We start from the raw sequence: 61,749 nt of genomic DNA on the forward strand, positions 1-61,749 counted from the left end.
TTCCAGGATATAATGATTTAGTTTTGTTAAAACTTTCAAAGTACTGATGGTCATAGAAAAAGAAAAGCGTTACAAAACTTCCAGAGTGGATTTATTATCAATTACATAATGTATGGCTCTGATTAAATTATTTCAAATTATTGATGATTACAGTAAAGGGGAACGTCATCAAACTTGCAGTTTTGGATTCACTTATTTAGTTTTATTGAAACTGTTTCAGAAAACTAACGATAAAGAAAAGGGGAAGGAGTCGACAAATTGCTAGTTTTGAACTTACTGTTTTAATGTCTTAGCTTTATTGGAGCTGTTTTAAAAGATTGATGACTAGAAAAAGATAGTGACAACAAATTTTCAATTTTAGGTTTGCCATAGGTACATTTAAGCTATTTCAAAAGTGTGATTATCGAAATAAGAGACATACAACAAACTTTCTGGGCCAGTTCTGGACATAGTACACCAAAAACATCTTGAAACCGTATACCTAGTGTATTTACAAATACTTATACCTACATATTTTCGAGAATCAAAAGTGTTTTTCTTTTTGAACAGCTTCTAATTTACATATTTCATTTGAAAAAAATTGACCAATTTTTGTTACAAAACGTTTTTCTATGCAAAATGCTATTGACAAATATAAGATGTAGCATGTAATGCTACGAAATGTTAATTACTTGGAAATAACCTTAGTAGAGGGCCATAAACAAGGATATACAACTAAATATAGCAAGCAAACGAATTGTAGGTAAGGTGCAATGTATATGGAATAAGATTACGTATTTTTTATTCAAATGGACTTCAGTAGCCACCATTTTAAACGTTGAGTGTATTTTACTGACGTTTTTTAGTTTTTTCATTAGGCATAGGAACAGGGAGCAGTGTTCCATCTTCTGAAATTAAAAAAGGAGGACTTAAAGACTTGGACGTCCATAAGGGATATGTTTTTTAATGAAGGCGAGGCTGCATTAACTACAATGTTTTCGACTGTCCATTTGCCATTTAATGCAGCGCCGCCTACATGTCACTCATTAATCAGTTATCCCGAAAACATCATATAAAACGCGTCGCTGTCGAAGATAAATGATGTGGTCCGAAGAGCACAGATAACAGTAGCCCGCCGTATTTGCAGTCGGGTACCGGGAGGGTCGACGCACCCATGGTCAGGGGGATCGGGCGGGAGTTGTGGGTCCGGGTATACGCGTTTGCGGATGATTGATGGCCTCCCCGCATCGTCCCAGACGCTCCGATGTGAGGTAAACTCCCGGGTGTTCACTTTATATGTCGCTGATGGTATGGGAGATAGCACCGAAATGGGATCAATAGTAGATAAGCAATCGAAACACGCGGATGGTGGGCCCAAATGAGTAAAAAAACTCACATTTTCGTTTATTTACAGAAATAAAAGGATACAAGCAGTCAGTGAAGTTTGATTATCAGTGGAAAATTTGTTCTGCAATTTGCAAAATAAATGATCCGGAACCAAGCTGGGGTGATTAACTATTACCTCCAATCAATATCAAGCTAAATGCTTTCTTGTAAGCACTTCAGTATATTGCTCACATTTGAGCTACAATGAAGAAGTTTTTGTATAAATGAAGCCGAGGGATTCTGTCATGAGTACCATTCAATTTCTTTGATCTAGTTTCATAGAATCTATTATATTCATACATCATCGTTACCATTCAGACTAGTTTACTGTTGAATACAGAATGCATAGGTAAGTTTCTCGAGCGTGCCCCTCTAAATAGCTCCAGCCGATTTCATTCGACATTGCTTATTTAGTCAGTATTACTGTGGTTTTCATAGAGTGCTCTTATTACTGTGGTTCATTGTTTACATTAGTCTTACCATAGCCTATGCGTACAGCAGCACAGGATTAATGGGTACTGTTTTACTTGAAAATCCACATGTGGTTCAACTGGATCACTTCCAGTACCTTCAATTTTCTTAATGTTTGGACAAAAATTGTCGACCATCGTATGTATAATTGAACCGTGCATTTTGCGAAATCGAATGAATGGTTTTCAGTGTTTGTTGAATATCTGCTGTTACGTGTTCGACAAGGAATTTAATGAAAAAGGAAACAAAATTAGAAATAATAATTTTGTAATAAGAAAAAGTGCAGTTCTAGATTGAAAAAAGTACAATTATTTTACAATCTGATGGTAGACACTTCTATAACTACGGTCAATCATCAAAGTTTTCAGTTATTTTTCTTTTTAATGTTTTAAATTAATATCAATGGACTATCTGGTGAAATGTTCCTTGTAAAGTCTTTCCGATCTCAATTGAAGACCAAAGAGCTAGGCGGTATGTACCAGGTTCGATCGCTACGCAACAACTCGGCATTGAAATATTTGAAAAACTTGTTCTCATATTTATTTAGCCATACCCATATACAGGTCTGGTTGCCCAGTTGAAGAATGCGCGCGGGCAAACGGCGAACAAACACAGCCGGTCTGGGCGACTGGCCATAAATTTCAGTGGTCGACAAATTGCCTAGCAGTGCAGAGCAGCAATGCGGAATTTGGTATGATTCAGTTAATTTTAATTTATTATGGGCATCTTCTATTAATCATTCATATTACAATTACGAAAGGAAGAAATAAGAGGGATATTTTGTTTACAACATAGCATTTTGGAGACCTTTTAAAACGGAACAAAACGAAATACCGGCAGACAGTATTGCATTAGTAGAACCAGTTGTCGATGAAACAGATTTGGAATTTAAAAATAAAGATTTACATGTTCACTGTCAGCGTCTCATTTTAAATATTTATGATTGTTTCAAAAAGGAAGAAAATAAAAAATCAGATAATGAAATTATAAATAGAATTAACATATTAACTAAAGTTTCAGTGTCCACAATTTTTCGTGTTATTGAACAAGGTGTTATAGATCATTGCGTAAAGAGAAAGCGAAAACAAAAATTTAAAAAAATATTCATGACATGGCGAAAGACGTAATTCGGCGGACAATTTATAATTTATATAAAGATAACATATAATAGTAATTTTCTACACATTATATACAAATTTTTATTATTTTTTACCTTTAGCAGAAAACTTTTTTAGGGACGCCTATGAAACTCATTAAATTTTATTGCTAGGCGTTTTTGTACATGTTCAACGGAATCCAGAAAGACTGTAACATAAAACATCTAAAGTTTTAAAAAATTTATATTTAACTCACGACTATATGCAATTGCTTTTTTCCACTGCCAGCTAAATATTACAAAGACACCAAACTCTTTTCAGTAGTGCATTTGTTTTCTTGTTATGGTAAACTCAATCCTCATATGTCGAAAAGCGTCAGGGATATTAGCCATTGGATATTACGCGAAAAATCTAGAAAATACTGCATTAGCAGTTTTAACCTGAAGATTTCTCTCAAACAAGTCATTAACTTCCACATTTTTTTCTATCTTTAGCAATAATCAACATACGTTAGCACGGGATACTACTACTATATCGTCATTACAGTTTGCAGATGCAAACATTCGATCTAATTGTATACATTAATTTATCTCGAATTAGGTATTATTTAGTGTATGACGTAGATCTCATCTTTAGTAAAGTAAATGGTATTTAAATCTGCAATTATTCCGTCAAGTTACGATAACAAATGTATCAAATTCAGAAAGGTCTACCTTGCAGAGCGGGTTACTTAAACGTATCTACATCTAATATTCCAAGATCATTGTCAGGTACAAAGAAAAAAGACATTCAGCTATAACTAAGAAAGGAATAATAGGATTCCTGTTACGTACTGTATATACCTATAAGTTCTAATTCAACAAATTGTAACTGTCACAGCGGGTAATTTGTATAATGTATAAGCTACGAGAAAAGTATGTAGAAAAGTATCAGCTACAAAGCTCTTAATCCTAAAAGCATGGGAGTATTGTAAACATAAGTATATACTGAGATTTGTGATAAATATCTTTTAAGCTGTCTGTTTCCTAAATCTCTTCTCATTATTAATACAAATTCGATCAGATATTTAGCCATCGTTCGGTGCGCGGTCCGAAATGAGTTCCGATTCATCCGCTCCAATAACCTATCGGCAATTAATCTAAATTGAACCAGACAGACAATTCCAATTAATAGATTATTTACCCATCTTCCTCTCTTTCCAGCCACAGTGTTCGGTGAGAGCAAAAGGAATCTGCCTGGGCACGGTCGCTCGTAACCGTAATCTTTTGTTCAAGTTAATTTAACAAATTTTTCTTTTTGTAAATATCTATTTTATTATTAACCATAGCTTGCTTTATTATAAATTCTAGCTGGTTCAAATAAATCCAAATAAATATTTCTTAAGAAATCGTATCAAATTAAATCAGATAATGTTCTTCGATACCAAAAATCTAGGTATGCAAACATACAGACAGACGCTGTAGGCTACATGTCCCAACTAACATTTAATAGATATTGCTGGTTAGTTCAGTATTACTTGGGACATGTGGTCCGTAGAAGTTGTTTCCCGTACTACCAATAGTTAGGAAGTTTCTCTAGATAAGATTCCTAATTGTTAATATTGAAGGAAACAATTAATTTGTCGGTTACATGTCCTAACTAATATTAAATTAAAATAGATATTGCTGGTACGATTCAGTGCTACTTGGGACATATAGCCCTTGGAGTAGTTGTTGGCAATATCAATAATAAGAATCTTGTATGTGATATATTGTGCATGCATCTTTGGTATCGAAGAAAATTTTTAGCTTCATGTGATGATTTGAATACTTTTACATTAAAGCAAAAATAATTGTTTCTTAATTTTTTTTCTCCTGCAAAATTTTCATTTATAGTGCTTGGTTTCCGAAATGAGCCTCTTCAATTGTCTCGTATTAACCCACGTTACGTTAGATAAGAAACGAGTAGGCTTTTACTATAATGATTATTTTTAATGTTAACACTAAGTCTATTAAGTTAAAAAAAAATGGGAAATAGAGAGGAATTCTTCTCATTTTCTGAAATAACAGACTTGCTGTTAATAATGAGTATTAAAACTAATAATAGGGTTTTAGTGTTTCCAAATAACTGTAAGCAAAACGTGACTCCAGTGCTACTTTAGCAGCTAGACGTTATAGGGAAACATATCGGAACCTGTCATCAAAAAGGAGAATTTTGAAGTTTAATCCATCACTTAAGAAGAACAGGAAACATTAACCAACGCAAGTTTGGACCAAATTAAGATAGAGATTTTGCGTATGGTTGCGGCGACATCAAGTCCGACTATCAGAATAATAGCAACTTGAATGGGGAATAACGAAAGCGGTGATGGTGCATCCAATATCTTTAGAGAACAACTACTATTCCATACTATGTACAAAGAAATTGCGACACTTCTTCAGTATTTCGAAACAAGAGCAATTTTTTGGAATTGGATGTGTCAATAACGCCCACTTATGCTGGATGGAAATCCAGCAAGTACTTCTCGATTCTAGTGCACTGAGTTATACCACTTAGGACCCTTTGTGCATCCTCCCAGCGAGAGATCAACTTTCCTGAGCCGTCAACCAACCTATCAAGGAGAAAAAGGTGATGACGTTGCTCAGGCCATAGAAGGTCACCGTTCGCCTAGCGTGGATTCTATCATTGACGAGACGCCAGTGCACTCGCAGAGTACATGGAAAACTGTCTCGTCTTTCTGCTCATAACCTCTACAGAGAGGTGTTTCAAACTTTCTCATATTGCCGTCACCAGGCGAAAACTTACCCTGGACATAGCCAGGTACATTTTTGCTGTGTCTTTGCTGGGATGTTCTAAGAACTCTTTAGCAAATCGACAGCTGTTTTTTTTCATCCCACCGTGTTCTAAACTCTTTATGGGTATCTTCTTTAATCATTTCAAAAAGTGCTGACAACTAGAGCACATTGGAGGGACCGAGCCCAAAGATAGTAAGACCCCTCCTAGCTAGCTTGTCAGCTTCTTTATTGGCATTGCACCGGTCGTGTCGTTAACCCAGCATACAGAGATATGCTGTTGGTAGCTGAGGCTACCACCAGCGCTTGGTGGCATTCTCATACCAATCTGGATATTATCCATTATGCAAAATCAGTACTGATTCACTACTATCTGTGTAGATTCTAATACTTTTGCCCGTTATCTGCCTGCGGGCAATTTCTTTAGCAGCTATGGATATACCTACCAGTTCCGCTTAGGAACTGGTAGGTAGGTGGTTCCGGGAACTGGTTCCGCTTCCATAGCATTGCATCCACTGTGTTGTTCGCATAGCTCCTGTGACGCTCAGACAAGCTATTCTTTGTACCTGGCTGAGCTTCTGACTAGCTGTTGTCTATTGGGTTTTTGGCCAACCGATAACAACTCCGTAGGCCAACATTGGTCTCACTATCCACAGTTACCTTTGGTTTCATCACCCAAATTTTACCAACGGTCCTGCGACACTGCTCATAGGATATGTGCGCCTTTTTTATTCTTCTCTCCAAGTGAAGATTCCATGTTAGCTTTGCATCGAGTGTGACTCATCCGTTGCAAAGCTATCGATCAGGTATTACAGAGACACACTGTCAACTAAACTTTAGTGTAGTGGAAATAACTAACATTTACTTTTGGGCCCAATTTTCTTACTATCTCGATTATATGCCCAGATTTTTATTTCTATTTTTCAATTTAATTTCATAGATCTTAATGGTGTGCTCTTGTGGTCGAATGTATTTCAGATTGTTGGTGCTCCACCGCACTATAGTCAAAATGTTCGAAACCATTTAAACAAAATATTTTCCAGCTACTGAATTAGCAGAGAACAAAATGCGCCTATTCTCTAGCCAAGCTAAGAAATAGCTGAAATTTGGTTCTCTTAGTAAAGAGGACGACTGTGTATTCGCAGAGATGGTCGGCATATGGAAAACCTACTTTAGTGTTTTCTGTTTTCAATTATATCTATAATTTTCTCACCATTAAATATTTCTGTTACCTATTCTTTCTTATTTGTTTACGTAAAGTCACGTGAGTGTAGAATTACACTGAAATATTAAAATATTTCGATAAATCGCATGAAATTATCTCATTTTGTTTCTGTTAAATGTCATAATTCCAACATTAACGTCCATATGAGCTATATGCTATATTTTCTTGACAAAGAAAGTCTAAATAACCAATTTTAATAAAAATACGGACAGATGTTTCAGATATTTGCATCAGTGTTGATTTATTGCAAACTATCTATCAGTGTTGTGAATCTATCAGGCTATTTTCATTTTTGCTGTAATCTTTCGGCTGTATCTCGACGCGATTACCTGCATCGTGACTATTGGATACAAACCACGTCATTATTATCGAACAAATATATAATTTTGAAATTTCGTCAAATTTTCGTGGAATCCCGGTCTGTTTACATAAACACATTATTATTCGTCCACTTTATATTATTTTTACATAAAATTAGTAATCGTTTGTTTGCATTACCTCATCCATAAAAGCATTAATGATACAGGACTAGACGACATGAACTTCCTCCATTTTATGGAATACTGTAATTTAGCAGCGGAGTATTAAATTATCCAAAAATGGTGCAATCATCCAATTCGGTTCATGTCTTACACTCACGGAAGAATGCTTATGAAACGCAATTTTGTGGGTGTTCCAATACTTATACGGTGGAAGACGTTATTTTGGTGCAGTCCAATTACTTATATTCAATAAGGTTCTAATTGCAATTTTAGTATGGCTATTTTCCAGCATCTTCAAAATTGGTGCCAATTATGTTTACCAAAACAGTTTATTAGTTCATCGCGATTCCATTTTATTAAAAATAAATATTCAATGGTGAATTTGCCAACTAATGTCTTGAGAGGGCTTGTAAAACGCTAGCGAGCGCGAAGGATGAAAATTATGAGGTTTTATCAACAAATTCTGTTACCGTGATATATGTGGTAATCCTAGTCGTTAAGTGTAATTTGATGAGTGAGTCACTTGCTGAAATGTTTTATTGTGACTGCGTGTTAAACTTGAGCTCATTGTTTTCTCGTGCGATTTTATACAGTAGAACCTTCTAATACCGACCACTCTAGGGGAATGAAAAGTTGGTCACTAAAGAGAGGTGGTTGTTTAAAAGTGAATACAACAAAATTATAACTATTGATGTACGATTAACATGGTTTATTTGCCAGTAACAATTATAATTACATTATAGTTTAAATTTATAAAGAACAACATATTGATACACTAAATTTAATTAAATAGGTATACTTACAGTATAGAAGTATGTATACTTAAATAAAAAATACATCTATATACAGGGGTGGTCCGAATTTTATACAGGAGACTTCGAGGGCAGATAGATCTCTTTAAAATAATATGTGTTTGCCTTATACAGGGTGTTAAAAAAAGAGTGTAAAATATTTCAGGAGGTAATAGTATGAACCAAAATAAGCAGAATAGTCAACATGGGTCCGCAAAGTAACGGTTGCGGAGATGTGGACCACTATTCGTTTTTCAAACATTTTATTTTATTAGGAATAAACCGACAAAGGAAGCTTTTAACAAACAAAAAACAAAGTTACAGAAGATGTTCAAAGTGCCCTCCGTCCATTTCCAAGCAGGCACGACATCTTCGTCTCAACGATATTCGAACTCTTTCGAAAACACCCTCCTTGGTTTGGATTTCTTGACACTTTTGATTAATCCGTAGCTGCAGCTCTTCCAGGCTATTTACAGGAGTACCATACACTAATGTCTTCAAATATCCCCAAACAAAGAAATCTAGAGGGTTCAGATCAGGCGATCTTGGAGGCCATAAAACAGGTCCGGCCCTTCCTACCCATCTATGTGGAAAAGTTTGGTGTAAATGCTCTCTAACGGCCATGGAAAAATGAGCTGGAGCACCATCATGCTGGAACCACATTTGTTGCCTCTGATTCAAAGGAATGTCTTCCAAAAACTCATACAGTGTGTTCTGCAGAAAGTTGAGGTAAGCAGCGCCTGTTAATCGGTTTGGTAAAACAACAGGACCTAGAAACCTGTCACCTACAATACCCATCCAAATGTTTAATGAAAAACGTGCCTGATGTCCAGATTCTATTAGAGCATGAGGATTTTCGTCGGCCCAAATATGCGTATTGTGAAAATTAAACACTCCATTTCTTGTGAACCCGGCCTCATCAGTAAAAAGAATGTTTGCAAGAAAACGAGGGTCTTCAGCATCATGACGTAGAAACCAGCGGCAAAAAACCAAACGTGCTTGATGATCATTTATTGGATTTAAGGCCTGTACTCGTTGCACATGGTATGGATAAAGCAGTTGCTCGTGAAGGATTCTCCAAACAAGAGGACCACTAATTCCTACCTCGGCTGATATTCTCCGCACACTCGTACCTGGATTCTGCTCTACCAGTGCTAGAATTTCTTCTTCTGCTCTAGGAGTGGATACCGACCTTGGTCTTCCGGATAAATGGCACTGTTTGCTCAAGGAACCGGTATCACGCAATCTTTGGTGAATTCTTCCAAACATGCGTTGTGAAGGAATCTGGCGATTTGGATAAGCGTCAACATAAAGACGTCGCGCTTCGGTGGCGTTCCCATTAGCACGACCATACATGAAATGCATGTCTGTTAATTCTGCGTTAGAGTAACCAGCCATAGCGAAAGAAAACTTGTGCACTGAGAACAACTGTCAAATACGTACTGTTTATTTCACTAAACATCAACCAACTATTATAAGAAAATACACAACGTTTTTGCAAAATAAAAAAAGGGGCTAAAAAACATAAAACATTCCATATCTCCGCAACCGTTACTTTGCGGACCCATGTTTATTGATACTTTTCTGCTTATTTTGGTTCATACTATTACCTCCTTAAATATTTTACACTCTTTTTTTAACACCCTGTATACATAGATCTGAAACAGCCCCGTTTTAGAGATACAGGGTGTTGAAGAAAAAAAAAATGATTTTTTGTTTATATCTCCGGAATATATTAACCGATCTCAATAAAATCTGGTACAGATAATACATACATTTATTAATATGTAGGGTTTACATTCCCTAAAATATGAGCTTTAAATGTTCAACCAGTGGTGTACAACGGACAGGGGCCACCCCTTTTTTACAAAAAAACTTACGCCACTGCATTTTTTATGTCATTGTAACACACAAAATACGTAAAAAAGGTGACTTTAATTTTTTTCCTAAGATTCGCCGTTTTCAAGTTATTCATACCAATACAATCCCTTATGCAGACATTTATAACCATAATATTACAAGAATATTTAAGTTTATGCTTAAAAGTAAGGGCGCTGCTATTGTGCTTGGTGTCAACTTAGTAGGGGACTGTCGCGTTTTAGTAGGTTAATACTTTTTATTCACTGTGACTTTCTAGATAAATATTGCTAAATAACATTCATAAAGACGTCTAAATAATACACCTTATAAAACCTGCTTTTACTAAGAAAGCAACAACCGTTAATGCGGACAAAAATTTCGTGGGTGTTCCGTGTCCCTTGCAACAATTAAAAAAAGAAGGCCACTCGGTATGGCATTTCATGGGAATGGCATCAAGAAACACCCGGACGCATTAAAATGTCTAAGGATCGGTATTATCACGTCAGTTGCATGACTTCCTCAATCACCTAATTATTCTCTAAGATGGCTGTTCGAGAACCACTGTATTGGAACAGTGCTTTTACCTTTTTTAATTTGATTAGAATGCGATAGAAATTTAACATGGAGCAACTTTAAATGTGAAGAGAAACGTATATAACTGTTGCTGTGTCAGTCATTTTGCTAATTGACACAACAATGGGATTAGATTATCAACGAAATGGTATAAATACAGATTTAATAGGCTTACTCTTAATATACCTACTTTAAATAATTAGTTTGTAACGGTTAATCTATTTGTCGAAAACTAAACAGAGAAGTCTGATTTCGAGAAAGTATAACTACTTTTTAACATATTAATGTTTAATGCTTTATTAAAGTTAATGTACTTATTGTATTGGAACTTGCAATAATAGTTTTTATAAATATGAAAGTATTATTTATATTGAATAAAAAACGTAGGTACTGTATTTTATAAAAGTAATAAAATGAAAGATGCAACTGTAAAATAAATTGGTAGAAAAAGTTTATTTCGTATAAATATTTAAAATGTAAAATTTGACAGGCTTCGTCAAAAACACAATTAGTTGCTCTTTGTATAAAAAAGGATATTGGTTGGAGGTGCTTATCCAGAACAGCACACAAACACTACTACAATTTAAACAAAAGCATATAAAACTGAACTTTTGTTGTAAGAATTTCCAAAATTACCAATATGGCTTGAAATATTGGCACTGATCGTGGGGCCAGTCAAATTCAAAGTTATAATTCAAAATTGTAACAAAATTATAATTGTTTTAATAAATACAATTTTCCTATGGATATAATTTTGGCGTACATCGTGGAGCCAGTTATAATTGAAAATGAAAACTAAATTCTAATCTTTATAATACGTAAAAAATTTCCATCCCATTTTGCATATCCTATAACGATTAGAATTTCATTTTGAATAGAAACTATAGTTCAGAATAAAAACAAGATTATAATGGTTATAATAAATTTTCCATTTTAATTAATATTCTTAAACCAATACTCCTTGAAGAAATCCCGCTTGGTAAGCTACTGTTTGAACACAGGTACCTACTAGGATTATAAAGCTTTTGTAGATACAGGATAACAGATCATGACGTATAATCAGCTATACAAACCTATTAGAGTGTAATCCTTTTCAGATGTTTTAACGATAGTGAGTAAAATATATTGATACTCTACACTATAGAGTCTGCAGAACTTGGTGGTAATGCTAAATTTGGTTATGTCTTCTCTTTTTCTTTTTCCGCAGCACATTCACTGGAACATTTGCATTTATACAGGGTGGTCGCGACGTAATGGGCCAAAATTCATGGGTAGATTCCCCAAGTAAAAATATTGCGATTTAGCCGAACTTACCTTAGTACAAAAGTTGATAGTTAAAGAGATACAGGGTGTTAAATGTAAAATATTATTTAAGTTTTTTTTAATTTATTCCTTAACAAATGCAAATATCCTCACAAAATTTTGGGGATTGGAGTTCGTTGAGTAGAAGAATTGAAATCTGTTCACTTTTTGGTTAAAGTTCATAGAGAGCGCTAGCTGCAGTAGATTGAATGTGTTAAAAACGACATAACTTTTTTGTGCTTTAAGATATCTCATCATTGGTTACAAATTCTTATTTTCCAACTTTTTTACACAAAAAAGGTATACTTTATTAAAGTAGCTATCTCGCACCGTTTTCGAGATATTTGGCTTTGAAACTTCCAATACTGTTGCATTAAATTACATTGAAGTACCTACAGGTATTATTAATTTAGTGGTAAAGTTTTTTAAGTCGGATTTGGACGCAAATCAAATAATTGACGTCTTCCACTTGTCTTATTACTGTCATTTGTATGCTAATTTCTATTAAGTATTATTCGTATCTAATTAAAATCACATCTTAGCTTACAAATTAAATTGTATACTCGTATATAAATGTGAGATAGAATGCCGAGGTTTTCGTTTTTGGAGTTACATGAAATCAGATGTTTATAGAGAAACTATAAACACTTGAGAAGAACTTTAGTAGCAGGTTTTAAATGCTGCAAAGTCATTTCGCATTAAGGATTTATACTTTAAAATAAGACAGTCTTTTAATAAACGTGTTGATAAATGTATTGAAGTTAGAGGTGGATATTTTAAGCAATTATTGTCAAAAAGGCATATTTTTTTACTAATGTTTACTATTTTACTGTTCATTACAATTTTTAATTCTAAATAAACCCTTGTTTTTGACATTTCTAAATTATTTTAATTATTTCAACTATTAGCATTGGAAGTTTCAAAGCCAAATATCTCGGAAACGGTGCGAGACAGTTACTTTCATAAAGTCTACCTTTTTTGTGTAAAAATAGTTGGAAAATAAGAATTTGTAACCAAAGATGAGATACCTTAAAGCACAAAAAAGTTATGTCGTTTTTAACACATTCAATCTACTGCAGCTAACGCCCTCTATGAACTATAACCAAAATGTGAACAGATTTCAATTCCTCTACTCAACGAACTCCAATCCCCAAAATTTTGTGAGAATATTTGCATCTGTTAAGGAATAAATTAAAAAAACACCCTGTATCTCTTTAACTATCAACTGTTGGACTATGGTAAGTTCGGCTAAATCGCAATATTTTTACTTGGGGAATCTACCCATAAATTTTGGCCCATTACGTCGCGACCACCCTGTATATCTAGTGTAGCCAAAATTATGCACATTTGTTTTGAAAATATTTGCAATAAGCTTTTATTTATATTACTATTTGATTTGAACGGTTTAATAGATTCAGAATTTATCCAGAAAAGATTGGATGTCTAAATTGGAATAAATTTTGTTAAAGTTTTTTTTTTTTGTTACAGAACACGAAAAACAATGTTGAAGGAAAATAATTATTGAACTTTATTTAATTACTTTATATCTCTCTATATTATATCCCAGCCCATTTGATTCACGAAAACTTAGAGTTTTTCGATGTTTTTAATTTTTTAAAACGTGGTTCCGATGCCGTCTAGTGATTAGTAATTTACTATTCAGAAGAATTGTAAACGATTAGTGTAATGTGCAGTAATCTAGTATAGTTTAATATTTGTTGTTTGTGAATATTTTTTTCTAACTATTTAGCAGTTTACTTTGATCGATTAATTACTGTAGTTTTTTTGTACTTTTGAATGACACATAAATTCAGCAACAATGAATTGATGGACGCCAGATTGGTTTCGAACATATTACTTCTCGTCAGTATGTTATAGGTGAGACTACCAACCAATGATGTAGCTATTCTATAGCTAATCTATATACTGAGATGTTTTGAACATGGGTAAGATATAACCTATAAACAATCATGTCACATGTCATGTCTTTCGACGGCATTACTATTTTATGCCTACTGCTTTATGACATTTGTGACTGACCAAGAGTGACCTATTAATCTGGATGCTATGAACGTATGACTAGTGTCATACTACTACTACTAAGAAGTAGAAGTGTCATATTAGGCGGAATAAGCTTTTTAACTAATGATATTGTGGGACACAACTACTCGGATTATATACTTTTACTGACATTGAATTACACCCCTCAATAACTGGTAAATAGTTAAGATTATTCAGTGGAAGTATCACTAACAATAAGTATAGACCAGTTTCAAACTTATTAGTTCTCTTCATTGTATGGCAAACATAGACTGTTAAAATGAACTCATTGAGTGAAATGATACATATTTCACTCAATATTGAGAATTTTGATAATTTTACTCATTTGTGATAATATCTGAACTAAAACTAAGTATTTTCACTGAAATATAGGTAGGTACCCGTTAAGTAAATTCTCTGGCACATTTGTACCTAAATCGGAGTAAATTTCCTCTTGATTTTATGATATTTTTATTGCCGTGCGTTGTCTTTGTCTATTCCCGTCGTCCCCGTTAGGTCATCTCGTGACATGGTGTATGGCGTATAGTGCTCTACAAGTATCCATTTATCCAATTATTTTCGTGAAATTGTGTTTAAATACAGTGGTTTGATTACAATAATTAAAAACAATAATATATTGAGTCTAGATTAATATTTGGTTAAGCAGCGGATAGTTAGATTACTACCTATACTTACTTACGTATTTGTAAAGTACAATATAGGTTATGGCAATCTATTCGTCCCATCAGTTAACGAATTCTTTTAATCGAGATTGAAAATATTGTCTCTAAAACAGATCTATGTACTGTGGCAGCTTAGTAGTTTATAACTTTAATACAATGATATTTAAATTAAAATATAAAGAGAATATAAACCAAGTCTGAGTAAAAAATTACTCAAATTAAATTTAGAGAAAAACTCTTAATTGGTTTTACATACTCAGAATAGAGTCAAAAGTCACTCACAATCAGTTGATAGTTAGCAGAAACTCGAATTTGAGTAAAATTCACTCAATTCTGTTGCAATAGTTTCACTCATAAAATTTTAATTGTACTCATACCAGTAGAGTGAATATTTCACTCAATCAGGTGAGGACAGAAATTGATATAATACTGACTAAAATTGAGTGAAATTGAGTGCATTTTTTTTACAGTGTCAGTGCGGTATGAATGATTTAGACATTTGGATGTTTACCTAAAGACAGGTTCTAAGTATAGGTGAGTTATAACCTATAAAGCGCATATCATATGTCACATGTCATCTTTAAATGACATTGCTAATTTATGCCTATTGACACAAAGCATTGATTTGTACCTACTAACACAAACTGACTTATTAATCTGTAGACTATGATTGTACGACTAGAACCGCACTAAGCGAAATAAATTTTTTAATTAATGATATTGTGGGGAACAACTACTACATGGACTGTATGCCCCGACTGACGATGAATTACACCGCTAATATCTAGTAAATAACTAAGATCGTTTATTATCTATCATCTCCGTAAATATTTATAATAAAAAATGTCTTATTGGAACAATTTTTATTGCAAATTATACCCGCAATTAAAATACACCTATACAGTTGTTAGTTATAGTAAAGAATTCATTGGAATTGTGACGCTTGGTACGTAACAATTATGGCACTACTACTCTCTTTAGTTTTATATTAATTGCTGTAGTAACAGAATTTAATCCATCTTGTATATTTATCCAAATTTTTTTCAGTGCATTTTTACAATTCACAAACAGTGAACCAAGTTATATGCCGATGGCCCGGGCTGAGCGTCAGCACTCGCGGTACTAAAGCGGTCTGAGAAATTAAGAACTACAGCGACACCTCGTACACGAGGTGGTCAGCGCGCGGTTATTTCCGTTGGACCAGCATACGAAATTAGGACCGGCCATGTCGAGTGCTCATTATCAAACCCGTACATCAAGTGGCTAAGTACATGTGTCGTGACGTCACGTTCGCGGGCCAATCAGGAACACCCAGGCTGTTTAAAACAATGTAACTGGGCGGAGAGCTTATTCGCCGGGTGACTCTACTCAACTTAAGAACTCATCCGCTGTTTACAAGAAGTGCACACCGGCCAAATGTTACCGTTTCGGTTATGATTTTGGCCGGTCGCCATTATAGTGCTCCTTCTCATGGTAACTTGACTCGATTTTTTGTACGTCTGAGGACGCGATGGTCGTGTGTGGTTTACTTAAATTACAATAACATTAAATGAGTTGTAATTGGTCTCTGATGAACTTATAAATCTCTAGATATTCCACATTCTTGACATTCTAACTGGCAATTAGAGTGCTTACCGATTTTTTTAATAATCTGAAACGAGGACAGCTAACTTTTTGGCATTATAACTTAATGGTGTTTACCTAATTGATTTTTTTGGCATACCAATAAGTATATCTGATTATCAAACAATTTTACAATATAGAATGGGAAAAATGAAAAGATAAGATAGAAAATCGTACTTTGCTAGAGAAGTTAAATATTTCACCTAGCTCATGTTAAAGTTATGTACATAAATGGATTCAAACGCTGTCTACGAATGAATATGTTTATAATTTAGGTTTCAGATTCAAATAATTTAATTTCTAAAGAAATAATAAATACAATATTAAAGTAATATACAGGGTGATTCAAAAAATCGCTGACAGACTTCTAGGGTAAGTAATACATGAAAAATTAAGACAAATGCCTCCTTAACGAAATACAGGGCGTCATAGTTTCCCTAAAATTAAAGCGTACAAATGACAAAAAGAAGCTTATAATCTAGTTTACTTAACTCACTTGTACACATTGAGGTTAGTGACAGGCGATGTTTAATTTTATTTTGAATAGCACAAGCCTACTATGCAAAACTAAAATGAATGAAAATAAAATTGGATTCACAAATTTTCTACAAAGGTGTTTCTCTTAAAAATGGTTGCTTTAATCCAATTTTTGCAAGATACCAATTCGATAGATAATTGAACACATTACACGAAAATAGTGCCCTTTTGACAAAATTAGCAGTGGCGCAGAAAATATTTTTAAAAAAGGGTCACGTTGACCCCGTCTCTACGACACTGCTGCTCATAAAATTTTGAGCAGTACATCAAACATTGGTCAGAAGGTGCTAACTACGCATAGCAAATTTGAAATAGAAATGTTCAGGCATTTTGAAATTATTGCGGACAATGTTTAATTTTACAGAAACTTTTATGCCCTGTATCTCGTTTAGGAGGCATTTGCGACCCTATGTTTATTAAGACTTTTCGTCTTAATTTTTTATGTATTATCTACCCTAGCAGTCTGTCAGCGGTTTTTTGAATCACCCTGTATACTGAAAGCTTGGAAAAATCACCATGTATATTGTTTTCTGACAAATGTATTCATAAAAAATAATGGATCAATACATAAAGTAGTGGTATACTATTTGATTGATCGCTTTTACCACAAAAAGATTATCAATAGACAAAGAAATATGTATACCTGTATGCATAAGTAGTGAGGTAGGTATCAGTGACTACCTAATTTGAAAATATTACAGTTTATATAAACTTTCTTAGTCCAAAAGATGATATTGAGGAATATGTAGAAAATGTTACGTGCTATAATTTATTCTTAAGGCGGGTATCCATGTGTGTCAAATGCCCCGTAATGTAACACCGAACATGTTACGTTACAGCTAGTGGAGACGGAAAATTGTTGCATGGTACGTGTAACAAATTTGACACACGTAACTAATCCGGGACGAACCATCAGTTGTCGGTTTTTAGTCGTCGCATCAAAGGGATGCAACAGTACTTTCTGCCACATGTTGAGACGGGATTACCCTTTTAGCCGTAACGTTGCCTGTTGCACATGTGATTTTGTTTAATTTTTTGTTTCGTCAGTCTTTTGTATATGGTCTGGGGTCAGTCTGTTTTCTGCAGTGACTAGGAATAGTGTGTTTTTCTGTGTTTGTGCCATGGAGTGGAGTAAAGAAAAGATTTCCGAAGATTTCCGTTTCTTATTCTTCAAAATTGTATGATCAATAAAAATATATGACGCTGCTGCTAACTGTAATTGCAGAGGTTCATACTGCGAGTTTATGTTCCTGTGTCGTCTCGTAACCTTATTATGATACGACCAAAACCACACATACTTTCGCAGCGAACCATGTCACCTTTTACAACAGGTCGTAACATGTTCGTTGTTAGGTTACGAAGCATTGCTACAAGTGAATACCCGCCTTTAGATATACACCAATTTTCTGACTAAACAGGGTAATTCAGAACTTATCCAAAAAAAATCTGAATCTACAGGGGACCCTTACAAATACAATTTTGTAAAGAAAGGTAAGTGGGGTAAGCCCAAAACGATCATAAAATTTAAAAAAGAATGGAAATTATATACCAAGTTATTTTACAGATCAATGTCCCAGTCAATAAATTAAGTGCCACAATTTATATTTAAATTTTTTGATTTAAGATAATTTTGGAACACAACAGTGCAGTAATGTGGCTTTCTTGAATTCATTATATTCTCCAAATTGATTCGATAAAATAAGAACAATATTAACCTATTCTATACTCTCACAATTGACTTCTGAACAAACAAAATACTGATTTTTTTTTACAAACATTTTACTTTTGAAGTTTCTGGGCAATGTTGTTAATTTTCTCTTTTTATTTAGATGAAATCTAACAAGAACTTGTCTAAATGGCATAAAAAATATTTGTAGAAAATAAACTTTTCACGCCACTAACGCATGTATGCAAATAAGGAGATGCTGTACCAAATTTCAATTCGACATCATTTGTTTTGTTTGCGATATTAGGTAGATATTCAAAAATTTTGAGCAAAAATATTAGGTTAAATGCCCTGAGTGCTGTTTATTAAGCTACATAAGGTGTTTTATGACAAATTGTGGAATATTCACCGGCAAAAGGTACTTGCCTAAAAATAAAAAATAGAAGTAAATTTTTGTAAAAGATTATTGAAGAGTCTGGGACTAAAAAAGGGATCTCACTAATGGTGGTTTTAGTAGTAGGTAGTGACTTCGGTAACTGGTCGCATCCAATGCTCAAACGGCCTCAGTTCCAGCGAAGATTCTGCAAGATCACCACTGCTGACAGTGAAGAACGAAGAAACGTTTGCAAACACTGAACGCGACTAGTTACAAAGGCTACTACGAAACATCATTCGTGCATTATTCCACTGGTCAAAAAACTATTAAATCTACAGACATTTGAATGAGATTTCTTATAAACAGAAAATGAGGATAAGTAACTGAACATAGAAATATAATTTGATAACTCTACATCTTAAAATTGAAATGTTTGTGACCTACATACATAGGTATGACCGTTTTCCTTATTTTGGTAAGAGAATATCCTGTCGAATGTTTAATATAATAGCTATAACAACACCATAACAGGTCATCGTTACAGTTTTTTCTTTTTTTTTTATTTTTGAAAACGATATACACCGTGTCCACCTAGTGCGCGTAAGTCCAATATCTAGGTTAATAAAAGATAGAACGTAACAGGAAAATTTAGATATTTGAGTTTAATAAATAAGTCTTTAATGAAAGTTACCATTTATTTGTAAATAAAATCAAAAACCCATAAAATCGCTGCAAGTGATTAAGAATTAGCAAAATGTGGGAAATATTTGCTAGCAGCACGTATTTCCAAAGCAAATAATCCAAATTTACAGAGATTCCCACTGTTTTGAAAATGTGAAGGAAAGGTTTGAATGAACAGCAAATGCGAATTATGAGAAAACTACCAGGAGACATGAAAGTAACAACGATAATATTTAGTTTAAAGTTGTGGCGTCTGCTGTTGAAATATTAGTGCCACAAAATTAGTAGTAACCTTGGAGTTTTCAAATGTTTGACAAATAAAATATTGAAGAAGAAATTTCATCCGTATCATATTGAAAATCAAGCATTGTTACCGTAGTTAGGAAAGTTATTAGTGAAATTGGGGATTAAAAAATTTGGATTAATAGAATTTTAAAAAAGTCGCAAGCTAACTTAAAATAAATATTCAAACTGTCCACCGCTGTTTTCTACACAAAGCATTAATCTACGATGAAAACGAATGTGGACATTTCTTAACATTTGAGGCGTTATAGTTAGAAACTCGTTTTGAATCTTTTCTTTTAAGTCTTGAATATCCGTTGGTGGTACTTCGTATACTCGCTCCTTGATATAACCCCATAAGAAAAAGTCCAGACTATTTAAGTCAGGCGAACGTGCGGGCCAAGGAACTGGACCACCACGACCTAACCACTGGTTTGGATATACGTGATTTAGGTGTTCTCTAACCTGAAAGACAAATAGGCAATAGGAAAAGTATAATAACAATAAAATAATCACATTACAGCCAAAGGAACGGGCGCAAATCCGGTATTTTACATAAAAATGGGTTTTTTTGCAAAAACTACGCAACTTAGGTGTAGGTAAAGCCATTAAAAAATTGTAGGTTCTACAGAAAGGCATCTAATGAAATCATAAAACACAGGGTGTTCTATTTCAAAAAGTCGAGATTTTTCAAATTTTAAATTATCAGGTTTGGCACGATTTTTTTTGCCCCCTGTATATCGCAGGTCAACTTTTGATACGTTTTTTGAAAGAGCCATCTTCACTCTACAGTTCCTGAAAAAAAATAATTTCTAGCTGTCATACAATCATAATTATGTCAACTACTAGAAGTGACGAAACATAAGAAAAAAAAATGAAAAGTCGATTATCTCGAAAACTATCAATATTTTAATAGGGATCATAACACAAAGTCCCGTTAATTTTTCACGTAGAATTCGATAATGCCATAAAAAATATAGGTTTCCATTTAAAAAAATTAAGTTGGTACCTGCCCAGGAAAAACTGAACAGCCTGTATATGCAAATATATTTTCATTGTGTGCAGCTCGGGAAAGTAGGCAACTCTGTAGAAAAAAAATTGAGTTATATCTTTTATTGACCTAGATATTGGACTTACGCGCACTAGGTGGACACGGTGTATTTATATAGATTTTTCCAATTCTTCAAAAGCCCGTAACTTTTTAAGAAATCGCTTTAACTGAAATATATTTGGTTAATTACTTTGTTTTGGTTTCGGACAGCATTGTTTACATTTTTTACAACTAATTATGCCTCACCCTGTATATATTACCAAGTATAAAAGCACTATATGGAATATTATCTCTCAAAAGTGCGCCTCGGAAAGGACATTCTGGTGTATTCCTTTTATTTTCGCAAAGCGAAGTTTGAAATCGAACCTTTCCCACATGTCCCATAAATCAAACGGCGAAATCTCGATGAAATAGCCCTGCGGATCAGAGGTTAAGCCATACATGCTCATTGTAATATAATAACCGGCAACGAAACCAATCAGGTTTCGCAGAGCGGTCTCCCGGTCCCTGGCCCGATGAAATGTTAATAGTTCATGGCATCGCTCCATTATTTTAATTGGGGCTGCGGTAATTACAACGTCTGCTCCGGTAATTACAGCTTAAACAAACACACGAACGTCATGAGAAAATCGGCCGGCCATAAGTCGGAAACTGACAGCGCCACGATGCGGCCGATATGCGATGCAAATTGTGCGCGCCCCTGGAAACGGCCAGTCATCATAATCGAAGGAATACCTACGGATCTCGTCGTGATATCTGTTTTAATAAGGGGCACAGGAAAGCGTCACGATTAGAGACGCGCTTATATTGGATCCTGTCCGATATACACTTGTGACTGAATTTTTTTCGTACTCAAACATGAAGTCAACTGAAACTTTTATGTACAGGGTGTCCCAGAGTTCGCGTCTCGTGACCATAACAGACAAACGAAAAACGACAGTAAAAATCTGTTTACATGGCGTGAATAGGGACTCGCTAAGGTCGTTTTGCACTTGAAAAACATGTTTTTCAAAATTCGGAAAATAAAAAAATGACATCAACTTTTTTTTCCACGAACACACCTATTTTTATAATAACTAAAATTATCTACTTTTACGAACATTTTTGGTGCAGAAATTTTTTCTCTATCCTCCTTAAAAAGTTACAGTAACAAACATTTTACAAAAATATATTCTGTATTGGAACTATTCCTGGCTTAATCAACATTACTGTGAAAACAATCGCTGTAATTCCTGTCACAAAGGACCTCGCACTTTTCTTATGGGAAGTGGGTTTCGGCCAATTTTTTTTAAACTTCGCAGGTTGATAGTTCTTAACATGTAGATCAAAAGTCTCAATGGGCACAAAGCCCCAAATCCACCCCTCCTCCCCCCAAAAAAAAAAACTGCCTTCAAGTAGCGGGGGCGATTTAACTGATTTCTGCATGTAAAACAATTTATTTTTTTAATCAAGCCAACAATGACCCCAAACAACCACATTTTTGATTAACAAACTGCCCCACTTGACTTCGCCCCTCACACACCCCCCGCCCCCTACGAATCAGCCTACGGATTTTCCAGATTACTGTATTTTATAGTTGCACGTATTTTTTGCACGTATATTTGCACGTATATTTTGTGCACGTATTTTTTCACACTGAATTCGGATCTGCAACTAAATTTTACGAAATCGGGCCAGGAAAATTGTTATTAACAATTTAATTGTTGCTGCAGCCGTAGAAGGTTTATTTGTGATTTTATGAAAAAATATTTCACGTAAAAGTTATTTATTTTGACTAAATCTAAAAAAAAAGTTTCTGTGATTTTTTTGGAAAAAGTAATATTCAAGCTGTAAAACGCTGTTAAACTTAACACACGTGTATATCTACAGCTATCAGGCGTATACTCTGTATTAAACTTTGGTGGCGTTTTAAAGCTAAAACATTGAATTTTCGAAAAAACACAAGAATAGTTTTTTTTTAGGTTTCATTGAAATAAACAACTTTTATTTGAAACTTTTTTTCATAAAACGACAAGTAAACTCCCCGCTACTTGGAGGCAGTTTTTGGGGGGGAAGGGGTGGATTTGGGGCTTTGTGCCCATTAAGACTTTTGATCTACATGTTAAGAACTATCAACCTGCGATGTTTCAAAAAAAGTGGCCGAAACCCACTTCCCATAAGAAAAGTGCGGGATCCTTTGGTTTCATCACATCAAAATATATAAGAAATGATAGGTCTGATGAATGCATATGCTGTTTATCGCAAAATTTGGAGAAACCGAAAAAAAAATAACTGGTAATTGAAAAATCAATTTATATATATACCTAATGTAACATCATTTTTTATAGATCTGATCTAAAAACCAAAAATTTTGTCGGTCTGTGTAATTGTTCAAAAACTATTTACAATTTTTCAAGGACTGTAGAGCATTGGGGATTAATTATGAAATTATGTTCCTTTTGCATTTTTTCTGTTTTCTTTAGCTGGTCACAACTGTTATGGTATATCCTATATTAGAAGATGTACTACTTCTACTGCAAACAACTTACTACCAACCTATGGAATTTAGAACTTTGTTGCTCGGATTAAAGTTGCACATCTGCAACCAAAGTATTAAATTGATCTTATGAAATTTTCTTAAAAAGTTATACAAATTTGAAATTGAAATTATGTTTAGCTCACATAATATGTATAGTGAGTTACAACAATATGACTAATTGTAAGTTGATTCTTCCTGACTATCAATGCTCCAAAAATTGTGCAACATTAATATAACCTACTTCTAAAATAAAACTCGGGGCAGACTAATTTTAGGTGTCATTTTCAAGATCTAAAAATATCACAAATTGTCACAGTTGTAAACGTTTTTAAGAACATAAATTATATTCACAATCGATGAAATGCCAGACTACAGGAAAGGTTATAGTTCAGCTCGACAACTACCATTCCACAAATGGAAGTTGACATAAATGATGGCAATGCGGGAGATCAATTGATCGGAAGAAGTAACCTTCTTCGTGATAAACTACGAAAAGCTCCACCTCATCTTTTGACCTTTGTATCTACTCTAATCTCTTTCCAGGCGGAAATTGCATAAAAGGTTTCCTACTTGAATAAAAGTTATATTTTTAGGAAGATGTTAAGTAATCGATTGTGGGCATAGCATCGGAAAATGGGGAATAATATAAAAAATAAATATACGAGGGGCGTTCGGATTTAAAGAGACAATTACAGAAAATAGGACAGTATATTCACGATTTATATTATTTTTTTCTTATATTGATATTGAGNGCCCCTACATCTACGGCACTGACGGCTGAAATGCGGAATCACTTGCATGGTTCTGTAAGTTCTTAATGTACCTATAATATACAATTTTGTAAAAGTATCATTACATGTTTCTGAAACATGTAAAAAAAGTATTATTTATTTTTGGTGGCGGTGTTTGTGGACCAAGCAATCATGTACATTTTTTGCTTATTTGTACACAACAAAGGTCTTCTTAATGTTCCTTGTGGGATGCTCTGTATGCCCACTGTATATTTTCATGTGTCTTTACATGTAAGATTACATTATCTAGCATCTTTTCTGTATTACTAGTTTACAAGATATTCTCATCAATTGCAAATATATTCTCTGTCTACACCGGTACTAATTTTTGCCTTTTAACAAATCTCATATTGAGATTATGATATTTATTGGGTATTAGATAAATCGGGAGTGTTAATTCAAAAGTGTAATGACCGTTTATTGCAGCATTACGACCCAGGCGTACCTTATTCTGATTTTATCAAGTACACAGGGTTATTATTAACACGGCTTATATAAGAGGTGAACACACTGATTTTTTTATATATGATATTTGCTGCTGATATCTCGGTAATTATTTTTAAGCATACATAATTACAAAGTCGGCTGTTTTGTTATCGAAATTTCTGAAAGGGCACCGAACTCATTTGCAGAAAATGTGCCGCTTTAAACTTATCACCTTACGATGGCACTTCGTAAAAGGAAAAAACTTCTCAACAATTGCAACGGTAGGCATTGAGTAGCAATAACAATTAAGACATACTGTTATACTTTATAGGTTAGATCTGAGCTACAATCATTGTCGCATTTTGACTCTATGATGCTTGTATACCAGAAGACTTACGACTTATGCAAGTATCAATGTGCTGATTAGCAGAGATGGATACATATTAAATAACGACAAAGGATAAAATGAGTAAATAGTAATAGAATTGAAAGACATGTCAAATATTTCTATGTAAATGAAGAAAAGTAGTAGGGTAAAGTGAGGACTGATGGGCCACTTTTTTAAAAACTCAAAATTGTTTCTGTATTTCAACTTAAAATAACCTCTTTTAAAACTTACATAACAAACTTAAAAATATTATACAGGGTTAGTCAAAAGTATGTAAACATCAAAAAATCTCAGCGGGAAAGCATTTTTGGAATAAATGGTGTGGACAAAAGTCTCAGAATTTTTCAAGGCGCATTCGATGATAACATTGGCCTTGAGGTCAAGGGCAAAGTTCAAGGTCATATCAAGATCAAGTCGGTTTTTTAAATGGCTGCGCTCCTTTTCGACCCCTGAAATGTAAAGACCAGAAAATTTTGGATCCGAATATGATATTGACCGTGACCTTAAGGTCACTGTTGATTTTTACTGTAATATTTTATTTTTAACTGCGGGAGTGACAGTCTTTGGGTAGATACCTGATGGTATTCCTTAGTGACTTTGTTCTTGAGATGAAGGTCGAAAGAACATACGCTAGAACTAAGAGAGCATAGAATTCTGCATGTTAATATGATCTTAAACGTGACCTTAAGGACAATGGGCAAGGTCAGGTAGAGGTCAAATTGTTATTCCAGCTGTCATTTTTTATTTTTGACTATGGAATAGAAAGATCTCACAATTTTTTATTAATCTCAAGATCGAGGTCACTAAGGAGTACCATCAGGTATCTACTTAAAGACTATCACTCCCTCTGATTCCGTAGAAAATAAAAAATTACAGTAAAAATCCACCTTTGACCTTGAACTGGCCCTGACCATTGGCCAGTTAATGTCATATTCGGATGCAGAAAAAAACTACTTGATCTTGATATGACCTTGAACCTTGACCTTGACCTCAAGAAAAATACCGAGAAATTAACTCGTGTAACTATTTATCCCAAAAATGCTTTCTCGCTGGGATTTTGTGAGGTTTTCACACTTTTCACTAACCTGTATTACACGAACAAAAAAAGTCCGTCTCTCCTCCACTATGGAGATCAGATGGACCATTTAGAGAAGGAGACATGGATATGCACCTTCATCACCTTTTTTACACTCAATTGAATTTCCACACCCTTGGCACAAGTTGAAAAAGATATACAGCCTTCATGCAGCCATCGAGACCATGCTACAAAGTTCAACCAGTTTTCTTTCTTTATTGTAACTCTATAATCTTGCATTCTACACATTCATTTTTAATTTCACTGAAACATTTATCTGTTGACGAATCCATAAAATCTTTCCTAAGCTTCCTTTTCGACCGTCCTCGTTTACCTTTATTTTCTATCTGTTTAAAATTTTTCTTTTAGATTTTATCTTCTTTTTGTTTCCTTTCTTCCATATACTTATACGAGAGTAGTGATTACTCCCACTATCTTTTATCTATCATTTTTTATTGCCTGCGTGACTACTGACACTGGAGAAATGACATTTAATGATTTTCCAGGAGTTTTTTTTCTTGGAATGTCATCTTTTCTGGTGCATTTTCCGAAGCTGGTTCTAGTATGATGTCTTACAATCTTTCTAAAGGTTCGGAATTAATTACTAGATCATTTATTTCCCTTCATTTGAATTAAAGGGTAAAATGCCAGTTGATCTGAATGCAGCAACTACTTACATTTCGATTGGTTACCGCTTTGCCCCAATCCTCACCCAATAATTTTTGCTTCAGCCTCAGCACCAAGCACCGAATCCGATACAAGATTATTAGTTTTGTCAATTAGATCGTTTTTGAGTATGCGTTTTAATGTAGTCTTTGGAATACTGACTTGGCTTCATCAGCTCCCATCCCTTCAGATATGATGGCATTCATAACCGATTTTAAATTTTCCGACATGGTCGAAAAAAATCTTGAAAAGGAAGAGTTATCAAATAGTATAAGAAGAATGAAAAAGTCAAGGTAATCCAAATTAAGATGAAAATGCTTTGGTAGATAAATGATTTTTTTCTTTTATTTCAATTTATTAACTAAACTTGTAACAGAAGATTTAGATATAAAGATAAAATAAGGAATTAAATGAAATGATAAAAAGTATATTTGAAACTAAGTTATTGGATGAAGAAATAAAGACAGTCCAGGAAAAATATGACAAAATAAGACGAAATCATTGAAAAGTCAACCAAAAAAATTAAACAAATTACGTTATCAAAAATGAAAATATGTTTAAATTTTTATAAAGGAAAGGCAATCCTCAACTTTTTATTTGTTTCGTACCAGATGGCTACTTGAGTACTTAAAGAAATAGCGAGGTAAACAATATTTTTGAATTTTTCTCGCAACTTTTCAATAGATCAACTATCTCAACAAACCCCAAGACCTAACATTATCTCCACCTAATTATTATACAAAAAATTATTTATGCAAACTTTCCAAGTATTTTTTCAGTCATATTTTAAAAAGCTACCTGATGATAGGAAACCCTGGCCGTTCCACGGTGCAGCATGTGCTGCAAGTCACGAAATTCGAGATTCCATAAACCTTCCCGTCCTAGATTATACGGCACGTCTCGGATTATCCGGCACTAGCGTGCCTATACCGTAAAAATGCTCTCTCGTGCATCTATATTTCTCGGCGAAGAATAGATCGATTTAAAATGATAATTTAATTCCATTAGGGTTTACGCCATCGGGCGGCCAGCCTCGTATATCAATCCCTAATTGGCAGAATAATCATTTTGGATGCTATAAGGACGTGTAAATATGAGAGACGTTTCAATCCGAGCTGAAGATGTTCACGTAATGCTTTGTGGTGGTATTGGTAGAATTTAGCCATTTGGTGTCTTCTTCAACTGAAAGTTCGATGCATTATTTCCATAGATATATAATAGTATACTATATTAGACCTGTGGTTATTTCCAATTCTGTTTCTTGGTATAGTTTTATAGCTACAGAACCAACTGCTTTTGTGGTGATAAATAAACATACTACTCATTCTCTTGAAGGTGATTTATTTAATTTATTTAAAGTAACTTTGTTCCACTAGTAGAATAATGAAAAAATAATAAACCTATAATAAATCAAATTTAATTAATTTATTTATTAACATTAACATTTATATTTATACTAATATTTATTGTTTTATCGCATTTAACTTCGTTTCTGTTAATAACAACCCTTGTAGCATTGTTTGTGAAAGTAAAGTTTGTGAAGAATTTGCACAAGTTACGGATATCTCTTCTTGTAAAGCTGTATTTTCTTTGGATTTCCTTGCAATATCAAGTTTGTTAGATATAGTCTCCTCAACATAACTTTCTGCTACAGAGGAGCTCTTTCATCCACCGTGCCGTTTGATAGTTGGAGGTTTATTGGCAAATAAAGTTGTTGAAGTGAGCCTCATACAATGGCCAGTATATGCTTCTAGATTTGGGATATTCATGAATAAAGCAACTATTGAGGGTACCTTCGCCAATGTGTTGATTCCAACAGGCTGAGAGTACCTACATTTTTAATTGAAGTATCTTAAAAAGAATCTGTCTTGTGTTAGACGAATTGAGCCCAGAGAAATATATTTTCTGTATATTTCAACCACATTCGCGCAAAAACCTTCTTCTATAATTATTGTATATTTTCTTGAAACTCATGTCTTGGTGTCAGGTATTGAAACAAGTAGGTAACTGCCAATGTCCTGCACCCCACTAATTTTCAAATTTGTCTATTCGCAGCATCGACAGGCACCAGAAACCCTTATTATTAGTGCAACATAAAATAATTCAAAGTATACCTCACATGTAGCAGGTAAGAAATATTACCTTAATCATTAAATATTCTTTATCGGAAGTCCCAGTCATAAATTCTTCAATATGTGCTCTTTCCAATACTGTACCTTTTTTTGCCTTGTATCCTCTCGATTCACTCTTCAAATAAGCAGTAACCTTATTATATTTTCCAATATCGATATTTTTGTAGACCTTTATAGTAGCCTTCAATATCGAATACTTCGACAACATAGATGGAATTGGATATTTTTTCTTCAAATTTAAAAAATACGATAGCATGACTTTTTCTTTTATTGTCATTACTCTCCGCTTTTCTCTCCATTCGTTAAATTCGTCGAACACAAATGGAAAATTGTTTCTTAAACTTTCATGCTTTTTTACCAAATTCAGATAGAAATAATTGAAAATAAACAACGTATCTTAGCAACCAGTAGGTATAAGAAAACCTGCCACATTTCATTGAGTACTAGTAAGAAATATCAAGTCGTGCGAATATTTTTTTATTAAATAATTCTGACTCCACAAATATGATTGTGATGTTTCTATGGATAAAACGTTGTATTGCATACGTGCTTTAATTGCCTTTTATCCACTTAAGAATATTAAACGCTCGAACTACGTTCTCGCGTTTAAACATTCTTGCGTGGATGAAATGCTACTTAAAACACTTATACAATAAATAACTATTATTTAAGTATTTAAAATATCCAACGAGCTAAAATCTAGGAACAGAAAAAGTTCCAGTAAGAAACAAAGCAAACAACAACAAAACTAAGAAACTAACAAACAAAAACTAAACTAACAAAACTAGCAGTGAAAAGTATTATCACAAATAATACATAAATTGAACAATTGTTAAACTGGACTAAAACTGACAAAACAAGTACAGTAAAAATATATAAACAAACAAAGACACCTGTAAATTAATATTGAACTAAAGCTATGTATAATGTGTGTTGAGGGACATTTACAATTAGGTACCTTTTTGTTTATGTCTCGAATTGTACAATAAAGTGTATCCACTTCAGACTCTATTCGTGAGTAGCTTTTATAAATGTTAACTCTTACCGTCTAATATCAAAACATGCATATTGTAGGGTTCCAAATCACAGATGCATAGGTACTCATGCCTCGATCTGGCAAATATTACAAAGACAATTTAGTCTTAAAATCTTTCATATTCCTTCTAACGAATCCAAAGGTCTTGTACACACTTGTGACAAAAGAAAAATTTCTAGGCGAATATAACGTTAAGGTCACGGATATATCTGGTCGATATAAAGTAATGTCTTCCAGCTGATAGTTGCAAGATAAACGGCAATGTGCAATGCCTCACATTACTCTTACTAGCGTTTAGGGCAGTCTATTACAAACACACCAAAAAATAATACGATTAAGATTTTGCTGCAATCTAAAACAATCCGAATTGAATATATCCTCAGAAATATCATCGACATATATAAGAATGTTTCATCCAAATCAACACTGATGTGATTAATGAATATGATATATAAAAATGGACCAAGTGTCGATCCTTGTAGAACACCTGATGTTTGTGGGTATTCAATTGACTGATAACCACGATAGTGTACAAATTGTGAACTATTAAATATGAATTCAACAACGCGATAAGGTCGCCTATCATTCCAGTCTTAGCAAGTGTACCCAGTAGTAGACCATGGTAACCATGGTAAGATGACATCAATTATAAATTGAGTTTTGCGACAGAGATTAGTAATAGTGGAACGATCTTCAAAGAAACCATATTGTTCGGGCGCAATAATATTGTTCCCATAATTTAATGAGCAGGAAACGATTACGTACTGAATAATCTTAGAAAAGTTGCGGAGTATAGCAATAAAGGAGTAATTAGACACCTCATTTACTTAATTTTCCCTTTTTAAGTACTGAACACTTTCTAGAGATTTTCCATTTATTTAGAACGATCTAAATTTTTAAAATAAAATTAAAAATAATGCATAATAATAGTACCGCAACTCTTAATTAAAAATTATAAGGATTATGGTGCTGATTTTTATGATGTTGATAGATAATGATGACAATGATCAACGATGATGACAACGATCAACAGTAATGACACGGTTACAGTTATGATGGTAACGTTATTAAAAATAAACTTTTGATTGTAAATATTAACACAAGGTTTTGTGTTTTATGAGGATGTGTAAATACTTGTAATGGAATTGCCTTTAATGTAAGCAATCGCGTTTGATTATAAATAATTATTTTCTTTCCAGTTCGCAATGGCTACTCCTGCGTGCCGGTAGCACTCGCAGAAGGGTTGGACATCAAGCTGAACGCTGCTGTGAGGAAGGTTGAATACAACAGCAGAGGTGTGGAAGTCACGGTTTACAATCCTCGCAATCCATCAACAACGAATACTTATCATGGTAAGTCAATTACTCCCGTATTGTTCTTGCAATAATAATAATAATTAGATAAGTGGAATTTGCTGTTGGAATAACTGGAAAAAGACTGAATACAGTCTTAAACATTTTTAATTGTTTACTACAATATTTTAAAAAAATTGACAGTTCTCCAGTGTTGTCATTGCCTTTGTCGTAGAAATGTGGGCATTAATATTTTTTAAATTTATATTTTAAATACCTATGTATCGACAGAGTGTTGCATTAAGAATGTTATATAGAGGGCATTGAGAGATTTCCGAGGTCTAAACAAGACAATTTGGTTTATTTTCATTATACAAGTTGTCAAAATTAAAATAAAATTTATTTAAATCAGGTTGAAATATTCAGGAAATGTGGACAACCACATTAAAAATTAATCAGAAGATTAATTTTTTTATTTATCGGGAAAAAGAGAAATAAAATTGTAAATTTTCTCTCAAACTCAACACTACTTTTTGTGGTCATCCACACACCTAATTCTGTTGAAACAATAACAATTCGTTGAGTAATGTTCAGTTATTTGTTAGCTAAATAATTCTTATATCAATAACAGTGAATGACATTTAACTGTTAAACTATGTGTGTCGTATTGGTATACTACAACTAATAAATAACTAAAATCAATTCTTGATTACAACCAGTTAACGTATTTATTGTCTGATAGTGGAGCCTAAACTGCGCGTCGGTATCTGTTTATACGCAACTTTGTGCTCCCCTTATTCAAAAATTCGTAATATTAACAACGAATGGAGTCATTTTTACACAGCATGTTCTCATTCTCACATATCTTTCACATACCCAGATTACTGTTATTAAATAGCATTGTCTTCATTTGATAAGTTTTACTATATATTTAGAGTAAAAGAAAGGTTACATGTTTAATGTTGGATGTAAATAATATATTATTAATAGCATAGTATTGTGAGTTACCTTGTATATATATTTTTATGTTAAGAATGCTTGATTTTTGTACAATTGTTATCACTTAAAGTTAATATACTGTGTAATACAACTCCTGACTATTTTTATGAGAAGTTGGTTTGGCGACATGATGTACATGATCGTCAGCTTCGTAATTTACATGATTTGCAAATAATGCGTCATCGAACTGAGTATTTTAGAGGTTCGTTTACCTATTTAGCAGCTATGGTATTAAATAATGTACTGGTGCCTCAGGACTTAACACTCCGTAATGCACCTCTGATTAAGAAACGCATTCGTGAGTTGGTCATGGAAAACGATAACTCCACAAATGCTGCTGTTTTTTAGTTTTAGTTTTTTAGTTTTTGACTTGTATTAATATAATATGCGTGGTGTGTATGAGTGTGTGTCTGACTGTACTACGTATTTGTATGTGTATTGCACAAGCATGTATGAGTGTTGTGTATATATATTTATAAGTTATATTGTTTTTTTACACTTTTTAATAACACTTTATAATCATATTGCTTTTAGTATGTGTAAGTTAATTGATTTTCTGAGGGGTAGGCTAATTATCAGTTATCTGTGTCTAGTCCTTTTGTGTATGTGTTGTATATTGCCATTGTAACTATGCACAATAAATATTTTTACCTTACAAATTGTCAAAGTTGAAAAAATTTATTTTCTTTAATATCTTTCGACTACTTCTAGGCAATTTCATGAAATTTCCTAACCGGGGTTTTTTTTGGAAAATTCGAATTTACCGACGATTTCGTTATATCTTCTAGGGCGCATTTAAACTGCCAAAACTTTTTTGCGCCACGGTGTATTTCATTTCAGGCTGGAAAAATGTTTTCCCACAACTTTTCTGCTTAAAAAAGGAACATTTGCTAATATCTCTACAGCCAACCGTTTTCGATAAAAAAAGCATTTAAATTTGTAAATATATAAAAAATTTATTTGTTTAAAAGGTATTTTCAACTCCACTGATAAACGAAATTTGGAGCAATATTAGGAAATATTACAAAAAAATATGCCTTTAAAGGAAACAGTGCAATTCCAATTTTAAATGTAATTTATTTAACAATTTTACTTCAAACAGAAATGACAGAGTAAAAACATACTTTCTGAAAACAATCTGTCAATATAACACAATCTAAACAATGTAACCAATCTGAACGATGTAAAAGTCTAAAAAATAACTATTATTTACCTGTCTTAAAAGATATGTTTTTTAATGTTGTTTAAAATAACTTTTAAACAAATTTGGTCGTCTGTGGCGCATACTAGAAGATACAAATCCTCGATAAATTCGAATTTCTCATCCCAAAAAACCCCGGATTCGAAATTTCAGTAAATTGGTTCAAAGTACTCGAAAGATATTAAAGAAAACGTTTATATTTTCAACATTAACACCGTGTACCTCCGTTAATATCAATTTTTGGACAAATGCAAGTTTAGTTAAATCGACTTATTTTGAGCCGTTCGATGTCTGGTGGAACGTTGTATAGACCCTTTATAGGTACCCTGTATATCATTTTTACTCAACATTAAAGGGTTTTCTTTATTTATGTTTCCAAATTAACAATACTCGAAAGTTTAGAAGGGCTCAAATTTAATATTATTTTATTAATTATTGCCAAGGTATGGGAAATTTTGTCAAAATTTGAAAACTTCTCGGTTCATAGCTTTTAACGTTCGAAAAATAATAATAATAGGTCACCACTCGTACACACAAAACATCAAAGTTTGTAGTCTCGTATAGATTTATAATTTTGCATTGTTTTGTTTTCTACTAATAATAAGAATAATACGTTTGTGTTGCTATACAGGGCGATTCACAAACAGTGACCAAAAATTAAATCTCGTATTCTTTGGTGAATTTTAAGGGTGTCAAACTTAACGGAATGTTTTCAATTTTTTTAAATGATTTAAAAACTAGTAAGTGAAATTATTTAAAATTGGGTATATTTGTGTATGTAAACATTGTCCAGAATCTGAGACCTTTCCCTAACATTTAAATGCTCCAGTGGCGGAGATACAGGGCATCGGTGGCATATTTTTCTAAATAAAATAGTACACACGCCACTTCTTTACGGTAACAATCATGATATTTTGGATTCGTCTTTCAATTTTCTACAAATTACTACTCTCTTATATTTTTCGAAACAAGCCTGATTTTCGAGTAAAATTTAAAAAATTAACTGAAAACACACTTCGATATTCGAATAAAATACTGTTTAAAATTATATAGTAGGCTGCGATAGCAACTTTGATATTCTGAGCAGTTGCAAGAAAGAATAAATTAATGCTTTCCATCAAATTCAAGCAACAATAAATTTCGAACAAATTACATCTTTGTTACTAAAAAGATGTCGAACCTGTGTTTGTGGAAATGGAGATACTTTTGCGCATTTACTATAAAATCATTAAAATGATGACTAATGTTATTAATTTCTTTATTCGAATAAATAAACGAATAATTAGTGTTTGTCATGTAATTTAAGTAAAAATTTCAGTTTGTTTCTTAAGTTTTAGCATACCTAAGAGTAGTAATTTGTAGTAAATTGAAAGACAAATCCAAAAATATCATGGTTGTTACCGTAAAGCAGTGGCGTACTATTTTATTTAGAAAAATATGCCACCAATACCCTGTATCTGCTCCACTGGAGAATCTAAATTTTAGGAAATGCCCTCAGATTTTGGACAATATTTACATAAATACATGTGCTTAATTTCAAATTATTTCACTTACTAGTTTTTAAATTATCTAAAAAAATTAAAAATATTTTTTATGTTTAACACACTGTATCTTTTTAACGAAGCGTCCTAGATAAAAACTTTATAGGAAAGACTCCTCTTAAAATTTAACAAAGAATACGAAGTTTCATTTGTGGTCACAGTTCGTGGATCACCGTTCGTGGATCACCCTGTATATCGAAACGAAGGAAATATACACAAACACTACAGCATACAATGAATTTAAAATACATTTCATTTTCATAAATAATAGATACAGTAGAAGTAGCCGATTGAGAACGTTACGTTCAACGAAATGAATAACAATTACACATTCTTTCTCGGCTGGAAATTGTTTATTAGTTAAAGGAGGTGCCGCTGGGCTACCATTGGAGGCCGTTATCAGACGCAGATATGATTCTGACAGCCACACCAATTAGAAAGTCGTTTCACGTGGAACGAATGATATTTGTCATGCTTATCTCTAAACGCTTATTCGGCCGTATTCATAGAGTTCTTCCAAACGGTCTTGTGGAATTCACCTCAATGGCTTGAAGCGTGACGAATAATTATTATATAATAAATTCATGATAGTTGCGTCTAAGTTCCTCATCTTCTTGGTAAAATGGAGCTCGCTTTTCTACAGACGTGCTATCTACCTACCTTGAGAAATAGGTGTGGAGCTAATTGCCGCAAAAAATATGTCGCGAATAACGAAATTGCTCAAGCATGTAAAGTAGGAGTAGACTTAATAAACATGGTTGCAAGTAGGAGGAACCAGACACGTTGCCTTGATATTATTCTAATCGAGCCTCAAAAATGAAATAGCGTATAGTGTAATTTATGCCATTCCTGATCGTGGCACTACTGTGGCAATTATACATCCGAACGGCTTCTAATCTCGATATTTACTGAGTTCAAGCAAGTTTAATAATAGAAGGAAAAATACAATATATTATCTTTGTGTCAAATGAAGGTAAGGCGTGATTTAAATAATCTATTATTAGTAAAACATTCAGCGTTTTTTACCTGAAGTTTAATTTACTTTCACATCAACAAATATTACCCCATATATTTTTTTAATTTCTCCCTGAATGTATATTTAAATAAGTGTTAAGCGAAAAACTTTTTTATCATTATAATTTTATAATATTCTTTCTGTATTTGGCTCCGTCAAATTTTGTACTTAAATGCTATTCGTTGTTGCGGAAATATCAGTAATAATAATAACAGAAATTAACACTAAAAGTAATAGTAACTATAATAACAACTACTATTATTATTACTACAAAATGTTTGGCATGGTCTGTAGGGAGTGAGGAACATTTGTAGAAGTTGTGAGAGAAAGATATAAGAATAATAATTATGACGAGGATGATGATGATGATGAGGATGATGATGATGATAATAGGGATGAGGATGACGACAGCGACGGGAACGAGAATGAGGATGATGACGCGAATGACGACCATTACTTATAGCGATGACGATGATGATAACAAGAATGGCAATGACGATAGGTATTGATAATAAATTATTATAGCGAAGGTAGTAGCAATGTTGATGGTAACAATAATGAGGATAATGATAATGAATGAGGATTATGATGTGGATGATCACGACTACGATAACGATGGCTATAATGGTAACGATAACTATAACGATAACGGTGAGGATGAAGATGAGGGTGACGATGACGAGAACGATAATGAACAAGATAGGGAGGACGATGACGATGAGAATGATAATATTAATGCCGATGATAATAAAATATTATGGGTACAATAAGCGGTGATGGTGATGGTAACAATAGTGATGATAATGATCATAATTATATAAATACATACCTAATAAATAGACCATAGGCACGTAAAAAAATATTTTTTTCTTAAATATGTTGACCCGTTGAAGACGATGGAGGCATCAGAAATGTTCCATCACGTCATGATTTGTTCCTAACTTCAAAAAATAGCTCAAAATGAGTGGAAATCTCGATTTTAACTCGATAACACAGACGTGTTAAAAGGTCAAATTAAAAACTTCTCATTCCTGCACTTTTCTCTCTAAATGCCTCCTTGTGGAGTTAAAAGTCATTTTTAACCAACTTTGAGCTATATAAAAAAACTTTCTTTTTTCTTATGGGGGTCATCATATCGCTGAGCAAATAGAGCGTTTTTTGGCTTTTCAATGATAAGTAAGAAATTTCAAAAACAACCTCAAAAATCAATATTTTTAATAAATCTGGCAACACCGCATAATTCTAAAACTAAACAGAAGAATAAGATGTAAAATAAGTATAAAAAAACTGGTAATATTGTTTTTTAAATAAATATAAAGAATTAAGGATTCAATCTAAAAACTGTATTGATAATGATGATAACAGATTTATTCATTTCACTCAAAATAGTATTAAAAGGGGTGAGTCAGTTTTTTGTAGACAAACTTTAACAGGAGATAGATCATATGTTTTTAAAAAGAAAAGTTCCTATAAAAATATGTCGTAGAAGGCTTCGTTTCCGAGATACAGGGTGTTGAATATATTTTTTTTTCTCGAATTTTTATTATAACTTATAAACGAATGCTTAGATTTTTTTTCATGTTTGGGGGATAATGCCTATTAATTAAGAGGCATAAAACAAGCGATAAGAATATTCAAAAACTTGCACAATGGCGGAGTGGAGGGGGTGCTCAACACCTTTCTTAAACAGAACTTCTACGCCAATGACTATTTTTAAAAAAAACTGTTATTTTCATTATCTACATACAGTTTAACAAAAATAATGTCCCTTCTTCTGTTTCGAAATTCATGTGCGTTTCCGAGTTATTTTGATTTTTAGTGTTTGATGTGGTACTAAATTAATTTATTTATTATCATTTATGGGCTAAATGAAACCTACCTAAATATGGTTTGTTAAGGATTCTAAAAAGCCGAAATCTCTTATTCTTTATCTCTTTCCAATGTAGTCAAAATAAATATTTGTTATATCAAGCCATACTCAAATACAAGACTTTGATAAGTTGAAATCTGTTTAGTACACTAATTTTAACAATCCTTATATATTATGTGCTGCGTAAATACTAATGTACTGCAACTAAATTACAAAAAATAACATTGAATGAACATTGATGTTAATGTTTATGGAGAAATTTTTTGAATTTATAACAATATTTAATTAACAACTTCTTAAAACTTTTTGGCAACTGCACAATAATGTATTGTATGTATGTAATGTAACAGATTTCAACTTATAAAAGTCTTGTATTTGAGTATAGCTTGATATAACAAATATTTGTTTTGACTACATTGGAAAGAGATAAAGAATAAGAGATTTCGGCTTTTTAAAATCCTTAACAAACCATATTTAGGTAGGTTTCGTTGAAAGAATTAAATATTTAGCCGATAGTTGATAATAAATAAATTACTTAATTTAGTACCACAACAAACACTAAAAATCAAAATAACTCGGAAACGCACAGGAATTTCGAAACAGAAGAAGGGACATTATTTTTGTTAAACTGTATGTAGATAATGATAATAAGTTCTGTTTAAGAAATGGGTTGAGCACCCCCTCCACTCCGCCACTGTGCAAGTTTTTGAACATTCTTATCGCTTGTTTTATGCCCCCTAATTAATAGGCATTATCTCCCAAACATGAAAAAAATCTAAGCATTCGTTTATAAGTTATAATGAATATTCGAGAAAAAAAATTATATTCAACACCCCGTATCTCGGAAACGAAGCCTTCTACGACATATGTTTATAGGAACTTTTCTTTTTAAAAACATGCGTTCTATCTCCTATTAAAGTTTGTCTACAAAAAACTGACTCACCCTGTATATTAATTCTAAGAGAAAAACACTTACATTCCAAACGTTATGTACTTTAACAACTGCATACCACAATCTAGTCTTAATATATGTAACGCATTTGCCGATTTTTTTGCTTCAGTTTATACTATTTTTGATAATAAATCTTCTGCATTTGTTAATAACTGGCAATCCTTAAATACACTGTCTCACATCGATATTAATTCTGATATGGTTTTTAATAAATTAATTCATTTCAAGGAAAGCTTCAATATCTTTGTAATGCCTCTTTGGCTTGGCCATTATCATTACTATTTCAGATTTCTATTGATTTGGGTTATTTGCCAGATGTATGGAAATCAAGTTATATATTCCCACTGTGATCAAGTGATAAATCTGCTGTACGTAATTATAGACCAATTTGCTGTCTTACTGCAGCGGGAAAAGTTTTTGAGTCCATTGTTGCAGATGTTCTTCGTTTAAACTTCAATAGTTTAATTTCTCCTTATCAACATGGTGTTTGCCCCGGTCAGAGCACAGAAACAAACTTACTGATTTTCAGTAACTATATTGTGAAGGTTATTGAGGAGTTAACCACAAATTAATACTAAGTACATATATTAGAATCTTATGGGTTAATCGGGAACTTATTATTGTGGATGAAGTCATACTTAGTAAATAGAACTCAAATGGTTAAAGTTAAAGTGTTTACTTCACGCGAAATAATTGTAACATCTGGTGTTCCTCAGGGTAGCCATCTGGAACCAATATTGTTTCTTCTTTTTGTTAATCACCTGTCTCATAACTTGAAATCATGTAGATATTTAATGTTTACCGATGATTAGAAGTTATTTTTATGTGTTAAGGATTCTAAGGATAGTGATGCAATTCAGAGCGATTTGAATCAATTAGCTGAATGGTGCGAATCCCACGATATGGAGTTAAATCATAATAAATGTAAAGTAATTTATTTTACCCGTAGAAAGAATATTTGGTTGTCGGATTATTTTATTGAAAATATTAAACTTGAAAGAGTAAAGACAGTGAAAGATTTGGGAGCAAAATTTGATTATGAATTGAAATTCACTTCTCATATTGAAGATTATTGAGCAAATGTTTTAGAATGAGTGGTTTCATTAAACGACAAACTCGGGACTTCACTAATGTTACATCTATTTTTCTTTTATATAACTCTCTGGTGCGTTCAACTTTGGAATATTGTACTATTTGGAACCCATATTTTGCCAATCATAAACCGTTTGGAGCGTATTCAAAAGAAGTTTATGCTCTTTAAACTGAATATTAATAAAGATGATTATGAGTATAGCGAAAGATTACATCTACTTAGTATTCAATGTCTAAAATGTAGGAGACACTGTTCTTATTTAAAATTTGCTCATAAGCCTTTTCATACAAGAATAAATTGTAGTGAAATATTATCATTATTTAATATAAGAGTGCCAAACTATGCCACCAGGTCAAATGAATTTCTCTATTTAGATCAATCTCGCACCAATGTTGGATTATATTCTCCCATTAATGAAATTAGTAAGGCGGTTAATGGGTTGCCCCAGGATTTTGATATCCTTGAGGCATCGTGGTGTCAACTTACTAAGTTCATAAAACAACTTAGTTAGTATTTACTTGTAAATGATGATTGTTTTGTAGTATGTTATTTTTTACATTTACTTATTTGTTAAGTTAAGGTAACTATTGTTTATTGTAAATATTTGTTTAGAACAAGTGTTATTATTTATATCATTTGGGTTTTTTGGAGATACAAAAATTTAAATTAAATAAATTAAATAAACAAATAATTTTTCGAACTATTGTAGAAGTCTAAAATTTTTGCAAAAGCATATTATTAATGTCAGATTTAAATACAGGGTGAGTCATTAATAATGGTACAGAGCTTAATGGCAGGTTGTTAACGTCAAAATATAGCAATTGAGCCAAACATGCCTTAATCAATTGTTGCTCATTTTCGTTCTACAGGGTGTTAAAGTTGAAAAAATATTTTCTTTTTTTATTTATATTTTAAGTATGTATGGACCGATTGTTTTGAAAATTTGTAGTTTTACCTTTTTTGAGGTTGCAAATACGAATATGCAAATAGTGTTGGGGTCACGTCTAAGGGGCGCTAGTTGTACTGTCCTGTCAATGTAAAAATATGTCTAACTTTTTATATTTTACAATTTTGAACTACGTTGAATTCTAAATAAAAAGGGTATACTTCGATAAACTCAACTGTTTTCGAGATACAGACATTTTAAGTTTTTGAGATTCGACGGGAATTAAATTAGAAAATTATTTTTTCCAAAGTAGTGGGCATGTACATAATAAATTGACAGCTGTCACTACAATACTATATTGTTTCCTACTCAATTTGATTAAGAAGTAGTTTTTTCCTTGCCGTTATTTTTTAGATAAGAGAATATCTTAATAAAAGGCTAAGAAAGTGCATTGAAGTTGCTGGTAGTTAATAATTTGTTAAGATATGCATAATAAAATCTTCAATTGCTGTAATATTTGTCTTAATTCTTAATTCAGGCTTGGTATCTTAAGACCTGCTAATTTTCTAATTTAATTCCCGCCGAATCTCAAAAACTTAAAACGTCTGTATCCAGAAAAGGGTTTAGTTTATCGATTTGTAACTAGTACACCTTTTTTATTTAGAATTCAATCATTTGTAGTTAAAAAATTCAAAATTGTAAAATACAAAAAGTTAGACATATTTTTACATTGATAGGGTAGTATAACTATAGCGCCCTCTAGACGTGATCCCAACACTGTTCGTATATTCGTATTTGCCTCATCAAAAAACGTAAAACTACAAATTTTCAAAACAATCGGTCCGTACATACCTACTTAAAATATAGATAAAAAAGGAAAAGATATTTTCAACTTTAACCCCCTGGAGAACGAAAAGGAACAATAATTGATTAAGGCATGTTTGGCTCAATCACTATATTTTGACGTTAACAATATGCCATTAAGCTGTGTACCATTATTAATGACTCACCCTGTATATGTGATTGGTTCTTTTGAATTTTTGATACGTATTTTATCAACGAAAAATTAAAAAATGCAGGGTGCTCTGTTTGAAAATATAACTTCATATGTTCAAACAGAATGCCTAAATAAAACAACAGATTATACAGGGTGATTCAGAACTTATCCAAAAAAAAATTCTGGATGTACAGGGGACTCTTACAAATACAATTTTGTAAAGAAAAAATCAAAAAGGGCAATTCGAAAATTATTTAAAAATACACTTCTGCACGGCACTGGAAACTAGTCCACTGTAAAACCTGACCTGGCGCAATGCGACCGTCACGACGACAGTGATAAAAACGGGCAAAAACTTGAAAGAATTTCGCAAAGAAAAGAATAAATAGAATTTTATAGCACCTATTTTATATCAGCATCAACTGATTTTGTTCAAATTCATATGTGGTTTTAAATAATAAAATAATTTGACATACCTGATGTTACAACAACTGTTCAAAATTTTGTCCACCGACACATTTGGGTCCGTCTTACTCAATTTCTATGAACTAACACAAATGCTATCTTGTTTCACCATAACACAAATGCTTCACCATAATAAAAATGCTTTCTTGCTTCACCATAAACTAAAACGATATCCATCAACTCCAAGTTGTTGTACACGCAAGCCATTTTTGACACTAACTACTAAGCACTATAACTTTAATAAATTTTTTCTCGGAAACTATAAGGATTTTACAAAAATTTTGTTTACAATATTGACTCCATTTCTCATGCCGCATCTATTCCGAAATTTTTTTGGATAAGTTGTGAATCACCCTGTATAACAACTGAAAATAATATCGAATTGTGAAGAAATTGACTTGGTACAACATTTATATTAGGCATTTTTAAAATTTTTAATATCAATCAGAACGTAAATGGGACACCCTGTTTCCACAACAATTCAGTGGTTGTTCGATGTCATGACAAACGATATTTTTTTTATTATTTAACGTAATTTTATTAGTAAAATTTGATTTGTTATTAAATTATCAATGAAATTAATTGTAAATCGGTGCTACAAGTGTTTAACAAAATCATCACGGTAGGTGGTGCGACGCCTACTCTAATTACAGCACGGTAAGCTCAACTTCTATTCACGCCCAATCGCATAGGATGTTTAATAATTTTCACGCATGGCTATCAGGCGCGGATCGACTGGGTTGAAAGAATGCCGAGAAGAATACTATCATTATCTCCCCGTCTGTTATGGTGAAAATTAGAATATTTATTTCCCGCGAACAGGAACATGAATACATTAAATCTGAGTTTACAGCTACGAGGATTGGGTCATAATAGTTCTTAAGAAAACATTGAACGGAAAGGAATGTTTACTGCTATTTTATGTTCTAGTAAAAATATATATAAAAAAAAGTAATAAAAATGGTCTAGGCGGATTCGAAATGAGAGTTCTGACATTTTTTGCGTAAATCAAACTGTACATTGTGGGAAATTTCACAGTATTGTAGGATTTTTTACTATCAAACTTTTATGTGATCATTAGTTAAGTATCTATATAAAATCTGATACAGCTTGGTTTGATTACCAATTCAGCCTACATGGGTGGTATACACTTGCCTTGGTGTAAAATATTTTTTTATAGGAGATATATTCATTATTAACTTAAAAATAATAATATAACCGTATATTGTATAATTTTTTAATAAAATGTGCTATTTTACAACTTCAATGAAAGAGTCCTAAAACGTTGTCACATAATATTAATTTTTTCTTTGAATCCTCATTAAATTTCAATGTAAAAATAGTAAAGAACCTTCCCAGCGACAATATTTTTCTACATGGATATCAATCTATTTTCAATTCGTTGACTATTATATTTTATGAGACATTTTGTCACAAAAATGGGATTTGTGAATTTGAAACATTACATCATAACATTTTTTTTAACCACGGAACAGAGTAATAAAAAAATATTCACCAACAAATATATGCGATATACAGGGTGATTCAGAACTTATCAAAAAAAAATTCTGGATGTATAGGGGACGCTTACAAATACAATTTTATAAAGAAAAAATCAAAAAGGGCAGTTCAAAAATAATTTAAAAATACACTTCTGCACGGCACTGGGCACTGGTCCACTGTAAAACCTGACCTCGACCAATGCGACCGGCATGGGGCAAAGTGTGATAAAAACGGACAAAAACTCGCAAGAAAAGAAATAAATAGAATTTTATAGCACCTATTTTATATCAGCAAATTCAATTGGTTTTGCCGTTATTGTTATTATTGATTAATAAAATTAATTAGTGGTTTTAAATAATAAAATGATTTGACATACCTGATGTTACAACAACTGTTCAAAATTTTGTCCACCGACGTGTAAACACATCTGGGTCTGTCTTACTCAGTTTCTACGAACTAACACAAATGCTTCACCATAAATTAAAACTAAATCCATCAACTCCGAGTTGCTATACACGCAAGCCATTTTTGACACTAACTACTAAAAAACTATTGTAAACACTATGGCAACGACGACTGTAAAATCGGATTTCAGTATTCGGATTCGCTGAGGCCCCGTGGCCCTCCACGCGTATTACGAATGACGCTAGAGACTACGTTGTCCAGCTATGTAATGGTCGAAAGTACTACAACTTCAATAATTTTTTTCTTGGAAACTATAAGGATTTTACAATTTTTTTTACGATATTAACTCCATTTCTCATGCCCTATCTATTCTCAATTTTTTTTGGATAAGAATCACCCTGTATAGGGATTAGGGACGAAACTTCATTATAGTTTAAAGTAAAATATTGGTCGACTATTTGAATAGGATCGAATTCATTAAAGATGACCTCTTCAGGGGTAATTAGGATTACAGGAAAGTGGAAATATTAGTGCTCAAAAATCGTAATTTTTAAGACTGCTGTATACAACCACACCAGCTTTCCTTTATAAAGAATTTACTTTCAATAAATCAACACAGCTTTACAATGTACTACCTCTAATTTTGCTTGTTTTACACGATATATTTCAAATATTCAAGGCACCATTGGCCAAATGGATGTGGTTTGCATTGACTTCTTTAATGTATTCGACAGGATACAATGATTAGTATTACTACAGGAACTTAACATGATTTTAGTTATGAATTGCTTACGTTTTTGTTTGTTCCTACATTTATAATAGCATGCAATGTGGTTTCAAATAAAAGATCTTATGAAGCTACATGGTTCCCCAGGGTTCAAACTTGGGCACGCTACTCTTTCACCTATTGATTAATGATCTTGACAGTATACTGCTAAATTGTGCAGCTTCTCAGTCAGTCAAGCCCACAATCTACTGGAAGAACCTAATTATGTGAATAAATACGAATGAGGTACTTATACTCGAAAATTCAATCCTGTCCTACTGCCACCAGATTTTATAACCAGAAGGTTTAAATAAACATAATTTTTAAGTTGCTTCGAGACGTTTAATTGTCTTTTATCTTCTATTAATTAATAGCAATGCGTTGAAAACACTTAACTTCTACAGCGTTGTTCCACCATAGTTAATTCATACATTGGATAAATTTTACACTTTGTTTTCCTTTCGGTAATAGAGCTACATAGTTGCAATTTTCCGCACGGTTTTTTAAAGAAAACTTCAATAATTTGTCCGTTTCTACGATTCCTTTTCATTTTATACTTATGCTCAATGCAATTAACAACAAAAAAAAATAGTTTTTCGATTTTCATTTTCGCACTGTAGCTGTACTCTCTCTGGTTGTTTTCACTTCATTCACGTTTCCATAGACATCACATCTAAGTAATCAAAACTATGGTATTACTTAACAATAACTAATGAAGTGACTGAGTTTGCAAGAGTTTCGTGTATTATTATTATCCCATCAGGAATATTTTGTGTGTAAATGGAAGAGGTAATTCCAAGCATGGTACCTACCTGAGAATTAAACTCATTCGCTGTATAACTTTTTGACAATTCAATTTTATGAGAAACGGTAAACTTTGGTCGACGCAGGTAGTCGTTCTCTCAAATCTATAAATGTACTTTACCTGCTTAATTTTTCTACATCGTTTCACAGTTTTATCAGAAGGACTTGTATGTTATTGAAGCATAAAATTGGTACTAATAATCCTATAAATTACTACTACGGTGAAATTCCAATCTGAATGGTCTGATATTGTCATTTAAAGTCAGTACGTATCAATTTTTAATCTGCTTTCAGGTAAGCAGGTGCACATTAATTTAGTTCATTTGAAATCATTCCAGAAACATTTCTGAAATATCAGGAACGGTTGATGAACGTGATGTTTAACTTTCTAGGGTGGTCTCTATTTAGCATTGTGTATCTTTTGACGACCATTAAGCTTTAGCGGACATTTCCGGACGGACGGATAGAGCAGCAGATTAGACGCAATTAAAGCAGATGGAACAAATTTAGGTTAATGGTGATTATATTTATGCTTACGAAATGGTCTTCTAATAAGTACCCCATTAATAAAATGTATATGATTAAGCTTCTTAGGGTTAAATTTTAATAGGTAATTTTTATTATGTTTTTGAGAAAATAAATTTGTTTGACACGACGTATTTTTCTAAACATTTTACATCTAATAGTTCTTGACCCAATAAATTATTACAGCTCGCTACTAATTTGTCTAAACCTATCATCATATATTGCTAATTTGTACTAACGTATTTAATTTGTAACGGCATGCCATAATTTTTGCGGAAAGTGTACCTAATATATCGGTTTGAGTTAATTTTTTTTTATAATAAATGCAATTTTATTCATGCACTTTAGTATTTTTATTTAGAAGTCATGATTTGAAAACCCCTCTACCTCAAAAATGAGGACTTCAAGGAAAATCCTTCTTTAACAAATATTTTTAATTTTGGATAAGGAAAGTGCTTCTTCACTCTGATAAATCGTGTTACATCTTATTTGTGATACTGTTTTACAATTAATAAATTTATTTATATAGTTTAAGGGTACACAACAATAGGTATACTGTAGGTTGGTTCACCAGAGGGCGACATTCAAATTATCCGGGAGATTCAAATGACTGTGGTACCTGTAAGAGCCGTAGTAGCGATAAGATGTAGCGGCTGTAGTACCTGCAAGCAGTGGCGTCTTTTCAGGTGACGCAAATGACGCACCGCTTCACCTAAAATTTTTGTTTGGTTGTGCAATTTAAAATTATTTTAAATTTTATATAAATTTTATAATTTAGGTATAATTCTATATTGAAAATGTATTTGTTGTATCTGTATGTATCTGTTTGTTTGTTTAATACGCAGAAATAAACAGAATGGTTACGCGGTGNGGTATATATTTTTTTACTGAAAATAGCAGTTAATTTACATTATCGGATTGTTAATGTGAAAATATAAACATTAGACTGTTGACTATTCCATGTTATACGTGTTTTAAGGTCACTTTTGAAGAAGAAACTACATGTAATTTTAAAAACCGTATTTCTGTTTTTATAATGAAGGAATAGTAATTATAAGATTGTTTAAGCTTATTAACTAAAAATTATTGCCTACTCAATAAAAAAATATTATTGTCCTCGATAATCTATTACTGATTAATAAAATATTTACTCTCTTTCCTTATTAGATTGTATGTACACAAATTGGAGCCGTTCCTGAAAAATCGGGCGAATGTGGCTGCAGTGTAAATTATTAGACTTGAAGCGTTGGCCGCTAGAACAGCACCTGCCGGGGTCCCGTTTCGTGACTCACGCTGGGCGATATTTTTTGTACAAAATCCCGTCCTTAACAGTTTATACAATACGCATCGCTCAGTGTACGATTATAACGGTTCTTAGTTAATATTTGTTTTGTATAATAATTGTAGAAATTTCCTATATATGATCCAGTATGTATTTTATGGAAAATAGGTGACAAAAAGGATTTTTTAATTTGCGAGAGACCCGTGCCTTATTCTCTCGATAAGAAAAAAGGGGAAGTCAAAAGGCAATCTGTACGTTCGAAAGTTTCGGAATGAATGATAAGTGGTTGTGTGGAAGTAAGAAAACTTTTCTGTATGCCGTGTTTAATTGTGGGTGTAATGTCGAGCGTGTGGAATAAGGAGGGATTTAACAATTTTGAGAACGTCACGCGAGGCTGTCGTAACCACAAAGCTTCTTTGAAACATACATGTACGGTGTGCGTTAATGTTCGCAGAAGTCCGGGAGCCGAACTAATATTTCTATTTTTTATAAGATCTAAATGAAAATCCTTCTCACGAACGTCAATTTTTCGGTAATATTGCAAATGCAACTAAACATTTCCAGATTCATTTAAAGGCGTTTGACCATGAAAATTAGAAAATTTTCACATGCGACGGTTTTTTTTTCTTTTTAGTCGGTCAATGAATATGCTTCACCTATTAATGTAACGAGCCGCCACTGCCTGCAAGAGCTGTAAGACCTAAGGACGGTAGTATCGGTAAGACTACAGCTCTCACTGGTAGTTCAGCTCTTACGAGTACTACAGCTACAACTCTTACAGTTCTTACAACATTTACAGGTCTTACAGATACTACAGCTCCTACAGATCTACAGTCATTTGAATCTACCCGCAAATTTGAATTCGTTGTGATTGGTCGAACACGTGACGTAAGCAGAAAGAACGTGGCTTAAAAACGGTTTCGGGGGTGAGATCAACCGATGATATATCTATCTACTACCAACTTTGCAACTTATCAATCCTGAAAACTGACCAGATTCAGAGATTTATCTTATGCCAACCGTCCAAATTTCAACCTCCATCTGACCGAGAGTAATGAAAAAGTGAAGCAGTGTAATTGATACTTTTGGATGAATATTAAAGGTAAATAAATATTTCTAAAATAATAAAAAATAAATTAGAACCAATTGTCTCCAATTTCCTGGCCTGTTTACTCAAGTTGAAGATGTAATTTACCACAATGTTTGTAATATCTACTCCAGCATCTCATTTCTAGATCAATTTATTGGGTCAAAAATTAGGGTGATGGAAGTTTTTTTTTTAATTTACATTCGTATTAATCTTGTAACATTCATTCACATGAAACTAACCCCATCCTGCAGCTTGGTCAAAACGTTCGTTATGTAATGTATTGAATCGACAAGTATGTACCTGCCAAGTATAAGGAAAACTATCCATGTATGTGTCATTTAATCACCGGGATGAAAGCGATTTTTATTTTCCTCGAAATAACTTCGATTCATAAGGCTTCAAAGGGAATTCTACGGGATTCCCAGGCGTAATTGAGATAATTGCATGGCTCCACAATGTATTCAGGGTGTGTGTGTGTATGGTGCCCGCATAAGTAAGCGTTAAAGAGGTAAAATAAGAAGCTGTCCCTGGTGTAGCGCAGACAAATGACAGTCGGCGGCTTAGTTTATGGAGCGACCACCGCGGCAGGATTTGATCTCGGAACTAATGGCCACCTCCTTAATGATTGGAATTGTAATCCCGGTGTTTACCGACTTTAATTGGTCGCGTCAGATGCAGAACAGTGTGTTTGACCGTTGTACAAGGATTTATGTGCAAGTCCGTCCTAGTAATGGCTCCCACAGGACTGCATTGTCTCTTGCCGTTGTTGCACGGCCTTCTGCTCATTTCTGCGCTCTCCGCTGACCGCATGGTTCGAATGTTTCCGATGCTCGCGGTATTCGGGGAGATGCTCCTTGCAGATTGATGTTAATTAATGTTATGTACCTTTCCGCTAATGCGGATTCATGTCAAATTCTTCCCTTATTGTTATGGCCGTGGGGAATTTCTCATTTGCTGGGATCCGTGTTTACGTGACGTATGTACCGAAGCGGAGTTGTTTTTCCAGTTTGCCCGTAAAAAATACCTTTATTCCAGGCGGGTAATGTTTATTGGGTTTTTATTCAATAAGGCGACGGTTTTTACTGAATCGGATTTCTGCTTTTACGGAATCAACGTTCGAGAGAGGAAATTTAATGGCAGTAAGTTTATAATTTGTTCACAATTAGTATTTTTAATTGTGGTTAAGTGACATCTGGTTAGTTAACGATTCTTTTCACTGTATTACTAAACTGTTGCCTTATATCCGAGGAAAGTGAAATATATACATTGTAAAAAAACTGAGTGTTAAATAACACTCAACGTGATTTGTAATTATCCACATTCATGAGTAGGTATACACATTTACAGAACATTATCTAGAAATAGTTAAGGAGGTATATCGGGGTCCGAGGGAAGTGAGGATCGCAGGGGGGGTCATATGCTTTTCTTATGGGACTAAAACCCGCTGCCAACTTGAAAAAATTAAATTCTGTTGAAATTATTTGCGATAAACATTATCTATGTAGCAAAGAAATCTACTCAATATGCACATNATGGCCGTGGGGAATTTCTCATTTGCTGGGATCCGTGTTTACGTGACGTATGTACCGAAGCGGAGTTGTTTTTCCAGTTTGCCCGTAAAAAATACCTTTATTCCAGGCGGGTAATGTTTATTGGGTTTTTATTCAATAAGGCGACGGTTTTTACTGAATCGGATTTCTGCCTTTACGGAATCGACGTTCGAGAGAAGAAATTTAATGGTTTACGCAGTAAGTTTATAATTTGTTCACAATTAGTATTTTTAATTGTGGTTAAGTGACATCTGGTTAGTTAACGATTCTTTTCACTGTATTACTAAACTGTTGCCTTATATCCGAGGAAAGTGAAATATATACATTGTAAAAAAACTGAGTGTTAAATAACACTCAACGTGATTTGTAATTATCCACATTCATGAGTAGGTATACACATTTACAGAACATTATCTAGAAATAGTTAAGGAGGTATATCGGGGTCCGAGGGAAGTGAGGATCGCAGGGGGGGGTCAGATGCTTTTCTTATGGGACTAAAACCCGCTGCCAACTTGAAAAAATTAAATTCTGTTGAAATTATTTGCGATAAACATTATCTATGTAGCAAAGAAATCTACTCAATATGCACATAACATACATATTGAAAATTAACAACATAAAAATATCATATTTAAGTAGTTTTAAAGTATATTTAATGAACGCATAAACACTATGTAGATGTGGCAACAGCGCTAATAATCGAATGCAGTTGTACACACTGCGAACCTACAGACCTCGGACATCGGAGATATTACGCGTCAAATTTGGGTAAAGATGCGTACGCGTTCAAAAATGTATTGTGTGTAAACTATGTAAAATATAATTATTATATATAGCAAATATATCGTATAATATTCGCGAAGATTTATATCCTTTATTTAAAATCCGTAAATCATGTGAACTGGTAAAACAACGAGAAAATAATTATGTTAATTTAGTTCTAAAGAAATGAAATGACACTCACGCCCATCTCTCGTCCAAGTCAAAGAAAATGTTGGATGCAATTTTGAAGGTTCTGTGATATAAATTACATTATTTCTCACTCTTCGTGTTTTTCATCTCTATTTTAGTAATGTTACCAAAGTTTTGCAACTACATATAACTAATTTTTTAGGTATAAAGTTTGCTGAGAAATATTTGTTCCTTTGTTATTCTGTACAAAAGCTTTTATCTCAAGTATTACTAATTATATTAATCAAGTAAAAAAAACTTTATATAACCCTAAATATTGCTGGGTACGAATTACAGTGTTTTTATAAACCATTAAATATAATAAAAGGATTTATCAACTGTATTTTTTATTCCAATAAATATATCACAGCTTCCTAGCCTTTTTTAATTAATTTAATTTTTTAAAAACATTACAAAAAATAATCTGTTGTGGATAATTTATTGTTGATAACAATGTACATGGGATTTAGAAAAAATGTATATGTTTGAAATCATTTCGTATTTATCAAGTCTTTCAAATGTATTCCCTAAGTCAGACAGAAATGTAATTATTGGTTTCTGTTTCTAATTAATACAGCTGTACTATGTTCAAAACTTACATTAGTTTTACATCAAAAATAAGATAATACTGTGTACTATATATGGAAAAGTTTTGTTTCACAATTTCTACATACAAAAAGAGCCGCACCGTCCATCTTCGCCATATAAACCTATGTTAGAATGAGCAACTTTCAACAACAATATGTAGATTAAAAAAAAAATCAAGAAAATATGACGCACAGAGGGAGCATTGTGTAATACGCTATATAAATACCTCCTTAAGGTTATGCAACTTTTTAGTGGAAATTTAATTGCAAGTTTACTTATGAAATACTAAAATGTTTTGTTTGTGTATATCCACAAATTTGCTGACAGGTGGAATAACTATTGTATTCATAGCGTTTCTTATTCTGCAACAAAATATACTTCGTCTTCGACAATGACTTAAAAAGTAGTTATGTCAAGTACATACATAGTAGAGCACAAATTATGTAAGAATACACAATCACACACAAAAAAGTGCAATATGGTTTTGACCAAACTAGTATAGCCTATAGTATTTTGACGCACTGAATCCGAATCCACTGTCAGAATTGCGCCAACACGTCTAATTTTATCTAACCTCAAAAAATAGGTCAAAAATAGACGAAGAATTATGAGAATTATGGTATGTAGAGGTTTCAGATTAACGCTATATTGAATCCGTGGAGGCTTTTAGATTCGCTAATCACGAATTTGAATTCAGAATTGCAAAACTCAACATGGCGGATCCAATATGGTGGACGAGATTTATAAAAAAATCAACAGTTTAATCCCGAATTAGATCCTGGAGGGTTTCGGGAGTTGCTAATCACGAATACGAACTCAGAATTGCAAATTCAAACATGGCGGACCAGGATCCAATTTGGTTGATTTTGTGGATGAATGTATGCATCATCAGATGGATGGCTTTTTAAAAACATAATAGATGGATCCTTTGGAAGTTGACATAACCTGACCAACTAAATCAGACACAAAAAACAGTTCCTGATGAAGCTGTGAACCCCAAACGTAACATAACCTGCCTTATTTTTTCTAAAATTTAACGAGAAAGAAAATATTTCTCAGAAATTTGGACACGCACTTTAATTTCATCCTATAGTTGTATTGTCACATAAAACAAAAAAATCAATGTAAAGAGCTTAAAATACAAAACAACTGACGAGAACTTGTATGGAAAAAGCATATACGAAATTTTCATTAATGTTTTTGCCCTATGTTTCCAGTAATAATTCAATTACACAGAAAACACTTCTTTTCTGTAAGAAATTTATTTGGCTCTTCATGAGTATAATGGTGGGAGAGTGTCATTTTGAGAATATTGACAAACTAAAATATAAATGAATGACATTATAAACATGTGAGATATGTTAATAAACTCGATGGATAGGGTTGTTTTAATGAACACGTCTTACGTCGTTGCTCATTTTTTCATCGTCCAAAAAAGACCTACTAACACCTCTGCTACAGGGTGTGCAAGTTTTTTTGTGTTCGGTTTTATTTTCTAAACAACTTTAGTGTTTTGAATTAAATTTACGTGATGGTAGCCATTTTTTACCATTTTCTGTTATTGTGTTCGGGTATACTTAAATAATAAATAAATGTAATCTTAAATGTATTAAGAAAAGATAATGATGTTAATTATTGCTCTATATATATGATGAAATTGTATTTGTATTTCATAGCAAAAAATAATTTCGAAGTTAGTACCATCAAAATTCAAAAAAGCGAATGGTATTAATTTTATTTTTCAAAACTATTTCAGTGCCAACCAGTGCGCAGATAAGTTGCCTGCACCTTTGTAATGTTTAAATTGCATTAATTTAAATATTTTTGCAACCTGAGTTTAAATCTTTTATATGAATCGAAATGTCTTCCAAACATTAGACCTAGGTAATTTCAACAATTTCTGTTTTACTTCATAACTGTGCTACCTAATTGGAGTAGATTTTTTAATTTAATAAAATCAAACTCAAATATAGGTATCCTTAAATAAATTCTTCACGTAAACTCTTATTTGGTGCACTTGTACCTAAATCAGAGTAAATGTCCTCATTACTGAGTTAGTTTAAATGTATATTAATTTCGAGTAACTTGAATGGCGCTGTGAAGATGGCACCACTTACATATTGGTACTGTAAACCTCGACCACAGTTGATAGGGGCCCGTTAGATGCTCCAGAAGAGCGTGATGGCCAGGCCTTAGCCGGTGGCGGCGAGTCTCAGCTGGCGGGGCTCAACCAGGACAGGAGTAGCCCCCGCGAAGTGAATTAATTTCAACAGTGTACCTATATCCTAATTAATCATTTATGAATGATTTATTTCTGCACTCAATATTTAGTTAGTTAAAAACCAAGTCTGAGTAAAAAAATACTCAATAATAGTTACTTAATTCATATTAGAGAAAAAGTCAACTCTAAATTGGTTTTATATACTCAGAATAGAGCCAAAAAGTCGCTCAATTGATAGTTAGCAGTTATTCGGATTTGAGTAAAACTCACTCATTCCTGCTGCAATGGTTTCACTCAGTTGTACTCATACGAATAGAGAGAAAATTTCACTCAATCGGGTGTTGACAGAAATTGATACTTTATTGAGTAAAATCAAGGGAACCCATAGAACAGCTCTCTCGTGCAATATCATAATTTGTCTACAAGTTTATACTCGTATATCTTTTGCATAGGTAGATTTTTGGTATCGAAGAACATTGTTTAGTTTCATTTGTTGGAATTTTTGGATTAAATATTGAATTTGTACTTTTAAAATAAAGTAAAAATAAGAGACCTTTAAAAACATTTACGCTTGTTAAAATAGATATCTTGATTGGTTTATGAAATTAAACGAATTGAAGAAGAATGAATATGATTAGAAAGGACTTGGTTACATAGCAACTACCAATAATTTTTTAACATCTGTTTATGACATGCTTTTTTGGATATATCTCTCTTACAATTAGAGATAGACCCATCGAATCCAATGCTATAAGAAAGGGACATATCCAAATAAGTAATACTATACATGGTACTTCACTGAAAAGATAAATTTTTGAATTACATCAACAATTGATGTCACCGGTAAAAAAGATACATTTTTCATGTCATTTAGAATATTATGGGTGCAAAAATCCTTCCGACTCTCACTTGTATGTTAATTTTATCCACATGATTAAAAGATTTCTTACATTAGTTTTACATCAAAAATAAAATAATACTGTGTACTATCTATGGAAAAGTTTTGTTTCACAATTTCTACATACAAAAAGAGCCGCACCGTCCATCTTCGCCATATAAACCTATGTTAGAATGAGCAACTTTCAACAACAATACCTATGTAGATTAAAAAAAAATCAAAAAAATATGACGCACAGAGGGAGCATTGTGTAATACGCTATATAAATTTCAAGTACATCTGTGCATTTTAGTAAACCCGATATACCTCCTTATGGTTATGCAACTTTTTAGTGGAAATTTAATTGCAAGTTTACTTATGAAATACTAAAATGTTTTGTTTGTGTATATCCACAAATTTGCTGACAGGTGGAATAACTATTGTATTCATAGCGTTTCTTATTCTGCAACAAAATATACTTCGTCTTCGACAATGACTTAAAAAGTAGTTATGTCAAGTACATACATAGTAGAGCACAAATTATGTAAGAATACACAACCACACACAAAAAAGTGAAATATGGTTTTGACCAAACTAGTATATCCTATAGTATTTTGACGCACTGAATCCGAATCCACTGTCAGAATTGCGCCAACACGTCTCATTTTATCTAACCTCAAAAAATAGGTCAAAAATAGACGAAGAATTATGAGAATTATGGTATGTAGAGGTTTCAGATTAACGCTATATTGAATCCGTGGAGGCTTTTAGATTCGCTAATCACGAATTTGAATTCAGAATTGCAAAACTCAACATGGCGGATCCAATATGGTGGACGAGATTTAAAAAAAATCAACAGTTTAATCCCGAATTAGATCCTGGAGGGTTTTGGGGAGTTGCTAATCACGAATACGAACTCAGAATTGCAAATTCAAACATGGCGGACCAGGATCCAATTTGGTTGATTTTGTGGATGAATGTATGCATCATCAGATGGATGGCTTTTTAAAAACATAATAGATGGATCCTTTGGAAGTTGACATAACCTGACCAACTAAATCAGACACAAAAAACAGTTCCTGATGAAGCTGTGAACCCCAAACGTAACATAACCTGCCTTATTTTTTCTAAAATTTAACGAGAAAGAAAATATTTCTCAGAAATTTGGACACGCACTTTAATTTCATCCTATAATTGTATTGTCACAAAACAAAAAAATCAATGTAAAGAGCTTAAAATACAAAACAACTGAGGAGAACTTGTATGGAAAAAGCATATACGAAATTTTCATTAATGTTTTTGCCCTATGTTTCCAGTAATAATTCAATTACACAGAAAACACTTCTTTTCTGTAAGAAATTTATTTGGCTCTTCATGAGTATAATGGTGGGAGAGTGTCATTTTGAGAATATTGACAAACTAAAATATAAATGAATGACATTATAAACATGTGAGATATGTTAATAAACTCGATGGATAGGGTTGTTTTAATGAACACGTCTTACGTCGTTGCTCGTTTTTTCATCGCCCAAAAAAGACCTACTAACACCTCTGCTACAGGGTGTGCAAGTTTTTTTGTGTTCGGTTTTATTTTCTAAACAACTTTAATGTTTTGAATTAAATTTACGTGATTGTAGCCATTTTTTACCATTTTCTGTTATTGTGTTCGGGTATACTTAAATAATAAATAAATGTAATCTTAAATGAATTAAGGAAAGATAATGATGTTAATTATTGCCCTATATATATATGATAAAATTGTATTTGTATTTCATAGCAAAAAATAATTTCGAAGTTAGTACCATCAAAATTCAAAAAAGCGAATGGTATTAATTTTATTTTTCAAAACTATTTCAGTGCCAACCAGTGCGCAGATAAGTTGCCTGCACCTTTGTAATGTTTAAATTGCATTAATTTAAATATTTTTGCAACCTGAGTTTAAATCTTTTATATGAATCGAAATGTCTTCCAAACATTAGACCTAGGTAATTTCAACAATTTCTGTTTTACTTCATAACCGTGCTACCTAATTGGAGTAGATTTTTTAATTTAATAAAATCAAAATCAAATATAGGTATCCTTAAATAAATTCTTCACGTAAACTCGTATTTGGTGCACTTGTACCTAAATCAGAGTAAATGTCTTCATTACTGAGTTAGTTTAAATGTATATTAATTTCGAGTAACTTGAATGGCGCTGTGAAGATGGCACCACTTACATATTGGTACTGTAAACCTTGACCACAGTTGATAGGGGCCCGTTAGATGCTCCAGAAGAGCGTGATGGCCAGGCCTTAGCCGGTGGCGGCGAGTCTCAGCTGGCGGGGCTCAGCCAAGACAGGAGTAGCCCCCGCGAAGTGAATTAATTTCAACAGTGTACCTATATCCTAATTAATCATTTATGAAGGATTTATTTCTGCACTCCATATTTAGTTAATTAAAAACCAAGTCTGAGTAAAAAAATACTCAATAATAGTTATTTAAATCATATTAGAGAAAAAGTCAACTCTAAATTGGTTTTGTATACTCAGATTAGTGTCAAAAAGTCGCTCAATTGATAGTTCGCAGTAATTCGGATTTGAGTAAAACTCGCTCATTTCTGCTGCAATGGTTTCACTCAGTTGTACTCTTACGAATAGAGTGAAAATTTCACTCAATCGGGTGTGGACAGAAATTGATACTTTATTGAGTAAAATCAAGGTAGCCCATGGAACAGCTGTCTGCGCTATATCATCATTTGTCTACAAGTTTATACTCGTATATCTTTTGCATAGCTGAATTTTTGGTATCGAAGAACATTGTTTAGTTTCATTTGTTGGAATTTTTGGATTAAATATTGAATTTGTACTTTTAAAATAAAGTAAAAATAAGAGACCTTTAAAAACATTTACGCTTGTTAAAATAGATATCTTGATTGGTTTATGAAATTAAACGAATTGAAGAAGAATGAATATGATTAGAAAGGACTTGGTTACATAGCAACTACCAATAATTTTTTAACATCTGTTTATGACATGCTTTTTTGGATATATCTCTCTTACAATTAGAGATAGACCCATCGAATCCAATGCTATAAGAAAGGGACATATCCAAATAAGTAATACTATACATGGTACTTCACTGAAAAGATAAATTTTTGAATTACATCAACAATTGATGTCACCGGTAAAAAAGATACATTTTTCATGTCATTTAGAATATTATGGGTGCAAAAATCCTTCCGACTCTCACTTGTATGTTAATTTTATCCACATGATTAAAAGATTTCATACTCACATATTCTATGTGAATTATTTTTTAGTACATCTCATCCTAGAACTCATTTTGCAAAAACCATAATAAAAGGTGCATATTTTAGCAACCTAGGAAAATTATGTCGCAAAAGATTATGATAAGTTCGTCTGGCTTCCTTGAACTTGCGCAGTGATTTCACGTTTGCTTGTCGTTGAAGCTCCTTGCGTTAAATCTAAAATATGTTTCATGTAAATCTTTACATCTATCTAGTCAATTTACCGAAACAACCACTAACGACCATTTCTTCTCTAGCTGACGTCGTGCTGTGCACTCTACCCTTGGGCGTCCTGAAGCTGTGTGCCGCGCCTTCCAGTAGTCAACTGAACACGGTGCAGTTTTCTCCACCTCTACCTGATTGGAAAACCTCCGCAATTCAACGGTTAGGTTTCGGTAACCTAAACAAGGTAGTCCTGTGTTTCGAAAGGATTTTCTGGAATCCTCAAGCTAACTTATTCGGGCACGTAGGAAGCACCACCGCCAGCAGAGGCGAACTCTTCTTGTTCTGGAACCTGTATAAGGCACCGGTATTGCTGGCTTTGGTAGCTGGTGAGGCTGCGGCTATAATGGAGAACGTTACCGATGACGTTATTGTTGGAAGGTAAGATGATTTATGAGTTAATATTTACTACCAATGAAAACAGACTAGATTACTTAAGCAGTCAGAAGTGCGCCCAATGAAGAAGACAACTAAACTTAGAAAAGCATACATTCATACATATTCGAATTATTTCATAATGCGGTTATAAGAATGCCTAAAGATCATTTGGTCTATCCATAAGCTTGTGGATGTTCTATACAACAACACCATTTTGGTGCTGCTTTTAGTCAATGTACTGTCAGAGAACATGTGAAAGATACAAACATATAAAAATTTCGGTTGTCTCGTTTTCAGTACATGATAAATAAAGATCCAGGTAGAGACTTGTAGCAAAAGAAGGCTCGAAGTGCTTGCGCCTAAGCTTAATATGTTATCGGAACACTATGCCGATTGAACGCCACAAATTTTCATGCAGAGAATATACAAAATTATTTCGTACATTAAAAGATAAAAAAATTGTGATTTGATTAATTTATGACTCGACTCTTTTTACTATTTTGGCACTGAAATATAATAATTTTCCCTCGTAATAATTTTTAAATTTGACAAATATACCGAATTATAATTTTTCAATAACTGATGTTTGTTTACTTCTTTGCAGGTGCATTGCAGTTTTGCGCGGTATTTTCGGCCAGTCAGGTGTCCCCCAACCGAAAGAAACAGTGGTGACGCGTTGGAGAGCAGATCCCTGGTCTCGGGGCTCGTACAGTTTTGTGGCCGTTGGTAGTTCCGGCAGCGATTACGACCTTCTAGCTTCTCCAGTCATACCACCGAACCCACAAGGAGTTTCAGTGACCTCTGGACCGGCCAGAGTATTTTTTGCTGGAGAACACACGATAAGAAACTACCCAGCCACAGTTCACGGGGCTTTTCTAAGCGGACTTCGTGAAGCTAGTCGCATCGCCGATCAAATCATCGGCAATCCTTGCCAACCTCAGCCAGCTGAATAATAAAAGATGTTTTGGGTTTTAATTTATGACTGCCTTACTGTTTATAATTGAATTGTATCGCTAAGTTATTTTAATAAAGATTTGATTTTCAATAAAATAGTTTATGTTAAACGTTATCCTGGCAAAATTTAATCTATTGTTTAGTCCAGAACGTTGATGCCAATCAGCGATACGTATGTATTTTGAGCTCTCTTCATAAGGAACATTATAAAAATCTCGGGGTAGAAAAGATGATGCAGGAAGAGATTGCACCGTAGTATCGGAGAGGGTTTCTATAGATTTTTTCAGATTTTTTCCGGGGTCCAAAAATTTTCACGAAAATTACCAAAAAAGTGCCCATTTAGAGTCAAGATCTTACATATGACTTGTTGTTATGCGGTAACGATTAATTTTTAATTTTCTTAAGAGCCTCCTTTCATCAAGACAATGAAAATTACTGAAACTGGAAGGGTTAAAGAGAAACAGTTTGCACTACCGCACAAGGAATTTCTATATAACTTTATCCCAAAGATTTTCCGAAAATATCCATGGACATCTATGAAAATTGTTAAAATATGAATGTGGCCATCTAGACATGGGATCGTACACAATTTACGTGCTGATCATGGGGTAATTTTTGTTTAAGAACCTCCTTTAATATAGAAAATGTAAAGATCTCGGAAACTGAGGGAGTTAGAGAGGAACAGATGGCACCACCAGATAGGAGAGAGTCTCTAGTCGTGGAGAATTTTTTCAGATTTTTGTGAGGCCCAAATGTTTTCTGAAAACATAGGACTTTTTCATGAAAATTATCATAACAGAGGAGTTAGTTTTGTTTAAATTGGGTTAGAAACGAACAGTTTGCACTATCGTATAGGGAAGGGTTTCTATGTTCTAAGAGAATTTTTCAGATGTTTCCGAAGTCCAAAGATTTTTCGAAAGTATCGATGGGAAGAAGATTTGATAAGTGCTCATCTGCAGCCGAGATCTTACATATTTTGACTTGCTGATCGTACAGTAAAGGTTATTTTTTGTCTAAGAGCCTCCTTTCTTCTAGAAAATGTGAAAATTTCCTAAAATTGAAGTAATCCTTCCACTTTCCTTCCTGTCCTTCCTCTAACGAGAGGCGCTGATTGCACCACCACGGGAAGACTGCTATGGTCTTGGGGAAATTTTTTAAGTTTTTTGGAGACCCAAAAGATTTCCGAAAATATGGACAATGAATATCGTCAAAAAATTAAGGTTCCCATGTAGATTAAAGATCTTACATATTTCGAATTGATGATCATGCAAGAATAGTTATTTTTTGTCTAACAACCTACTTTCACAAAAAAAAAATGTAAAAATCTCGGAACCTAGAACAATTAAAAAAGAACATATTGCACCACTGTATAGGTGGTATTGCTATGGCCTAGGAAATGTTTTTTTCAGATTTTTCAGACTTAAAAGTTTTCTCGAGAATATCGATATTATAAAAATTATTATCAAAGATTATCTCAACAGACGGGATCGTATGTGTTTTGGTATGCGGATCACGCAGGCATTTTTAGGTTAGGTAATAAAAAAATTGGAAAATCGTAACAGTTAAAAAGGAATAGATTTAGATTGTATCACTCTATCGGGGAAAGTTTATATAGTCTGAGAGGGAAGGGAACTTGAGGGAAAATCTCAGAGGTCCAAAAGTTTTCCGAAAATATCGATAGATTTATAGTTAGAGAAGTTATTTTAATTAATTATGTTATAATTGGCAATATTGGTAGAATATTTATAATAAGGCAAATATATTTACTCTACGGAAACACAACGTTAATATATTAATACAGAATATAGAATAAGAGCAATTTTAAGTATTAAATACACGTTCCGATTTGTATACAGGGTTGGAAAGTCCCCATGGTTCATCGGCCGTTACGTGAGAGCGATAAAGTAAGTCATAGAAATCCGTGCGATAGACAAGGATGGCTATAGTGAAGACGGTTCGTAATTTGAATAGTCACGGCCCGTTTCAGGTTAGAAATGGGAGTGACTTTTCAGATTATGAAACGCATTCAATATAACCATCCTTGTCTATTGCACGGATTTCTATGACTTACTTTATCGCTCTCACGTAACGGCCGATGAACCATGGGGACTTTCCGAACCTGTATA

General features: G+C 33.1%; 1 protein-coding gene across 1 annotated transcript; it reads left to right on the forward strand.

Moving 5' to 3' along the window:
• Positions 1-31,030: 31,030 nt before the first annotated feature.
• On the forward strand, positions 31,031-59,687 carry LOC108905800 (lysine-specific histone demethylase 1A-like). The gene is made up of 4 exons (XM_018708820.1): positions 31,031-31,034; positions 31,108-31,260; positions 58,327-58,672; positions 59,274-59,687. Exons 1-4 carry the CDS (start codon positions 31,031-31,033, stop codon positions 59,620-59,622), a joined length of 852 nt encoding a protein of 283 aa, XP_018564336.1. The 3' UTR covers positions 59,623-59,687.
• Positions 59,688-61,749: the final 2,062 nt, after the last annotated feature.

The sequence above is a fragment of the Anoplophora glabripennis genome, unplaced genomic scaffold (assembly GCF_000390285.2).
Source record: "Anoplophora glabripennis isolate ALB-LARVAE unplaced genomic scaffold, Agla_2.0 scaffold148, whole genome shotgun sequence".
Taxonomy (NCBI): Eukaryota; Metazoa; Arthropoda; class Insecta; order Coleoptera; family Cerambycidae; genus Anoplophora; species Anoplophora glabripennis.

Bases quoted from the DNA above. Each gene is read 5' to 3' on its own strand.
- LOC108905800 (XM_018708820.1), top strand. The intron at 31,261-58,326 runs GTAAGTCAATTA...TTTCTTCTCTAG, and splicing joins AACAACGAATACTTATCATG to CTGACGTCGTGCTGTGCACT. The intron at 58,673-59,273 runs GTAAGATGATTT...ACTTCTTTGCAG, and splicing joins GATGACGTTATTGTTGGAAG to GTGCATTGCAGTTTTGCGCG.